This window comes from Pollicipes pollicipes, unplaced genomic scaffold (assembly GCF_011947565.3).
Source record: "Pollicipes pollicipes isolate AB1234 unplaced genomic scaffold, Ppol_2.1 Scaffold_5724;HRSCAF=6776_pilon_pilon_pilon, whole genome shotgun sequence".
NCBI lineage: Eukaryota > Metazoa > Arthropoda > Thecostraca > Pollicipedomorpha > Pollicipedidae > Pollicipes > Pollicipes pollicipes.
Window position 1 is genome coordinate 32,223,210 of NW_023596746.1, and position 72,089 is coordinate 32,295,298.

General features: G+C 50.6%; 2 protein-coding genes and 1 long non-coding RNA gene across 3 annotated transcripts; all 3 read right to left on the reverse strand.

Moving 5' to 3' along the window:
- Window positions 1–31,263: 31,263 nt before the first annotated feature.
- LOC119103631 (uncharacterized) lies at window positions 31,264–32,775 on the reverse strand. The gene is made up of 3 exons (XR_005094789.1): window positions 32,716–32,775; window positions 32,020–32,123; window positions 31,264–31,309 (listed from the first exon to the last, which is right to left on the reverse strand). It is a non-coding gene; the product is annotated as an uncharacterized LOC119103631 (long non-coding RNA).
- A 34-nt stretch (window positions 32,776–32,809) lies between these two features.
- LOC119102953 (popeye domain-containing protein 3) lies at window positions 32,810–48,825 on the reverse strand (the record flags this gene model as incomplete). The annotated part of the gene is made up of 7 exons (XM_037226403.1): window positions 48,709–48,825; window positions 47,123–47,212; window positions 46,367–46,504; window positions 35,452–35,633; window positions 34,285–34,524; window positions 33,630–33,782; window positions 32,810–32,899 (listed from the first exon to the last, which is right to left on the reverse strand). Coding segments are annotated over exons 2-7 (885 nt in total), but the record flags the coding sequence as incomplete, so codon positions are not given.
- Window positions 48,826–51,716: 2,891 nt separating this feature from the next.
- LOC119102954 (uncharacterized) lies at window positions 51,717–53,822 on the reverse strand. Its single transcript, XM_037226404.1, has 3 exons — window positions 53,382–53,822; window positions 52,597–53,246; window positions 51,717–52,464 (listed from the first exon to the last, which is right to left on the reverse strand). Exons 1-3 carry the CDS (start codon window positions 53,820–53,822, stop codon window positions 51,717–51,719), a joined length of 1,839 nt encoding a protein of 612 aa, XP_037082299.1.
- Window positions 53,823–72,089: the final 18,267 nt, after the last annotated feature.

Below are 72,089 nucleotides of genomic sequence, written 5' to 3' on the forward strand. Positions count from 1 at the left end.
GGGGTGTCAACAAAAAGGGTGCTGCTGTCAACAGATAGGTGAGTTGAGATTGTGTTCCACATATGGGCTACACTAAGTTAGGTTAAGTTGGTTAAGTGCATGGCAAGTGACAATAGGAATTGCGCAGGAATCTGTAACTCACAACTGCTGCTGTGATACCAATAGGTTAGACAGGATGAAATGAAGTAAGACCTCTTGAGGTTAGGCATAGTTAGGCTACTTTCATGGAAATAAGCATTGGTATTTTGTAAGAAACAGTGGCAAAATGCTTTTTCCCTGACCTCATCTTAACAGACGCCAGAGGTATTTGTATTGTGTTTGACTTGGTGATGGGCTGATGTGTAGGAGTCCAAGGTTTTTTGTTTGAGTGTTTTATGCTTGTTGGATTTTCTGTTGTTATTTTGTTGTTGAATTCCTTCACTTTTTGTGTCAAAAATGCTGTGGAAGGGAAGTGCAAAGTGCAGCATCAAATTATTGGTGTTCCTGAATTTTTATGCTCATTACACTGTCATGAAGTTGCTATGCCTTAATGTATTCTGTTTCACTTTAATGGCCTAAGAATTTAAAGAACAAAACAGTTTTGTCAGGTTTATGACATTACGTCCATGCCAACCTGAAATAGATGTCTTTGTTCGCTGAAGCGCCAGTCACTATCTCAAAAGTTCCATCCTTTGTAAATATAATTTTTCACTCCCGCACGGTGTTTTTGCGATGAAACTTTTCAGTCTCACCCTAGTTCAAAGCGATTTTGGCTCACTGCTTCAACATAACTAAGACCTAACTAAAAAGAACAAAAATTACACCTCATTTCCTTCTGAAACTTTTCACTCCTCTGCACTACGAGGCTCTAGTACCATGCAAACTATAAAGGAGTTAACCTGACCTTGCTGGACCCCAATGACACTTGACACATATGTAGAAATACACTTTCAGCGACAAACTTTTCCAAGAGTGCGTTGTCAAGACGACACTGTCTTGCCATAATTATTGCCAGACGTCATGAAAAAAGCTGCAAACCATTTTTGACCGTTTCAAACGTTCCCACGTAATGGGGAAACACGCACGACTGGTTCTACCGTGTGTTCTTTGTACTAACGCACAGTACGAGCGATCAACCAGGCAGGATGCGCATCACACCCCCACTTCCCTCCCACCACAGCCAGGCCGAACTCACTCTCCGCTGAGGAGGATAGCCAGGCGGCCAGCAGTCGGCGTGACGCCCTGCGCCGCGAAAGTCTCCCCGCGCGCCAGCCGCCGCAGCTCGGCACCGCGCGCCAGCTGAGCGAACTCGCTGGCGGGCACGCGCAGCGGCGCGAACGTGCGGCGGTACAGCTCGCGCAGCGGCCGCGGCGGGCGGGTGGGTCGCGCCGCCACCAGCTGGCGGCATGCATGCACTGCGTTCACAGCGACCAGGCAGAGGCTCCAGGCGAGCACGTCGGGCGCGCAGACGACGCCGGCGGCCCAGGCGGCCACCAGCGCCAGACCGCCGCACAGCAGCGCGCGCATGGCGGCGGCGCTCAGCCGGAATGTGTGCGGCACCACGAAGGCGGCGAGGAAGAAGAGGTGCGCCAGCTGGAAGAGCCGGTGCTGCACGGCCGGCCAGCCGGTGCATCCGCCGCCGCCGGACGGCAGTGAGCTGTTGAGCGCCGGCTCCATCGCGGCAGCCCGCCGCTCGGGCCGCTGTAACGCACGCGAAGGTCAGCTGGAACGGTTGCAGCGAGGGCAGAGGTCACAGGGCCGCTGCAGAGTCTGGACCAGTCGTGTGTCACAAGCGTGCCGCTGGAGCAGAGTGACCACGGGTCAAGTGGCCGCTGATGAGGACGGAGGAAACAGAAGTCACGGGAATCCTGGTACGAACACGAAGAGGTCGCTGGGATGCTGGAACAAGTACTCAGAAGTCACGGGACTGCTGGGACACGTACAGATGCCGTTGCCAGACGAGAACGAGGGGTCACATGATACTTCAAGATAATACAAGATCGCAGGATGGCTGTCACGAGGTCACAAGACGGTATCACAAGGTCACATGATGGGCGTCACACGAGGTCACATGATGGTTATCACACGAAGCCACAGGATGATTGTCACACGAAGCCACAGAATGGTTGTCACACGGGGTTGTACGATGGTTGTCGCACGGAGTTGCACGATGGTTGTCACACGGGGTTGCACGATGGTTGTCGCACGAGGTTGCACGATGGTTGTCGCACGAGGTCACAGGACGGTCATCACACGAAGTCACATGGTAATGGTAACTCACGGATGGGCCAGCAAGCATAGGACTGCGGCGACTGAATGAAGAACGAGTCACCGATGAGCGAACGAGCTGGGCTGGGGTAAGACGCCGGGCAGGCTTTTCGCCAACAATGGATGGATGTATCCAGTGGGCGGACCTCTTCACTAAAAGGATGCACAAGCGCGAGCGCTGCACCATGGGATCCGCGTCAGCTTAAAGCTGCAGTCCTTGATTAATCCTTTGGAGACTAATCTCGTGGAAGCAGTGTTTTTTTTCTAAACTCTTCTTCCACAAGCTGAAAGTTGCGGAGGCATCCGATAACTTAGCGCGTTCGTTTTCACACAAAGCCAGCGGGCGTGCGGATGGAATAAGCCCATAAGCAAGTGCACGGGCGTGGCCTCAGGTTCCGTTCCGTTGGGAGGACTTCCCCGGGCCGGCGGAGCCCGTGCCGAGGTGCTGCCACGGTGCTAGTGTAGCGCCTGTCGCGCAGCGGGCGGAGCTCCTTCTGGTACAGTGCCACAGATGTCAACAGGACGGTGCTCCAATCCAATCCTGAGAAGCGACGCTGAACACTGCGTGAGACTGGCGACCACGACCTTCTTGAACACCAATAAAAATATATCAACACGCCAGTCAAATTCAAATTTATCTGAGAAATTCGAAGCGTTACCATGCACGGGAACGATGAGCGGGAATGTCGGCGTTTTGTCACGCTCCGCCTGACCTTTGCATGCCGGTCGACGATACAAAGAAGTTCGTGGCGGGCAGATTGGCCATAGCAGTTTGGTCGAGTCTATTGTGCAGCCCGCGCTTCAGCGTGCTTATCACGCTTTGTGGAACTTTTCCTCGTCAAGGTTTTTGATATATGCTATTTTCGTCCGAATGGCCTGGATGTGGTGCAGTTAGGCAATCAAAAGTATTAATTCGTGCTCGTTTTCTTTCATCGGCGTTTTAGAACGAACGCGAAAAACGCATTTGCATGCCGATACCGCAGCGACGACAGTCAGCAGCATCTACTCGGCATTCTGGTCATCTCCATTCGTGTCATCTGGAACCCCCAGTGAACCACTTATTACCTTTTGTTGAAGTGTCGCCTGATTCTTGTGGTCATATTCTACACGGGGGAAGGGAAGAGGGGGAGGGGGCGGGGTAGTTTGTTGATTTTACAGGGTTGCAGTTTCCTATTCAGTTGAGAAGGCTTCAGCTCCTCCCCTTTCAACTTGGGCCCAGCCCCAAACTTTGTAAGAAAGTGGACTAAATTTGGGAAGAACTGCGTTTGTTGGCGTATTCGTTTGTTGGCGTATTGCCAAATAAACGTGAAAATAGAAGCCCAAAGAAGAAGCCCATTCATTTTTTTTTGTCCGGCTCCCCCATCTCCTTTTCAGAAACTACGCCCATGGTCTTGTACCATACCACATCACAACTTAGTCCATCGGATCCAGTCGGAGTCCAACGCAATACACGCTGAGTGGTTCGACATATAAGTGAAGATCATCTTGGTGGTCGACCGCACCTGGAATTAGTTATGCATCCGTGCTCTGACTCTGACTCCAACCTTGTCCAGCCGCGCTGGGTCGCGGTATCTTTATGTATGCCACTGAGGCCATCTACATGCTTGCCCTAAAGCACAGTTCATGAATACAAATGTCCATAAGCAAGACTACAGCATCCAAATACATCTGTCCACTGACGAAGCCACAAGGCACGTTCTTGAGTCTGTAAGCATGCGAAGCAAGATTTTCGCGTTTATTTGGCATTACGCAGTAGTTATCAGCGCACGTTTGATGACATGAAACACCCGCCACTTTGAAGCCGTCCGACTCGAGGCTCCTCGCGCCTCTCCCACGGCACAGTTCCTATCGCCTGTGCACGGCTGCTGGGGGCAGCTAACCTGCCCTGTCGGCACCGGCCGCCCACCGTCCGCGACACACCGGACCACCGCCGGCGCCGCAACGGTCGCCGGCGCCGGCCGGCCACGGGCGGCTGGCGTGGCCCGGTGCGGCACGACATGGGGCCATGACCTGTCCAACAGGAGCAGCGACCTCGCCCATGACCGCCATCTGCCCAGGGATCGCCCCCCCCCCCTCCCAGGGCGGTGGTGAGGGGAGCGTGCGCCGGCTGTGCCTCCGAATGTGTCGGTGAGAGGCCTCGAGACGACACTGTGCAGTCTGGTTCTGGTGAGTGCCTGCGCCTTCGCGAGTACACACGTAGTAGGCGAATGGGAGCGGTCGATAGATGCCCTACATGCAGAGGATGGGACAATGTACGACTTACCAGTGCTCAAAACTAAGATTATGAGCGAAGGCAGCACGGAAAGCACGTGCTGTCCAAAAATCGCGGAATCCATGCAGTGATCACACGCTCGAACAGCTAGTATCAAGCGAACGCGACGCGTGCACGCAAACACACACGCACACACACACAGACGCAAAACATGTGCATAGATCGGACTCGATCAGAACGTGACCCAGTCGAGGTAATGTGGATACCGACCCGTTTTCGGTGGGTCTGAAGTGTGTGAAATGAAACGCAGCCGCTGTCCGATATGTTGATCAGGCAAGTGAAAAATCCAGGAGTCGGAACCAGATTGTTATGTTAAACGTCACCCCTGACGCAAGCCAAGCGCGTAAATATTAACACAAATGAAGGCCAGGGCGAGCCTTTTTGCCACTTGTGACGGGTGATGACCGAATTCGCAGGCGCTGCTTACATCAAAAGCTGTGTGTCTAACTTCCTCTTCCTGCGCTTCACCTTTGCCCACAGCAGAGCAGCCCACTGTGATTCTTGGTCCTCTCCCTTACGAGGACTGGATGGATGTCAGTGCTCTCCCCTAATTTTTGGTTTTCTTCCTTACGAGGACCGGGCTGAATGGCAGTGCTCTCCCCGATTCTTGGTCCTCTCCCTAACGAGGACTGGGCTGAATGGCAGTACTCTCCCCTGCCCCACGGTGGCCCTGGGCCCGGCTGTTTCCCCGCCCCACAGTGGCTCTGGGCCCGGCTGTTTCCCTGCATGCCATCAGCCATGCCGTCACATACGACGGCCGCTGTGGTCATGGACAAGGACGCTGGGTGGACCTCTCGGAGGGACTGCTGGGGGATGGGCTATGGCGACTTCGGAGGTCTTGCCGGTTGAAGGCTTCATGAGGTTGATATGCCTTCATGATTTTCATATCGTCGTGGTGGCTTTGAGAAGCGCACCACTGTGATGCGGCCACTGACCCAGAGGAAGACACTGGACACGCGATTCAGCAGTGCTGGCACGAGTCGCAAAATGGGCACATTGTTTGGCGCACTGACATGGGACGGGCAGCTGCTGAGGACAGGGGGTCATGCGTAGAGAGAGCCGAAATATTTTACCACACGAGACGCTTTTCACGATACCCTCAAAATGATAGGACACAAAATTATGCGATTAACGGGAAAATGCAGCTTAAGTTATAGACTCAAAGAACACGCAGCAAGCTTCACCAAGCAAGTGTTCCGAAACCGAATGCACACGCACGCACCTTTTGCGAATTATTTATTCATTCGATTTATTTATCCACTATGAGGTTTAGCGATTTGCATTTCATTTAGCAATGACTAATCCTTCATCACAAGAAGTTTCACCTCCACTTTTCTCTTCTTGAAACACCCGGATTTACTTACACCATATCAGTGTGATCTCTGTTCATTACGTCTCAAATGACATCCATAAACATGTGCACTCCACCACGTTTCTGTTTTGATTTTCCTAAGGCTGCGCAACCATCACTCCACCTGCGGAAGCTGCCATGCCATGATAGCAGGACATAGACCCTGTCTGACGACTTCCACCCGTGCTGGTTGGTCAGTAAGTCGCCCTTTACTCCTTCATGAAACGGGCAACGACTGCACAAATGTAAGTCAAACTGCCCGCTCATCAAATATTCGCCATTCGGTCGGCTGGGCGCAGAGCATATATCATATGCTGATCTCATAACACCGAGTCATGAGTATGCAGCCTGCAGCGCGAATACTGCTGAGACCCACAGAGTGAGACACGCGCTGCATAGTGCAAAGCGATACAAAACGAGCAGCCAAATACACAAGTTTATGGACGGCGACACCGGGGATTATTGTCCGGTATGATTTGTTCAGATTATTCCGACATTTCGGCTACTAGCCTGGTGCGCGGTCCGTCGACGGAATGTCCAAACAAAAACGTACGGATGAGGCTTTGCGATTCCCGGGCGTTGAGCCAGTTCCTCTCCACGTATTTTAGGTCAACTGTTATTAAAATTTGTTCGTAACTCTCCGCGTATTTGAGGTCAGATTGCATCAAAATTTGTTCCTAAGAATTCACCATTCCCATCACCGACCCCTAGTTTTGCCCCATTCATGATATACGAACGCCACTTCAAGGTGCTCGCGCCACACATAGGCATGGCACCATTGACGTGTTACACCCTTGGCACGGTGTCTGGAACCAGTAAGACTACGGAAATTTTTCTAATTTCAGAACATTATATACAATGTCGGAAAATGTGCATATATACCCAAGAAGCTCCACTTGACGAATAAGCTCCCAGCTTTAAAAGTCTTTGGCAAAGGTCTCATCGGCATGTAACGTCACAATGATTCAGAGATATAAAGAGGCAATGCTTACAAGCCAATCGTGATGCAATCAACGACAAAAAAACAACAAAACGTGGCGTCATATTAAAGCCAGTACCTTTGAAACCATCTGAAAAGCAAAACGGTGGGGGTAAAATCAATTGTACGCTGCAGGCTTTTCACCGGCAAGCCCTAAAACATCGGCAGCCTGGCAGGAACTGGTCCGATCTAATGCAGTAATCAAATCGAGCTGGGCCATTGCAAGCCCGGTCACCACACGGCTAATTACCATGGCCGTCCGGAGCAGCCGAGCCTTCGTTGGGCGGGGCCTCTCAGGAAATCCGCCTGTCACGTGACTCCCTGTCAGCGTAGGCTTCCACGTTCCTAGACACGCACCGCCGGGCCTGCAAGCCTGGTGCATGACCACACGCTCAGGGCACGCATAGCTAGCGCTGAAGTATTCGTGTGAATACCAGTTGAAGGCATGCGGTGGTCGTGCCATGGTTCGTGATCTGGAGACGTGTATGTCACGTGCAGAGTGAGTATCTCGGGGAGATACTCGGCGACATCTGTGACGTAATGGAGGGGAAGTTTTGGCATAAAGCTTGATCATACTGAACATTTGAAGGCATGCAAAATTGGGTCGTCTGAGCTTTATACAGGCCAAATCTAAAGTCTTCGTTTTCTAGAAATCAAGCTCTTGATTTTTAAAACGTTCAGTGCGAACCATTTAGTGGAATGGATTTCTGGGACCAGAGTTCACACCAAGCACTGTTTGTTGTGTAAGCCCTGACATCGCGAAGGCCTGGACAGCGTTCCCCTTTGGCAAAGTACCTGCCTGAGTCGCTACCTACGTCATCGGTAGTACCTACGCCATACACGAGCGACTATCATCCAAGCCGTAGGAGCTGTTGTGACGCACTCACCTCTGACGTCATGGATCGCAACCCTGTGGTCAGCTGTTGGTAATTGGAAACGCGGCCCTGACATCGTGAGCCCATTGTGAAACTCCATATCAACAACAGAACTTTGTGGCCAAAGTGGCTTAGTAATGCTCGGCATGGTCCGTCCTACTCTCTGACGTCACATGATCTTTAGCGCGACCGCTGCCCCCGGCCGCAGGCTATCCCAGCAAGGAGCAAATACCAGCCTCTCAAGCGACTTCAACCTAACCCACCACGTTTGGGTGGGCGCATACGAAGACAAGCCCTAACCAACTAAGCTACCGAAACGGACAGCCAATGGGCTACAGTGAAGTCACATAACTTCATACTTAATTGGCTGCTTAGTTGCATCATTGCTTACTAGCAAGATGCAACTCGAGAAAAACCCAGAGACTTTCAGAGCGAGTGCATTCCAGCAGCTAAGAGGGTTTTTCTCTGTAGCTAGGAGTAACCAGGCATATTTCATATTTACACAAATTTCTTGTATGGTGAGGGGAAAATTTATAGGATGTAATGAAAATATAATCGCTGTATAAACATCTGCATTGACCAAATAATCAAAATAGCGCTCTCAGGATGTTGGAACTGAAAAAGAAACGCCAAAAACTGAAAAAAGGTTAAATGACGCCGCCACATAACTATTGCCTGTATCACCTCCTAAGGATAACCATGCATTAACGCCACATTACATCATGCATGTCACATAAAACAAAAATGCACACGGAATCACATCGATCCTGGTTGAACCCGCCCTGAGCTTAACCTCCCTCCTATCCTAGCAGAAGCGTCTCATCAATACAGGCACCGTTTAACGTTTGAACTTGAGCGCGTGTTTCTCTGGAGAATTTTGGGGTCCGAGCTCTTGCCACAGATCGCGTGATGCGCCGCCCTGATCCCGCCGCCCCAGCAGCGCGACTGCGGCCCGACGGACGACCCTGTCGGAGGGCTTGAGCCGCCCTATGCGACGCCACGACGATTACGTTGCGGGCAGCGCCGGCGGTTGTGTGCGGAGAGGCCGTGGTTGCAGGCGCCTGGCGTGGCCGACAGACATTGGCTCGCTGTTTGTACCTGGCCATCGACCGTCGCTGTGAAACTACATGGCTTGGGCGTCCGACGGCCGCTGTGAGCCAGCCCAAAGAACTGCGCAGGGCGCATAGCTGGATCTGTTCACGATTGGGCAGCCTCCAGGGACATCACGGCAGTTGCGCGTGTCAGATTCACGCCGATGGTTATCTACAGATTCGAGCGTTTTCAATCCCTTTCAAATTTTTACGGGGCGAAGTCCATTATCTCTGTACTGAAAAAATAGACGAACGCGCCGGTTTGCAATAATATAATAGATTGGCTTGTGGATAACTACTCACGTCGAAAGTGCATTCAGTGTTGATGGGGTGACACTCAGGCAGATCCTTAACGCCTTAGTTGACCTCTAGAGGTCATTTTACTATGTAAAGCATTTCGTGATGATTTTATGTCCACATTGACAGAGCCAGTTTCAGCTGTGGGCTTAGCGTTATCCACACATGTCTCATGTTGCTTGGGTAGTGAGTTTAAAGTGGTCGTCAGATGCAAACGATGGCATGCGCTGATTAGTCAAAACGCGTCATCTTTGTAAGACCGAGATGCGTTTGATAAGTGAGTATCGCAAGACCCCGAAAAGGAAGAAGCATTTTCCGTGACGAGCCTAATCACTGGTCGAGACTCGTGCAGCGTCGCGGTTGAATGGATCCGAAGGGAGACCGAGAGAGGCGGCGTTACCTCGACAGCCTCAGCTGGTGCGACAGTCAGCGACTTCGTCTGTAACGACCCAGGTGGCCCGTCCCTGCAGACTCGGGTCAGTGGCATGCAGGTGGTGACCCAACCGACTAAGGTTTCGGGGCAGCAGAAGGTGTGTAGATTTTGGATACTTATTAGCGGCCTGTGTGCAGACAGGGGGGGGGGGGGGGTCCACTTTTGTGTCATCTTTGCTTTGCATTTCGTGGGGGTGCCTGTAACTGCTTTTCTCGTATACGTTTTGACTGTCATGTATTGGCTACCATTCATGTATTTTGCTATCTTGTATTGAGATGAGCACTATATCATGAATCGACTAGAGGTACCTGGTAGACATATCCATATCTGTACCTGCATCTGGTGACAATACCGCTCATCTTGACCCCCGATACCCAACGTGGCCCTAATGGGCATGACATTTGAGAGTCGATTAGTACTGAATGGGAATACAGCAGCGTTGTTTTCGACTCGAAGGCGATAGGACTGGCCTCTCCGGACCGGTTCCAACAGCGGCGACCCCCGGTACACATCTGGAGCAGCGGTCGGACAGAGCCGCGAGGTGGCGAGGGCGCCCACGTGGCCGGTTCGCAGGTGCCGGGCTCTTGGGATATCCCTTGACATGATCTATCTCCGGCGGCCCCGACAATCCGCAGGCACTGGTTGAAGTACCGCTGCCACGCGCCGGATGCACGTGGGGAAGTGAGGGAAGACTATGTAGTGGCACGCAGGAGACGTCACGCATTGTCCACTGAAAAATCTCAGATGCGGTTTGCATTGAAATGGAAGCTAACACAAAATGTCAACTATTTTCGAAGCAAGGCGTTTCCAAAACACCAACATGTTGTTGCCGAGATGGCATTGTTAATGCTGCCTCGGTGCCGGAGAGGCTCGCCACCTTTTATTTTTACTGATATATCTATTCTTAATGTCAAAAATTGCTCTGCGTGTTTTACAGCAGATAGAATCCCCGTTGAAAGTGATATCATTAGCCTTGTCTTCTCTTGACTCTCGAGCTCCGTCGGGACTGTGTGACTGATGCTGGTCAGAGCTAACCTCCAAAGGACCCACATGGCGAACCTCCATTTAGATCCTGACATGATGACACGATATCAAATTAAAGTCAAGCTGAAAGTCAAACCGCTGGGGTGCCGGCTAGCGATCGTCACCTTTTTTAATCGCCCAACATCTGGCAACTTTAAGCTAGTTCTAAAAATCTAGCACCTGCCGACGTTTCCGCTTTTGCAGCAGTGATTGGTTTTTGTCACCTGTTCGCCATACCTTTGGCGGATGTGCCTCACTCGTTAACCTCTCGCCTCGCACCTGCTCTGTGCCAAATGCATCTGGACGCAAAACTCCGCTCAAACCCCCGTCAGCCCAGGAGCCAGCCGTGTCTTGGGGACTGGCTCCGATCACAGGGTCGGATCACCTTCACCCCACCGCCAGCAGTGCCGCGGCCTTGGCAAGCTTGGCGTGCCGCCGCCAGCGCTGCTCTTGTTAAACGATGCCCCATGCGCAGGGTGATGGAAGCACGGACCGAAACGCGTCCAAGGCCACCGCTGTGCGGAAAACGCGGCGGGAACGCGGTCGCCTAACCGGCACAACTGAAACCATCTCAGCGACTGCATGGCCCACTCAAGTGATCCGACTCCAGAATGGCTACAGTTCAACGGCCCGGGCGCTGTAAACCCGCGGATGTATCTGACGGAGACCAAGAGGCCGAAAGCAAGCTAGTTCTGCGAATTCCGCGAAGTGTTTGGTCCAGAAGCGCTAGGCGGCCCAATACTGGCTGAGCGCGTCTGGAAACGCGCCTTATTTTATACGTTGGCTGAGAACATGCATGATAAAGCGTGCGACCAGCTGAAGCGATGCCACTTTGCTATACATTTTCCATTTATGCATAACAAACTCTCCCCGAGACTGTCCATCTTTATCAATAATATATCGTGCACTCTAGACAGCAGCCTCAAACTCCAATAAAGCATAATAAATGAGCCGAATACTTCATTCGAGTTTGTGGCTCCCGCCACGAGTGCACGGTACAAAGCGACACACTATCAGGAGCAGAGGTTTGCAGTGAAATAAATCGCATTCAATGCCGAAGGCGCTTCGTAGTAAATATAATGCTTATCTGGACACGTGTATAATCGCGTATCACCGAATATTCGTATTGTAAGGAAAGTCACCCGTGGAGCGTGACGGCCACAGCCTAGATTGCTGTCAGCTCCAAACACTCCGTAAAAATGTTGCATTGCATGTGAAAGTACTGTCCGTGGGCCAGCTGGCGGCGAGAATGGATGGCTTAAATAATGGAGCTAAATTCTCAGTTATCTGATGCTAAGAATATGAATGTTTTTGGTTCTATACAATAAAAACCTTCCCATCTGCCATGAAATAAAAAAGACATTACGCAATGTGCTTCATCCAGTGCCTGCTATGGTCAACAAAATCAAATCCATACATAAGACAGTAGTATTAGCTTTTACCGCGGAAAAAACCAGGATAATGGAGATATCGTTAGGTTGATATTTCAGCCACATGCCTTTATCGAATAATAACAGAAGTGAATTCAAAATTGCCTGCCGATGGTCCTACACGATTTTTTAGTTTTTTTTAAAGAGCAAGCCACAATTTTTATAGGACACCAACATTCAGGGCATCAAACAAAGAGCGATTGCCAGCCATTACCAAGATACAGTGCCTGTCCAAGAATTACAATGCCTGGACATACGTGTACATGCAAACGAATTCAAGCAACTAGGCATCACGCATCACGCTTCATTCGAACATGCAAGCGGGCTGAAGTAAACAGGCATCACACATCGCGTACCAATTATACATGCAAGCGATTTCAATTGTGCAGGCATTGCGCATCACGCGAAAGGCATCACTTACACATGTACACGATTTTAAGCTAGCACACATCACACATGAAGGCACACATCACGTTCGCATAATTGGCCATGATGAGCCCTGTATGTAAGATTTGGTCCAGTCTCCCAGTTTTTCCGAGGAATAAGGCTAATACTACTGTCTTATCTGTGTGACTAATGCTTCTTGCTAATGCACTGAAGAATCTAACTAAAATAAAATTCATGCTTAAAATAGGGAATGACAGATTTCACTTGGAATTCCACAGAACTATGATATATTGAACCAATACGAGGCTCACCTATAAGAATATATGACATATGGAAGCCATATAAATATCGGCTCTATATAATGTTTTCTATTTACCCACCAAAATATGCAATCGACAGCATGGCCGTGTTGCACCGATTAACTACAACAAACTGGAAACTGCCGCAAATTGCGTAGCTCTTTCCTCTCGCGAGACGCAGGCAGGCGCCGCCATGATGCACACTCGCGTTGGATCTCATTTCACGGTGGATCCATGGATTCAACCACCGGCACGGCACCATGATCACCGACCGGTCACCAGGGGAAGGTGGCCTCCACATCTCCCCGTGCGTCAGCTGCACGCCCAGGCCTCTGCGCCGGCCAGCCTCCGGCGCCGGCACACCCACCTTCCGCATACAGTCTTGGCTCCCCGGCGGCGGTGGCAGCTGCGCTCGCGTGACCCGCGCCCAGGTCAGTCAGCCGGTCAGGTGACCTCCGGCTCACGCTGGCCGGTGTCGCCGCCGTCCCGGCTCTTAGGTCACTGCAGCGGCGGCCGACGACAGCCGCGGCGCTGCGTCGGCACCGTCGGCCCGTCGGAGGGGGGAGGGGAAGGGCGACAATCAGCACACGGCGGACGGTCGGGCGCGGAGGGCGACGTCGACGTGTCGGGCACGAGGGCGAGGAACGGAGAGTGACGGACCGACGGTGTGACAACCGGGCATGACATGCTGACAGACCAGATGACATGTTCATGGACCACACGACATGCTGATGGACCAAATCACATGATGACAGATCACATGGCATGCGGACGTGCCAGGTGACATACTGACGGATCACATGACACATTGACGGATCACATGTCATGATGACGGATCACACGGCATGATGACGGATCACACGACATGCTGACGGACCACATGACATGCTGACGACCACAATACATCGGGCGGACACGGCGACCAGTGGGCATTGCGACAGAGGTACACAGAAGCACGGAGACACGCAAAGTGCGTTTATGACCGCACGGTACAGGAAGCTTTTGCAAACGTTCCAGAAGTTGTACAGAGATAACCTGAGCCCAGAATTGCTTTTAAATCACGGATGGCGATACGAGCCAATCAAAAATATTGCTCACATTTGCTGGTTAAGCTGTCCTGTGTGGATCTTCCACGCTTCCCCGGGTAGACCATCTGTGAGATCCAACGTAACTCATGTAAACATTGGGAGCTGCGTCGGGCAAGACGCACCCTTTAACGCTTGATATAGCATTGCCTGCACATGGAAAGGCTAAAAACTTTGAATGGCATGTCAGTGACTACCGTGATTAATGACTGATCCGAGATTAATTCCGTTTTCTTGAACAACAGATGAACCTTTGAGTGGAATCATGGCGAATGCACGACATATGTGGTGATAATGTTTTGCGATGCATTTTGCAAAATATATTTTCTGCGCACCGGAGTGTACATTTACGCACTACCTTGCACATCCAGCATTCCTTGATAACAGGAGCTCGCACGTTACTGGGTACCATGGATAATATCTCGAGCGCCTACTACCAATTTTAAGTATTTTGCCCATCATAGGAAATGACAAGCATGTTTTTAGAATTCATCTCGTTCGCTATACCCCTTTTTTAGAACACTCTTGTAGCATTAAATGAACGCATCTACGCCCGCGATTTTTTTGTTTTTACGATATTGCCAAGTATTAAATAACTTATATTACGTTGTTTATATACGATATATATATATATATATATATATATATATATATATATATATATATATATATATGCATAATTCACAATAGTCAAATAATGGTACTATCTAGAATTTGACATATAATGTACTTATATCATATAAAACTAAGCACTTAGCCCGCCGTGGGCAGCGTGTTCGTCAATTCGGTGTTGGCGTGGAAACCAGAGTCCTTTTGGCCCAGTTTTTGGTATGGTATATAACAGCATTGCATGTTCCAATGCATCTACTTTCACCTGCCTGCCCTTATTTGTGCACTGTTGGCTGTTCTTTAGATACGCATTTATGCCTGAAAAAGTTGGATAAGCGAGGTCACGTGTCCGCGTTATCCAGCTCCCTTGAATACGTCCTTGACCACGACAAACACCACCGGATCCAAAAGACTACGTTGAGATTGCCCCAGATTTACGAAAGCCCGTTGTATATTCGCGGGGCGCTGAGAGCCAACTGCTCTAAAAATAATGCATTCTGATGGTTTGTGGCGTGGGTCCTGCGCTCGCAGCGCAAGCGATGTGAAGCTGTTTCGGGCACCCAGACCACATCACATGAGTACGGTGGCTCAGGCTCAAATGGCAGATTTACTGTGGCGTTGATCGCTAGGCAGCAATGCGCACGAGTCTCGTTCGTGCCACGCAAAACGGGTTAAAAAAACGTCACACTTGTAGTAGTCATGCCAAGTCAGTGGTGGACGCAGGATTTCGTCGAGTGGGGCAATACTGTGGGGCACCCTGAAGACTAGGGCCCCTCCGAAAAAACCTCGTATTTCCGCCACTAAATTTCAGATTCTTGTGCATGTTATTTGGTGCACGGAAAGTTGCTGTTGTGGGTTAGGGCGTATAGCCTCTTGGGCTCAAGCGTGCATCCTAGTATTGGTGCCTGAGGTTTCGGTTTTCCGCCTTTCTTTTCTTCTTACTACAAAACATTTGATCTTGATCAGGCCAGTACGAAGCGGGCGTGGAAAAGGACAGGCTTAGCATGGAGTAGTAGACAGTTCACTTTTGCGTGTTAGTTGTTAATTCTGCTAAAGCCAACCTAAGAAAGAAAATAAATGTAAATAGGTAGAAACAAAACAGTCCAAAACGACGCCTTCCCAGTCAATGAACATACAACCTGGTATGTCACATCCAGCACCGTAGACAGTCTAGTGTGTTTTTTAGAGCTGCACTTATAATCATGGACGGTGCTTGGCAATCAGGAGCATGAATTGCATGCAATCACCGTAACGTGCGTCTGATTCCTTTTTTATGAGGCAAACACCATCACAGCTTTCCCTAGCATCACCGCACCGCACGTCCTCGAGACTCCCTACGTCTTTCCAGTTCTCGACCCATTTCAGATCCCATACCCCAATGAAAGAGAACAATCTACGAGTTGCATCTTTTTGTACTGCTGTTGCAAACTGCTCTTCTAGTTCCAATCATTTTTTCCCTAACTACAGCAGAAGCTACCGCTAATGTATCGTTCAAGGACCGATTTATTTATCGTTCAAGGACCAAAACTATTACTACTGGGCAGGGACTACTGGGCATCCATTCTGACCTTCATCTCACATACCGTACTTTCGCACATAATAACACACAACACGTGCACATACGTATATACACATACCGATGCATACACATACAGGTGCACAACACAGACAAACACATTTGCCCACACATACGCATACATACACACACAGGTACACAACTGCACGCGACACTCCGAACACACCCAGTGCACGCACAAGTATCATCGCATGAACGGGTCAGTTCGTAGCATCAAAATTACACGTCCGTTTCATTTACGGGCACGGTTTCAGACGCGACAATTTGCAGATACAACAATTGAAACATCAACTCCAGTTAACCTTCATCATCCACGTTGCAGGAAGATGCCGCGAATTTGCAGCACCTTACTCTCACCAATCGTACTCTTTGTGTTGCTTATCACCTTATGCACGTCATACATCATGCCTTACCACGATGGAACCGCACTCATCTTGTGCACAAGGTCGGTAGGCATTGCGAAGTCTAACTTCCTGGATAAAGTGCACGCTCTCCCGTCGATGGGGATTCCAGAGATTCTTTTCATACAGTCGTTGTCATCATCGGGCAGGACAAGCATATCATTTGTCAGCCTGTGACACGGATGTTCTTTCGTGCTTGGTACCTTCATACTGTACCTCATGGTTAAATCCATTCATCTAAGACGTCGTGGTTCGATGTTAGTTTTGACCAGTATAGGTATGACCGGGAAGTCCAAAGAGCTCCAGTTGGCACCCGTAGACACGTGTTTTATACACACCCTAGAGATGTAATGGCTTTGTTGGCAGGCCCGTCCAGAACCTGACAGGCGTATTCTAAGAATGATCTTATAACCTATTTGTAGACGCTTACCAGAATAGTCCAGTCGGCACCACATTCCCGTCTCGTCAAACATTTCGTTAGTGGGATGCGTTTCATAGCCCTTGCGCGGACATACTGAACATGTTAACTCGGGCTAAGTTTGGAATCTAGCACAACCCCAAGAAATTTTACATTTTCCACATACGCGTCGGTTCATTGCTAATAATTCAGGAAGGTTTTGTAAATCTCTATTTTTCATTTAGCGGCGGAACGTTATCGTATTACATTTTGGTGGCGTAAACATGTTCCTTTGCCTCCGCCCATTCAGCCAGCGTGCTCAAGGTCACTTGCATGATCTGTGTCAGTTGTTGCATTCCTCTAACTGTCACCCTTAGTGCACAATCATCTGGACATATGACCTGTGACTGATTGCCTCTTCAAAGATACCATTAATCATCAAATTGAACAGCTGGGGAGAGATCACACGACATTGTAATAAACCATTATTTTCTTGCTAAAAACATCTGATAACTGACCACATTTCACTTGGAATGTCTAATCCCAAATACGCCTACATGAGATACATCAGGCGTCCTCTAAATCCGAGGCCACGCAGCTTTCAGAGCAGTGCTGGGGTAGAAGCAAAAGTATGCGCACTTTCGAAATCAAGGAACGCTGCCCAAGCGAACTCCTTATGAAAGGATCCTCTCCACACCTCAGATTCCAGCCTTACAATATGGTCAGCAGTGCAGCGGTCCTTTCTAAAAGCGCACTAATATTTTGACAACAAAGCCTCTTTCTCAATATACCATGACAGTCTTTCTGTCACTTTTCTCTCCATGAGCTTACTAAAGCAAGACGCTAATTGCGCGGGTTTATATGGCTCTGGCTTCTCCGGCACTTTACCCGGTTTCAAAATTGGCACAATATACATTTGTCTCCACTCCTGCGGGAAATATTCGTCCCTCCACATACATTTAAGCAATTGTAGAGCTGCCTTTAACTATGATTCATTCATGTGTTTGAGAAAAAAGAACGCATAATGAATCATGTCAGGCCCTATCGAGGTATTCTCACACAGGCTGGTCGCGCGTACTAGCTCGTCCTTTGCAGACAAGGCATTTTGTTCCATTGTTTGCAGATGCAAAGTCGGGCATATTGTCCACCATTGTTTCACGCGATCTCTGTAAACCTAGGTCGTTGTTCAATGTCGATGAAATGTCGGAAAAGTTTTGTCCAGCAGATTTCCGGCCTCTAAAGGGTTGTCGATGATACAAACGTTTTGTTCCATTCGTTTGCAGACGCAAAGTCGGGCATATTGTCCACCATTGTTTCACGCGATCTCTGTAAACCTGGTCGTTGTTCAATGTCGATGAAATGTCGGAAAAGTTTTGTCCAGCAGATTTCCGGCCTCTAAAGGGTTGTCGATAATAATTCTATTAACTTTCAGCACTGGAAGTGGCCTACTTACCCTTACTTTCTTGGTAAATCTCCGTATAATGTACCTTAGTTGCACCATAGGTGTTCTATAATTAAATAAACTGACCGGCTTTTCCCACGACTATTTCTTTGCTTGTCTAATAATCTGTCGCACTTTCGCTTTTATTTTCTTCCATACCATGAGTAAACCAGCGTTTTGTCGATCTCGACGGAAACGGCTCGAGGCCAGTTTCCTGTCGGCAGTTGCCTCTTTGCATTCTTCAGTCACCAGGGGTAACTGCATTTCGATTGCCTGGTTTTCTTAGGCATGTCGTTTTTCGCTGCACCGACAATAATGCCAGTCATGTTTTTGCAATTTCCACTCCCTAGATCTCTATGAGAGTCGAGCGGACATCTCTACCTAAACCCGTCCCACCTCGCTTCAGTCAGATTCCATCCACAGAAAAGATCCGAACTGCGATGATTCTTCGGGCCCATATCAATTTGTATCTCGATAGGGAACGGGTCACTAGAATGTTGGTCAGAGTCTGTTTTCCAGCTAGAATTTTGACCCATATTGCTGGATGACACCGTTAGGTTTACATGTGAATGATGCACGGTGTGTTCGCCCATCCTTGTGGGGCTGCCACCATTTAACGCATGTAATGCATGTTGCTGGATAATTTGCTCCCAAATAATGCCCTCCGATCGCACCGGTCCGCTCCCCACATCACATGCCGGCTACTGACATCCGTACGAATAATTATGGTTGTGACAGGGCGGTAATGATTTTATCTAAATCTTAATTTAAGTTTTCACTACGTGGTAAATAAAGAGAAAAATGGGCAGTCTAGTCTCACCGACTCTCATCAAACAGGCCGCCGCTTGCAGGGACACTTGTAGTTGTATCGAATAATGTGGGAGGGCATTATCGAGATAAATACAAACGCCACCCTGCCTCCGGGCAGTGTTTCCATAAGAAGTATAAAGAATGTAGCCGGGACCGTTAAAGTCATATACGTCTGTTGGAAGAAAATGGGTCTTTTGGATGCAAATCAGCTCGCTTGTCGTCTCCACAAGCAAAGGTTTGATATATGCCTATCGCGATATTATACATCATTATTATTGCGAGTTCCATTGCATTATTTGAAACAACATTCGAGAAATACTTGTATCAGGCGTCAGCCGAACGCTACTCGGCCAGTATTCTAATCCTTTGCCCCGGGGGCTGAGACGCGTCTTGTGCCGCGTCCGTCCTGCGCAACCAACCGTGACGACCTCAAATTGCCGCAGGGGGGGGGGGGGGGATTAACCCGCTTGCACAAATCGCCTACTCGCCCCTGAGAGATAGACTGTACCGCTGAGCAAAACAGACGAATGACACGGACAAAGACACTTTCCGAGAGCGGAAAGTGTACATTTCGATGTAATATAATGCATGCCGCAGCCAATACGAAACATGGCACACATAAAAACAGCGATAAGTGATGTACCTAACAGAGATACGAAACTAAAGCAACAAAAAAGACATGCTTGAATCCTTGATGTGAATCTTCCATGATTTGGATTATTCCCGAAAGTCGATAGCATCATATCACAAGTTTCATATGTAACAGACGCTAACGGTCCTTCCATAATCATTTTCTGGAAGCTTGAGGGTTCTTCTTTCCCTCTCCAGAGATCGACTAAGACGAGCTATCATGGGGAACAGAGACAATTTTTATTTTTGGTCCACTTTGCTTTCATATCAGACTGCTGCTTCCTGTTGTTACTCGGACTGCGGACCACACCCGAGTATGTTTGTAAGACAGAGGTGAACAATTCTTTTCATACTGTCTCCTTGCCTGAGCATGCTACATTTCCTGTTCTGTTCTAGCTTTACCTATTTCTTTTTTTCTTTTTGCCACACAACACACTACCTGGCCAAACATGTGTGGCCAGGTTTGCCACAGCTCCGGAACATTGGTAGACGCTCTCCCTCATGTTTGGTTTTGCCGCAGATCAGGCAGATTTGCTCGTTTTGGCGTATAATTTCCATGTGACCAAACATTCTGTATTTGTGGCAAATCATGAAATTGAGAATGTACTGGCGTACATGGCATGTCACATAATCCAATTCCAGTTTGCCTGACCAGGTTGGTTTGTCAAAGGACAGCGAAATGGTGGAGACATCTCCGGCCTTTGTTTTGATTTTTCTGGTGAATCTTTTAGCTCCTGGCACCGTAAACTCCTCAAACAAATCAACAATCTAACTTTTAGTCAAGTCCAGTAGGTCAAATGCATGCATAGTTAGTTTTCTTTGATGTGTCCGCCTTGATATCTAGCTGCACATCACATTCCTCACCCTGGAAGGTCATTCCTTTCAGAAACTTCTCAGTTCGCGCTTTGGTTTGCTTTCTCAACCTTTTCATTCCCTCCAAGAGCATTTTGAGTACACGGCTATATCCATGGCCACCCCTTACACTTAAGTGATTGTCCAGATTTTAGCTTTATTCTTCGGTAAGAACACAAGTTTTTACCCGATGGTTCACGCCAGGATCTCTTCACTACTTCTTCTGATCTGGCTCGCATGATGGGTCGATGAGGACCCGTCAATCCCCCATCTCATCACTCACACCCCCCACACACCCACACTCATACACACCCACGCCCACACCCGACACCCACACCCCACACCCACACCCCCCACACCCACCCACACACATACACCCCCCCACACCCACACACAACCCACCCCACACACCACCCACACACACACACAACACCCCACACCCACCACACCCACACACACACACACACACACACACACACACCCACACACACGCGCGCACGCACACAGCAGCTCACACACACGCACACACACAAAAACTATCACTACTGTCTCTAAAACCTATTATCCACTTCTATGAATAGCCAAAAAATTCACCACCGTAATTCAAAAGCACCCAGTATCTTCTGAAGTTTCTAATACGAAATTAGAAGCCAACGTCAGATATTTCACAAAACACTCTCCTGCGACCAAACGCACGTGCACCCCGCTCGACACCAGGCCGCGAACTGACACACGGGAGCCCACCATCCAGTGCTCCACCCTAGAAAACTGGGCGTTCTTCACATATCGACGAATGGAGCACGCTCACTTTTTCTAGCTCATGATGGATCCCGTCATTTTCATGCTGAGAATTTCGGAGAGTACATGACAAAATGAACGCTGCACAATACTACGACGAGGTTGCTCCATGCCATGTTGACCAGCTTCGACCAGTTGTCATTTGACTGTCCCATACCGATATGACCAGACATATCATCTGTCTGGGACCCGCACCAAGTGCCCCTGGACTATGGGTCCAGCACTTCCCTTAGCGATGGTTTTCAGAGGTTTTCGCTATAATAAATTGGCCGTGTGCCGTCGTGCCTTTTCCGGACATAGCTTTCTTCGGGTGGTGAATCACGAGCAAATAAGTTGGCGTGAAAGATTAACTCCATGACCAACCACGTTAACAATCACCAATTTAAGTAGCTATGGCCGCTGAGGTGCATTGCATTCCTGCCGATTTTACACCCGGCGTGTCATAAATAAACATAAATACAGGGGTAGAGGTTCGTGATCCACTACTTTTATTAAGATGGTTTTAAGGTAACGAATGCTGTTGGAAATATCCTACGTTACGTCTTATATTGAACTGTCAGGCTGAGTGAATCGGGGGGGGGGGGGGGAGGGAGCGGGGGAGGGGCTCACCACTCCTAACTCCTGAGAAATCGAACGTTCCACGAACATAACTCAGGTAAATACACACCGTGACGGCATTGCAGCAGCACCGACCGGACGTCCTGCTATCACCACCCACTGGGAGAAGGCGTGGTGGAAGTGTTGCCGTCTTTGCTTTATTTAAGGCTTAATAACATTTCAACAGCTTCCGTGATGTGTGCATTAGGATGTGTTTGTATCCCGGGTTGTGAGAACAGCCACATTTTAGATAAATTATATCATTTATCTGACAGGCACTGGAAGTGTGAACTTCATCAGGATTTGGAAGAAAATTCGGTTTGGAGAAGTGCAAACACTCAATACTGATCGCCCAACAAAAGAATCCGACCTTCCATCATGCCGCCGACATGAAGCCTGTTATGACATGAAACCTTGACCTCATAATACCTGTATGCGTGGACGTCGTGACAGATATAGGCCCAGACGGTTCTATTTGTGCAGCATCCTGTGAGAAACTCCAGCAAAATACAGCAGAAGAGAGGGATCCGACGTCGCACCGCGAGAACTCCAGCAAAACACGGCAAAAGAGGGGGATCCTACATCGCATCGCAAGAACCCCAGCAAAACACGGCAGAAGAGGGGGATCCGACACCGCATCGCGAGAACTCCAGCAAAACACGGCAGAAGAGGGGAATCCGACGTCGCACCGCAAGAACTCCAGCAAAACACGGCAGAAGAAGGGGGATCCGACGTCGCATGCAATCAAATCGCTTCGTCCCCAGTAACGATAGTCGAAATAAAACGGGCGAGGCATTCCAACACACATTGCCTGACTGGTGCCTTCTGCATGGGTCTCTGCCCCTTGCCACGCAGAAAGCTCAATTTCATCGACTACCGAAACGTGAGCTGTGGCTTGTTTTTGTTTGGTTGCACATATTGTGCCGAAAGCACCGCCTCGGGGTGCAACACCCGGCCTGCGCCGCGTCGCAGCTGCCTGGCAATCCGGCGGTCATGTCTGCAGGGCGGCCCACAGCTGTGCGGAGGAATGCGGGCGAGATCGATTGCCGGGGCACACAAACGCCGACGATTGCCCAGCGCCGGAGGTAATGACGCCCGGGGCGGTCGGCCAACTCCATTACACCCGCCGTAAGGTGGGCCGTGACCCGGCGGTGCACACGTCCACGAGCCCGTCCCTCCCGCGCCTGACTGCCATGGGGACAAATATGCAACTTCATCTGAGGAAGCTGTATGACCATGATGTGCGCTGCGGTTGAAATGTTGGGCACATGAGGTGGGCCATGTGCCCCACTGACGTCCGGAGCCTTCCCGGGTCGTCGGATTTCACCCGGGCTGTTTGCTTTGGGTTGAATAGAAGTTACAAGTCCTACCGGCTCATGTCTCTAAGAGTTCCGCAATTAACGCTTTCAGTGGTGATAGTGTACGACTACGCTCCCACAATGTCGGTTTAAATGTGGCCTCCGGGTGTGTTGCTGTCATGGCCGACACCATGCGCCTTAACTCAATCCGTTTCAAGTCTTTGCATCAAGGAGCGTAATTCGGACGTCTTTCGGAACGTCGTGTGGGTTCTACATAACAGTCGATTGCGCTAATGACCATACTTTTGCTGCAAATAACCGGTAATCAAATATGCTAGCTTCACGTTCACAATTATCAGAGATGCAAAGTCTAATTGGCTTACCTGCGCAGATATCTGTACTGTGAGATGGAAAAGGAGCTGTATTTCAGCTGCCCAAAGCTCTCCCGTTAGTGCGGAGAAGCCGGACGGTGTTAATTGGATGCAGACACCATGAAAACATCGTTTACCTTAGGGCGTTTATTGCTACAAAATCCATTGCCTGAATCATTGTCCAAGACACGGTTTCTTTGATATCAAGAAGACCTGGCGTGTGTTCAGCCCAGCTTAGCCCAGTGTTAAACCGCCTTGCAACTTTAAACTTGACCCGCTTAACTCTCTTCCATGCTTAGCTCAGTTGGCTCTCCTACTTATTTCCCATGGCTACATGTGTGCACTCAACTAATCTCGCGAAGCCCCTTTCTTTGTACTTAAAATAGCCAATGCTTCCGTAAACGAGTGAACGTGACGGGCTGGATTGGGCACCGCCCAACATCACCACCGACACACCATTTTCGTGATTTTAATGGTGTGCTGTGGAACAGTGTACTGTCATGACCGTCAGATAAATTCAAGGGCATAAAATGCAACGCTGTCCAATACCAATGCCAATAATGCCAATAAGCTGTGAAATGAAATAGCTACTGAGTCAAATTCAGATTGAAATCAGCGCGGCCAAGGGGCGAAAAACTAACGCCGGAAACTCACAAAATAAGAAATTAACGTCCTTCCGTATGTGCAATACCGTACGCAATGTTTTTGCATGTCGGAACGCCATGGCGCAATCTGACCGACAACCTATCGGAAATGTCACCTCCGCTGCTAACAGTGCCATTTATAATCATTTAAAGATGTAAACTTGGCTTAGTAGACTCGTAAACATAGTAGACTTAGAAGGCTTGATTTGTACACTTGTAGTGACTAACTTGAGCTATTCACGTATCTAAACCATCAGTCTTCCCTAGCAACAAAAACGTCGCCTGGAAACGTTTTCTACAGGACGTTGTCACCTCATTATAAAGGCAGCATATTTTCTCAATATGACCCAACGATGGTTTCCGATAGCGTCGCTAGGCGAAGAGACGCCGCTATTGCCACGTGACCGGTGGCGGGCGCCAGGAACGCATTCACTGCAGCGGCGCAGCATTGATTCGTGCCTTAATAATGCAAAATGGATCACAGTTAACATTTCGAAGCTCTTCATCACTAATCATCTCTTGGACCACTTGTCCCTGTCACACTTTTCTACGCACTCCGGATATCGATAACTTTCACCCCACACGAATCAGCATTTTGTTCTGTGATGTTAATTTAGTCGTTTCTTGAGCTTTGTCGCTTATTTTCAGCGGTTTGGCTCATACGTATGTGATTTCTGCTTTATGTACGATAAGTGCCGCCCCCCTCCTAGATGTCAAAAAAGCCCTTATGTTATCGGATGGCGGTAAATTTATGAGACGGATCGTCGCAGGAGCTGAAACCGCCGCATGCTCAAAGTTAATGAAAATCTGCGCAACTGTCTATATTGTGCACCTGACTCAGATGCGCTTTTCTAGAAATTCTTGTCCATAGCCCAACCCGAGGTCCCCAAAAAAACCAGCTGTTCGTCTTAAAAGTGTCCAAAAAAATCGGGTTGTCCAAAAAGTTGTGATTCTTTACATCAAATAACTACTACCTTCAAACAATAGCACAGTTACGACACGCGTCGCTGCATTCCCTGTCTGTCCGATATCCAAGTTATACTTCAACTGTATTTATACTCTTCGGAATTTGAGAATTTTTTATTCGAATCGGCACCTCGCACCAATCGGCACCAAAATTCAATAGCAATAGATCTCGGACAAGAAGAGATGAAATGCCATTCCAGATGTACAGTGCTCGGTAGTGACTGTTCTTTTCCCTATGTGAGTGCCACATCTTAAGCATTGGTTTATCTTTGAGCGTTTTATGACGGACATGCTATATTCCCTCTTCGCCGGTACGCCACCAGTTAAAATGTCAATATCCTTCCAGTAGCCTCGTTAATATGCAAATACAAGACAAATCGCGTATCAACGGTTCAACCAGAAAACCAGTTGGGTGTCCGAACCATCCAGAGCGTTTGGCTACGAGAAGCCTGAACAGTCGGCGGGAGAGATATGCCAAAGAGCCCGACTATGGCACTCACTGTGATAAACGCCGATATCGGATCGCAATAGCCCTCCTTTTTACTTAACCGTCACGAAAGGTAACTGTCTCATGTTAAACGTTTGTTTTGATCCGTGCTGTTGTAACTCTGCGTAACTCTGCGTCTGGTTACAGAAATGTACTCAGATACCCGCCAGACCATCTTAACTTGACAGATATCAGAAACTCAGTGTTAGGGCCAAAGGACTCAGCTTTTGCAAAATTAAGCATCTATATAATCAAACATGAACGACCGTAGCATCTGATAATGCTAAAATGCGAGGCCAGCGGCAGACATAAAAATTCAGAAACATGGAAGTCGCCAAATGCGGTTCCTTTCGGTGCTGGGCCATGTCTGTTGGCCTTCCACCGCCTACGGGGAAGCCCTAGGTCACCTTTAAGAGTGCCTGTGCTAAGGTCATTCATAGGCCGTTGTACTTCACCTAAAGGCATCACTTTAAAAACGCATACCAGTCTCCCGCGGAGTTCTTTTTCCCGCGCACATTGCGCCTTGGTGGTGATGGAGCCGCTTGGTTCTAGCACAAAATGATGCACCCTACCTATTGATACACCTTTTCTAGAATTATGTATTTTGACATGCATGATGCGTTATAGTCACCTTAAAATTGTCCAAAACGCTTTCTCTGACAACAAAAAATAAACTCATTTGCATCCGTATTCGGTCAACCAATGTTTGAACTCAGACTGGTATCACTAGTCCACACATCGTTACTTCCGGCGGCATGAGAAGAGGACAAGACATCCCTTGCTAATTTCACGCCCGACATCCTTTAGAAAGTCACTACATTCCCTTCTTAAGCTATTTTAGCAGCATGCCTCACAGTGATTCTTTCAGGTCGGAACAATCGGGGTCCTGAAGCATCTTTGACATCTACAAGCTCGTAAAAAGCAACCCTCTTCACCGTTTGTTTCCAACAGGCGATGCGGGGTCGCCGAGGTCATTCGATGGCCTGCCATGTTCCGGACATGGGATGACGTTGCACTAGGGGTGACGTCGCACTAGGGATGACGTTGCACTAGGGATGACGTCGCACTATCTCCGTGCGTCACGACGGGACCGGTACATTGCGAAATGTCTGTTCACACTACCTTGGACTCTTCAGAAGATTAAGCCTGCTATGACCTTTACGGGAGATGACCTTCACACCGCGGCTAAGACGCTCAGTAAAGTTTGGCTCATTTTACGATGGGCTTGAGGGCCCCGTTGATGTTCTTTTTCTTCTGATTTGATGTGGGCTTGACCTTCGACGGACAGTGCTGATAGCAAAGTTCACTAGCATCAATGGCGGGTGAGGTATGAGTCACTTCACATTTTCAGGACTAATGGACAAGGTCATGCGCACCAAGAGCTGAGAATGTGGCGCCGAACGCAGACACCTAGCATTTCCCCGCGGCGGCGAAAATAGTCCAAATTACGCTACACTACACCGAACGATTTGGGAGATACACCCGAAAAGCCCGAGAGCATTACACAACCCAGTGCGGGTGAGGGCTAATGCTGGCGGAATATTAATTCGCCATTCGAAGTAAATTATTTACTAGCTATCCCTAAAAATTAATTCGCCGTTCGAAGTAAATTAGTGACTTGCTATCCCTAAAATGCCCCATCGTATTTTTGAGCGGTGTTAAAAGCAAGGTTACTAAGGGTCACATTCTATCGCGAATGGCCCATAAACCAAAGCCGGACTATCTGGTGGGGCTATTTCAACGCCGCGCTGTACAGGAACAGGCTTAAGAGACTGGGTCATCTGAGACATATTGTTCGGTTGCGCAGATAGAAGATGGTGGCGCACTTTCCCCTATTCACGCAGGGTTTTTCTTCCACAAGCCGCTTGTTTTTATGAAGCAGCATTGCTGCAAAACTTGGCTTTAGCGTGGATTCTAAGGCAGGCTGCTAATACCAGGTAGTAGATTAACTGATACACCCGAAGCAACGGTGCGGATGTGCAAATAATTACGTTGCTCTGGTTTAGTTGTAGTTGAAAGCACGTTTTTATCCTAACGTTTACCTTGCTCCAGAGGAACGCGTTACAACTTGTACGAACGGCCCACGCCACTTAACTGGCCTAAGAAGCCCCCGGCGAACGTTCCCGTTTCAAGGTCCAGCAAGCCGTGCCGAGCAAGGGCGACTCCCGCTCACACCGCAACCCCACAAGACCGACCTTGACCTCGGAGCACCGGCCGACCGCTGCACCGCAGCGGCTATTGAACAGAGCGCCATCGATCACCGCTCTCTGCCTCTCAATACGGCTCTAGTGTGGCGCTGAGCTGGAGCGTGCTCCAAACCCCGACACAAGAATGCTCTTCGTCATCCTCACACAAAGGTATTTCAGGGAAAGCCAGCGAATCAGCCGCTGGAGAGTGATCGAGATTCAAAGCCGGTAATCCGCGTGCAGCGGTATTACTGCTGTGGTCTGCGTCAGTTGTCGCTGTAGGCCGGGGTGGTGAGCAGCTACGCTCCACTCGAAACTGTCCGACGCCGCGCGAATTGAGCGTGTAAACTGGGCTCCCTGTAACAGCATGTCGACCGCACTATACGCAGCCGTGAGGTCGTTCCCCTGCGCTCGCGGTTCGCGGGAGAAGGGCCGTGCCTTAAGCTGGACCTGAGCACGGCTAAATCGGAGGTTGTACAGCGGAAGAGCTTCCACCAAAACGAAAAGATCAGTACGTCAGGTCTGGCTCGTTGCCAGGAAATCGAAAATTAGGAAGCGTAGCCTTCGATGGCCGCGCGTTTCACAACGCACGTCACTTGTGAACATACTTTGTTTTTTCACTGCAGACGCAAGGAGCATCCCACGTGCCATGGCTCCCGTACCTGGGCCACTGTCTAGGCTGCTTCTCGGGCGCTCTGTATGTGTGCCTGGCCCCAGGCTGTTAGGACTGACACGCATCAGCTGCCATCAAATTAACAAATGGCTGCATTCTTGGACTGTTTACTGCAACAAGCTTATCATGCCTTTAAATGAAGAGCGTTCGCTATTTCCATGAAAGCATACGGTCTGAAGCATGGAAATGGCTGACTGACACGTACACAAGCGTGGAAGTCGGAGTGCCCGAAAATTTGCAGAAATCGCCCTTAAGGCAACAAGCACGGCCATCTGGGTCATCTGTTACATATTTCATCTCTTCTTTGGTATGAGACGATGTTTTAACACTGAACACGGAACTAAAACGTAATGACAACATTCATGACATTATTTCTCCTCGCAGCGTTATTAGAAATCAGCTATGAGCCTGTTTATATACCTATGTAGATGCCCATATCGCCTATGAGCTGATACTTCATAACGCATAAGCTACTCAATACATTAGGTAGCTCTGACATCGCTGCAAACCATTTGGAGCTTGTCCGATTGCTTATAATTTTTTTTTTATTTTCATTTTTTTCTGTCACGATTCTGATTCCGATTTTCTGATCTGTTCTGATTTTTCCTGTCACGCGCGGATCCCCTGCACTTTCCTTTAAACACACTCATACGCACTGTGACCACACTCAACACAAACGTCGTCGACACGACCAGAAGCTTGGTAATCTACGGAACGCAGAACATCGCACGTCCCTTCCAATCGTGTTTTTCCAGTCAATGCATGTGCCGTCGGTACTCAGGAGCACATGGATAAATCCCCATCCCCAGACCGATAACGAATCCCCAAAACGATAACGAGGCCGGGCAGCCACTGTGGGCGTTGTGAAATACGGACCAACGCCCATGCGTCCGGATCATTTGACTTGGGCTCCGCCTTTGGGTGCAACCGTCCGCTGCGGACCGGTGGTGTCGCCCACAAACGATGGCCAATCACCGCCGAGTCAGAGTCACATGTCCGCCGTGGCGGGGCCTGTGCCCAGCCGTGCGGGTCCGTGGTGAGATGGTGGCTTGACATGAGCGATCGTCCGTGCACACCCATCAGCCGCCCAGCCCGCGGCGAGTGTCCGTCACGGCCCTCCCCCGAGCCGAACATCAGCGGCACGACCCGAGTGACGTCACTGGGAGCGTCAGCGCCGTTCTCCCACCGCGGGCACCTGCTGCGAGCCGTGCCCGATGCCGGAGGAGCCGCGGGCATGAGCCCCGCCCCATCGCGGTGCCGGCCGCGTAGGCAGACCCGCTGCGATGCAAAGCCGCCGAGTCGGCCGCCCCCGACAGCCCGTTAAAACAGGCGATAAAGCGCCGCCTGCCCGACAGCGGACGTCTATTGCAGCGAGCGCGGACAAGCGGCAGCGGCAGCGGCAGCGGCAGCGGCAGCGGCGGGGCGGCCACACGCAGCCGGGACGGACCGCAGCGGCAGAGATCAGGGGCGCGCGGGCCAGCGGGGCGCTGCACCCGGCCGCGGCGAAAGCGCAGAGCTCACATCACAGTGGCATGACCAGAAGGGCAGCAGGGCGCCCCAGCATTGAACAAATCACCTCACCTGACAGCAGCACAACAACGCCGGCAGACCCCCGCCGAGCCGGCGCCAGACAGCGTCACAGCGCCGGCCACACGTGCAGCACGCCGGCACGCGTGGCGACGGAGCCGCCCGCCGGACAGACAGGTCACGCTAGGGGCAGGCGGCCGGGGTGCCGGCCCGGCCAGCTGACGGCAGGCGCAGCCGGAGCCGCCGCGGCCGCGCGACCGTCGCGGCTCAGCCGACGGCAGGGTCAACAGGCAACACGTATACACGGAGCACGCGGAACGGGCCGTACCCAGGCGGCACAGCCCGGGGTCGGGGCGAGACCGGCGGGACGGGCCGTACCCAGGCGGTACAGGTCGGGACCAAGCCGGCTAATAGGAAACACTCATTCGCAACTGTGTGGTACAGATCACATCCTACTGGCCAGACGGAGACAAACTTGCTGAAATGGTTAACTAGGAGTGCATGTTCCACAAACCCGACCGAAGCGCAGATGACACAGAACATCGGATGCAACGGGATGAGTGGAGAACACGAGCAGCACACAGCTCGATGGAGCCACCACGAACGGCAAAAGCCGCGCCCAAAACAATACACAACAAACTGACGGCAGCGGCTGCCATATTTAATGACCAAAACGAGTCGTTTTGAGACTATTGACCCGAATGACCGCGACAAACGCAGCACACCACAAATCGGGGACCGCCGAGAAGGCCGGGGCTCAGACATCAACCGCAGGGCGGGCCGAACCTCCGCGGTTCACACCGGCCCTGACCGGGCCAAATATCGCCGTCCTGTCGCTCCGGGGGCAGGATCAATGTCAGCGCTGCCAGAGGGCTGACGGGCCGCGCCAGTGGCGGGCCAGGGACGCCACGCCAGCGCCAGCGCCGTGCGGGGGTGTCCAACCGGCGCTGCCGCACTGCGGACACGCGAGGCCGGTGCCGGTGCAATGCGGGGTTATCGGCCGTTGCCATGCACGGGGTGGCCGGCCAGGGCTGGCGCGGTACAGGGGTGTCCGACCCGTGCCGGCGCTGATGCGCTGCCAGTGGTGGCCGACCGGCGCCGTGGCAGCGGCCACGAGGGCGCCACACCGCCGCCGGCGGCGCCAGGGCTGGGCGGCGCCGCTGCGCTCAGGTGGTCGCCGAGTGGAGCCGCGGCCGGCGCGCGCCGCCCCGCGGCTCGCTGCTGGCCGAATCTGGCGCCTCCCGCAGCGCCACGTTCTTCTCCAGCCAGTTGGCCACCTGGACGACACACCGCCACGGCGCAACGGTCAGCTCTCGGTGAAACCAGACAGCTCACGGCAACACAGACCTGCCCCTGCAGCGCCGGCGCTGCTGCTAAAGGTCCAAGTCCAGCAGACCGGGAGTCGGGTCACGTGGAGACGGACAACAGGCAACCGGGCGCCTTATCAGACGTTTACGTTAAGACCACCGGCGGTAAGCGAGTTGAAGGCGCTGTCGGTAACCTCCTACATGTGGAGCTCCATAAAGTAAGCGGGTATTTACCGTGCCTATTTTTGGCGGAGACAGCGGCCAAACGTAGTTTGCATAGAATTCTAATTGCCGTCGTGCCGGGAAATTGTCGGTGTAACGACATAAAACACCGCACACAACGCACACTTAAGTTTACACAGCACGAACGACCCATTCCGTGAGCATTTCAGCTTCGCCAACTACCAACCAAAGGGCAACATGGAAAACCCAGCTGAAATAAGCGCTGCAACAAATGAGCCACTGAGAACATTGTCAGAACGAGCTGTATTAGACTTCCTCTGTGGGCATCTTTCGGCGCTCTCCTTCTCCCGGGAGGCGGCGCCGAGTCCATCGTCACTAACAGCCGGCCATTGAAACCGAAACGTCCGTTTAAACACGCCCGCCGCGCCAAGGACCGGCGGTCCTTTGTGCCGCCGGGGGGCAGGGAGGGGGGGGGGGAGCGGGGGCTGTGACCTAACCTCGCGCGTGCTCTGCACCAGGTCGTCGACAGACGGCAGCTCGGGCAGCGGCTCCATCCTGTTGTTGGGCAGCGAGCCGTTCCTGCGGCCCAGCTCGTAGGCGCCTGACGGACACGGGCGAGTCGTCAGCGGCCCGTCACGCGCCGTACGGACACGGGCGAGTCGTCAGCGGCCCGTCACGTGCCGCGTCAGCGTGCAGACCCACCGCTCACGCACCCCGCACATTCACGCTAATCAGCAGGCGCGCGGGAGCGGACAGCGCGAGTCTGCAAAAACGGAGACGCTCAGCGGCCGCGGCTTGTTCGATACGACGCGGCAACAGTGTGCGATGCTGAGCAGCAGAACTTGTCTATATCGATGTGCCGAACGACACGACACCCCTCGCCAAAGCGGCAGCGCTGCGGGCTGGGCCGCCATGCTACCACGGCTGGCAGAGCCGCTGATGCCATTGACCCCCACACGCGTCACATACGTAACCTAGCTGCCCGCGGGCCGAGGGCGTACAGGCAGACACCCCTGGTGATGGCTCAAAGCGAGCTCCGGCTTCGATGCGGGCTCACGGTGAGCCGACGCCGAGTCTTGCCCGGGCGCCAGCCGGGTCCGAGCTCCAGACAGCGCCGGAGCCGCACACCCGCGCACCAACACCCCGCCCAACCGCGCCGCTCTGGGGCGCGCGCGCGCGGAGCGTCCACTCACGAAGCCGGTCGGGCTCAGGCGAGGGCAGCGCGAAGCCGAGCCGCGGCGCCTCGCCGTTGCCCGGCGGCTCGGGCCGCGCCGGGCGGTGCGGCGCGGCGCGCGGCGAGCGCGCGTCGCACGAGCTCAGCGAGGAGGTGATGCTCGGCAGGCGGATGTCGAGCGCCGAGCCGCGCCCCGTCACCACCTGAGGACAAGGCAACCGTCAGCAGACCTTCAGCGGACCGTCAGCAGACCGTCAGCTGATCATCAGCGTACCGTCCGCGGACCGTCAGCGGACCGGCGGCCGCCCGGCTGACGGCGCGAGGCGACCAGGCGCGCGCCGCTGCGAGCCGGACTCGGTCGCTCGCTTGCCGCTTTTCACGACGGCAACAATTTACGGCGAGACGTGCGACGAGCGGGAGCAAGTGCACGTTTCGCATGTTCGCGAACGCTGCAGTGCCGCCGCGGGCACATATCCCGACGCCTCCGCACGACGAGCTCAGCCGCGCGGGCGGGCGATTCGGACGACCACAGCCGGGCCACCAACGAGCCGGAAATCAGCGTGACGGCGCACCGTTACCAACAGCAGCCATTCTCACAGATAATAGCCCGCCTGACCTTTGGCTGAATGCGGGCCGTCGCTTTAAGAACGGCACTAGCATAACGGCCGGGCAGGCTGGCACAGTGACCGAACAGGCGAGGAGCGGGACGGCGTGACGCAGCGATCGAGCGGAGTGGCCGGCCCGGCGCAGCAGCCCGGCGGAGGTACGGGCGACACCGCGACCGGTGAGAAGGCCTGGCGCAGTAGCTGACGGTCATCAGCGCCAGCGACCAGGGGCAATGCCGCAACCACCGGCCTCAATCCTCAACCTTAGACCATACCAGCGCACCACCGAGACCTGGCAGGATCAGCTGGGCAGCGAGTAGTGCCTCACCTTGTGATTCATGCAGTAGAGCTTGGTGGTGATATCGCGGGCGATCATCGTCGAGAGGACGGTGGCCAGGTAGGGCTCCTTCACGAACAGGTACTCGATGGCCGAGCGGTGCCAGAAGATGTAGCGGCACTGACTGGCAGCGATGATGGCCACCTGAGACAGACGCGGCTCGGCTCAGACAGCGCCCCCGGCTGCCGCCCGACGGTCGCGGCACGCCAATGGAACAGACCGGCGTCAGCCTTTGGCTGAATTCTCTGTCACAGATGACCAGCCCTCCACTCGCGCCGGCGCGCCTGAGCGCTAATATAGCAGTGCGTCCTAAGAAAGGCGCATCGCGTCACGCGTCGTATTCCTTTTAGGAAAGGAGGCACTTGACTTACACGACTTCCCTTTACAAAACAGACTTCTTCAACACACACGCAGGCGGCTTACATGACACGTTGTGACCTCTCAGATGCGCCTCCTTGATGTTCTTTCGACCTTCGATGTCTTTCCACTCATCAAGGCATCTTAAACAGGCCACGCAACATGCGGCATTCACATCACTAACACCGACCTATCTCGCAGCCCCCTACCACGCACCTTAAACAGGCCACGCAACATGCGGCATTCACATCACTAACACCGACCTATCTCGCGGCCCCCCACCACGCACCTTAAACTTCTCCTCGGCGGTGGCCTTGGTCGACTCAAACTCGGGGCTATCGAGGAACTGGTTGGACCCGATGCTGTGCAGGAAGCTGTTGTCGGCGAGCACGTTGCACTTGCCGGCCAGCAGCACGCCCAGTCGGTCGGTGCGCGTCAGGTTCTGCAGGGCGTACGCCTCGCCCGCGTGCAGCGTCACCAGCTGGGCGTGCTCCGGACTCACCAGCTTGCGGAACAGCAGGCGCGGCACCTGAGGGCCGCAGCGGCGTCACACGCGTCTGAGACTGAGGCCAGGCGCCTCAGCGACCACACGCGTCTGAGACTGGGGTCAGGCGCCTCAGCGATCACACACAGCGGAGACTGATGCCAGGCGCCTCAGCGACCACACGCGTCTGAGACTGAGGCCAGGCGCCTCAGCGACCACACGCGTCTGAGACTGAGGCCAGGCGCCTCAGCGATCACACACAGCGGAGACTGAGGCCAGGCGCCTCAGCGACCACACAAAGCGGAGACTGAGGTCAGGCGCCTCAGCGACCACACGCGACTGAGACTGAGGCCAGGCGCCTCAGCGACCACACACAGCGGATACTGAGGCCAGGCGCCTCAGCGATCACACGAGGCCGAGACTGCTCCCGGCGCCTCAGCGACCACACACAGCGGAGCCTGAGGCCAGGCGCCTTAGCGACCACACGCGTCTGAGACTGATGCCAGGCGCCTCAGAGACCACACGCGACTGACAATGGGCTAGAAGCCTACAGTGACCATCCAAGACTGGGAATAAGGTCAGGAGTCTCAGTGACCACACGCGGCTGGCACCGCATCAAGCATCTCAGTGACCACACGAGACTGACACTGGGCCAGAAGCCTCAGTGACCACACGCGTCTGAGACCAGACCAGGCTCCACGGCGGCCTCACGCGTCTGAGACTGAGACCATACGCCACAGTCGGCACAAACATGTAAGACTGGGACCACACACCACACCGGCCGCACGCGACTGGGGCAGCGAGCGCAGCCGGAGACACGCACTCGCACCACGAAGTGTGAGGGCAGTGGCAGTGCGGACACGGCGAGGAGTCAAGATAGTGATCAGAGCGGTCGCCAAGGAAACCCGACACAAGCCGAGGCCGCGCACGGCACAACGGGGGCGCCCGAGCCAGAGGACCCTCGCGACGCACCCGCAGCGGCTCGAACAGCGTCTTGTAGAGCTCCTCCAGCTCCTGGTCGAACTTGACCGGGCGCATCTGGTAGATGATGTGCAGCACCTGGCCCATGTTCAGCAGCACGAACAGGAAGTTCCAGGTGAAGATGTCCGGCGCGCAGATGACGTTCCAGCCCCACATCGAGTACAGGAAGAAGCCTGGCGACAGCGGCCGGCCGCGTTAGGCGGTCGGGAGCTCGGGCCGGCCCAGCTGTCAGCCAGCAGCCAGCCTTCAATGCACGCTGTAGGGCTTTCCGCTCGAGTCGCACGCCTGATGGACCAACATGGATCGTTCAAACGCAACGGTTCAGCCTCATATCCAGAAGGATACCTGTGGGAGCAAAAATAATGCCCGAAAAGTTGAAACTTAAAGAAGCCTATAAATTTGCGTCAGCAGCGCGTAGCGAGATTCTATTTGAGCTGCAGTGTCGTGTACAGCATAACGACGTTGGGAAGTCCTAGCACCTGAGTAGGCGGGAAGGGGGGGGGGGGGGGGCTGATAACGCAACTGGGACGACGTTCCTCTGCAGGAAGGTCCGGCAAGGCGAAGCTTAGGTCAGCTTTTAGCCATAGGTAACATTTGCTCCGGTACCAAGCTGGAAGCTGGACGCACTGATGCAACATTATTTCTGCAACAATGTATGACATCGGCTATCATGTATGACACAAGAGCAGCATTGCTACATGTGAGTGGAGCTGCTGGAACGTAATCCATACAGTCCTGCGTGATCATGAGTGTGGAAAATAACACTGAATATGTAATGATCCGCCTACCTCGCGAACCACAGAACGTCCTTGAATCATCATACACACTTCACAAATAGCATGACCGCCGTTCAATTGCACCGCATACCCATCGGATACACTCGGCGCACATCATACAACACATGTTACTGATGCGCACGCGCGATACATACGCAAAAAAAGAACCCCCCTCCAAAAAAAACAAAAAAAACAGTAGGAGGGGCTAGTGGCTACACCGGTTCCTGCGGAAGGATCTTACACACAGCGTGGACACTTGGGTGGTGTGGGGGACGTTATCACTGACAGAGCATGCGAATTCGATACGACCGCGTTCCAGAGAGCCGACAGAGGGTGACACTGAAAACACTACGACAGAAGGTGGCACTGACAAACCCTCCGGCAGAGTGTGACACGTGTGGCGCTGATAAACCGTCCAAGAGTGTGGCACTGACAAACTCTCCGACACGGGGTGGCACTAACAAACCCTCCAACAGAGGGTGGCGCTCACAAACCTTCCAACAGAGGGTGGCAGTGAAAAACCCTCCAACAGGGGGGGGGGGGGGGGGGGGGGGCACTGACAAACCCTCCAACAGAGGGTGGCACTCACAAAGCTTCCAACGGAGGGTGGTAGTGAAAACCCTCCAACAGGGGGTGGCACTGCAAACCCTCCAACAGAGGGTGGCACTGACACACCCGCCGCAGACGTCAGGCGACGTCCGCGGCGGACATATATCGCATGCGTCGTTTACGTCCGCGTTGGCTATGATGTATGGCCGGGTTATATATTGCATACGTCGTTGGGAAGTCCTAGCACCTGAGGAGACGGAAGGGGAAGGGGGGGGGGGGGGTTGATTGCCAAACCCTCCATTAGAGGATGGCACTGACAAACCCTCCAACAGGGGTTTTGTACTAACACATCCTCCAACAGCGGGTGGTGCTGACAAACCCGCCGCAGATGTCGGGCGACGTCAAACCCCGGCCGGGGGGCCGCTCCCTGCTTTGCATCTCCCAGAGCGAGACAGACGCCCAAGATCACGGCACAGCGCCGTGGGTTCGTAACCCTTTTAAGGCGCCGCGTTTCTCACACAACAGGGCGGAATCCTACCACATCGGACGTCCGCAGCATGGCTTTGCACGGCGCCCGACAATGCTGACCCTGTCTGGTTGCTAGACTCAGGCTGATTAGTTTCGTAGTTCGGCAGACTGTGACGTCGCTTCGGGGGAGACGCTCACGCAGCGTGCTGTCGTCAGCGAGCCCGCGTGGTCCCAACGCCACGTGAGCGAACAATGAATGACGCTGGGTTTACCAAGTCTTCTTGATCTGGAGGCTGAGCTGACCAGCGTGCGCGTGGCGTGCTCCTGAGGCGCGCAGGCCGTCCAGAGGCCAGCTGGCGACGTCCAAGCGCGGGTCTGACCTGATCCGCGGCAGCTGAGTCGCATCTACTCTTTTAGTTTGCTCTGTTCAATCAACGTTACAAATATAGAACTATAATCTATGTAACAAACATGGGCGGTACAACGAATCTATATATTATCAAAAACGTCAGATTCATTAAAGCTACAGCCTGACTTAACTTAATAGTCGCAATGATAGCTGATAGCCTATGGTGTCAACCAATAGCGGATCCAATGGTGAAAATAACTGTAATGGGAAGCCACAGATGACATTTTACTAGGGTAGCGAGTACCATCCTGAGGTGGAGCCATGTCAGATAGCATTTCAGTCATTTTTATGTGAACCGTGAGGCGCTTCGTTGACTGGATGTAACTGGATCTGCCTGATTGCTTACATCTAATTTGCATTACGCCTCTATCCCGTTTGGATCATCTTTGGCTTACATGCTCGCGCATGCCAACAAGTCGCCTAGACGGCGCGTTCCATGCCACTATTTATGACCGAGGGATGCCATTAACTAATGCGTTGTTCGTAACCACTATCGATGACATCCATTGCGTAATTATAACCTCATCAGGTGAATGTACGCGTACACTGCTTATGCAGCTCCTATGCACTCCATTATGCAGCTCCTAGGGCATATACAGATCACGCACTACACACGTACCGTCCTTGCTCTACGACGTCATTATCGCAGGTATTTCTTGCGCGACGTGATGGCCTCGGCCATGATGTCGTTATTACACTGCGCGGAATGGCAGCATCGCCGGTGGGCCGGCCGTTCTGCTCGGCTCCGCACCAGCCGACGTCAGCCGACGCCGCCGGCGCTGCGACGTGCCGCCGCGGGCCACGTGGCGCCGGTGCCGACAGTAGCTACCCATAACCCGGCGCCGCGTGTGTCGGGCCCGTCGGCGGGGCGTGACGCAGCTGGCCCGTCCGGTGCGTGCCGGCCGGGTGGGTGGATGGGCGACGGAGCGGGTCGACCGCAGCCAAAAGCCGCGTTTTCATCGGCCGACAGCAACCATCTCCCCTTCGCGCACTACCGTGCAGTACCATTTGAGACATCGTGACGACGCAACATGCGTCAGTTGCTACGCGCTGCGAAACAACGCGCTGTGTGCATGCCATCACACGGCCTGTGTACGTCTAACGTATGTCTGAGATAGCGACGAACACAAGACTCAGGCGAGCGGAATATCCGTTCGCACGGTAACATGAAAGTATGAAGGCAAAGCGAAATGACGGCGGCGTAGCACACACCACAACTTCACTTGCAGCAGGGGCCTTTAATAAGATACACAGACAGCATTAAGACCCGCCTTAACCTCGCTTGTCACACAGCCGAACAAGGAGCTAAATCTCAAACCATACAAAAGCAAATGAATATGCCGCTTTCACAAAGATCCGCGCATGACCAGACCCCCAGCCATATTTCCATCTACTAAAAGACGTAAACATCTATGAGCGGCGACATCGTGAACAAGCACGCAGCCTCATAAAGTGGAGGCATAAACCAATTTGACACCAATTTTAGGTACGTGGCGCGGACTTCCCATTCGCACACTTCTAGCTCCGACAAAGGTTTTATCCACAAATGGCATAAAAATTAAAATCCGATATAAAGTAGGCTTGCTCCAGCTTTACATGCGTCCGTGGAACAAGCCATTGCTTTTGCAACGAGTTTCGATTTTAATGAAAACACGTCGGATGGTCAATTACCGCACGAAAACACCGAGTCTGGCATTTTTGTTCGATATCACACGATTCTAGAAGATTCTAGACCCTACATTCAAACACCGAAACCAAATGTGCAGGGCCCAGGAGCAATCTAGCACACCCGAGCAGGGTAACAGATAGGGTTCCCAACAAGTGCAAAGGACCCTCTATTTAAATAGGAAGTACCCATGGCGCACTCTGGAGGGCCCCGAGCGACCGAGTGATGATGATGATGATGATTGGGGTTTTAGGGCGCGTCGACAGCGACCGAGTGAGCCCCAGTAGGTTAACACATAGGCCCCAGACCAGAGCGTAGGGCCCTTCGCAAGTAACAGAAGCTTGGAAAGGTCCTAGACCAGCGTAGAGGACACATGAGCATATCGTGAGTGCACCAGTAGGTTAACCGTGACCAACGTGAGGGCCCCCTGAGCAAACAAGAATACCCCGCCATATCAACATATGCCCCCCCTCCCCGGCTCGAGCGTATAGAGCGTCCCGGACGAATGAAAAAAATCCGTGCTAGGTCACTGGAAACGGTTTCATTGACAATGAGTACCCGGCACATTAGCAGGAAGAGCCCCAGCAACAGCACAGGGCCCCGGGCAAATGCAAAGAAATCAAAGGCAACGTAGGAGGCTCCTGAGCGATGAGGCTGACCACGCAAGTGGCACATAGGGCCTCTGAAACGGCGTGGGGACTCTGGACAGCGTAAGCAGTCTTTAGACCTCCCGATCACCACCCTCTCAATCAGTGAAGAATGATTTTAATCTACTCGCGGGCCCTTCACCTCCACTACAGCTGTTATTGGTCGCCTGGAAGCCCAAAGACGTTCAATGTTATTGCGTTCTATGTAAAGACAATGCGTCTGTTCGGCCAGGTATGGGGCCCCTCGGAACCGATGAGCTCCTTCGCGGCCCAAGGGGGGGGGGGCATGACGCCGTGCCCCCCCCCCACACTGGATGTGCCCCTGCTGGGTAGTGCAGAACAAAGCGTGAACGGTGTAATTTGGACTGGGATATAATAAAACATGTTTTTCCCTATTGTCTTGACAGTACTACAGTGGCACCACCCACCGCCTTTATTAGACGCGACCATGGGTGTAGGAACTGGGGGGGGGGGGGGGGCAACGGGACCCCCCACTTTTCAAGGTGGGGGGGGGGGCAGCAGTGTTAACTACCGCCCCCTTTCAGATTAAGGTCGTGGTTGGCTTACTTCTGCACTAAATTACGCATACATGCCGACTTACCTAGTTCACCACCCATCTTCCTCAAGATGCGTCATCTTTTGTCGTTTGCTATGAGCCATCGCCTAGAATCACAACCGCAGGACCAACACCACGCGGCCCACGGAGACTGCAACGCCGGGCGTCAAGACTGTTGTTGCTGACTTGCGAGTGCGCATGTTTAAAACCATATTACATAGCTTTTATCAGTAATTAATTCTGACCGAATCTTGAATATTTTAAGACGAAGGTGAATTAGCCATGCTAATACAAATTTGGAACCACATTTCATCTACAATCTACGATCAGGGAGTCCTCAATATCTCTGAAGAACATATACAAATATGAAACTGGAGCCTACGTGACAATTATTGGACCACCTGCAGCGATCAGGGATGCTGTTGCGTCAAGCACGCTTCCTGTGCTGATCCGGGGCCGACTGCACGGATCAGAAGGCCTCCCGTGTCAGGGAGGGGAACCATATGATACGGCATATCCTTCTAAGGACCTCTGGAAAGACCAGGGGATCCCGCCCCGTGTCACCGGAACGACAGCCAGAAGACGCTTCGCGATGGGGCGGAATGGCTCTTCAGCCCTCGACTAGAAACGGTCATGTGCCCCTGGTGTTCTTCTAAAGGGGCCCCTTGCCCAGAAGGAAATAAAGGGTCTCAATATTGTTGAATTGGGGGTCGAAATGAGCGAAAAAAAACGAACAACACCATCCCATGTTTGCCTGAGAATGTTCATTTTTTCAGAATGGATTAGTGACACAAATTACATCAATAGGTTTGAACGTGCCCGCCCGCAACCACGACAACAAGGACAGCGATGGCCTGGGTCGCGGCTTCCGTAAAACCGAACGGCGTCGGCTACTGCAAATGCCACCAGACGGCGGGCACCGTGCTAATCTGTCTTCTGGACAGATAAATAGTTACAGAAACACGAAAAACAGAGACTCTACCCTAACTCTTCCATTTCCACCGCCACTTGGCGGCGCTTTGGGGGCCAATCCGTTCTTATCATCAGAATAAGAGCCGCGCACGTGAAATACGTACTCAACCTACCTTCTAAATGTAAGATTTGATATCCTAAAGCGTTAAAAAGTACCTCTTTCGGAAGCGTCATCATTTGCGTCCACCCGTTGGTCACAACTTTGCATTAGTTGCTGAGCCGACGCTGCGCGGCCTATGGAGACTGCAACGCCTGTAGTCGAGGTTTCTGTCGCTAGATTTACGAGCGCACATGCTCAAAACTACGTCACGTAACTTGTCGCTAAGTCACTAATCGATTTAAGTGTTTAAACATAATTATCTCAGAAGTGTCATCATTTTCATCTACCTGTGGACCACGACTAAAAATTAGCCACTTGGGTAATGCTCCGCGGACTATGGAGACTAAAACACGTGGTGTCGAGGTTTTTGCTGAAATTTGCGAGCGCGCGTGTTAAAAATCATGTTACATAAGTTGTATCACGGTCAAAACCACGCTACACAAATTGTTATCGATTCTGACTGAACGTTGAACGTTTTCAGACGTAAACAGCTTGGCCATGTTAATGCACATTGTTGACCACTCGATCTACAATCGAATTTTCATCGTCAAAATTCGATCAAGCATGTTGATCTACAATCTACCTTCGTTACGTCTAATGTCTGTGGAAACAAGATAAAAATACTAACAACGCTTCGGAATTTTATTGGGGTGGAAAAACCGTAAAAGGCCCTAAACTTGGCTTAAAAAACGTTAAACCGTTATAAATTCAGGGGGCCGGTGATTTGTTCTATGCGGTCGTTCAACGCCTGATTTCTGTACTTTATTGGCTTCAAAATGCAAACAAAATTGATCGCACGGTAGCTTCTCGTTTCTGTTCTGGTTACGACGTAAAAATAACAATAAAACGAAGAAAACCGTCCCTTGTAAACAAGCTATATCCGGGGATTTTTCTGAGGCGGGGGGGGGGGGGGCACCGTAAGAGGGGCTTTTGTCAACCCTGCGTTCCCCCTTGGCAAGGCTCTGGCTACGCCCTTGCCTACACACAAAAGCAGATCAAGTGTCTACGTTGACTGATGGGCAATCAAATGTCCGTTGCGCCAGTTCATACCTAAGGCAGGCAGCTTGCCAGAGGCCTTTTTCTGCGGTGGTGTGATGTTAGGAAATTAATTGGGATACTATTGCAGGTGTCCAACATATGTTTTGCACACCAAATAGAAGTAACAATGATCCAAAAATATGCAACAGAGTAGCCATACGATCAGTTGGCAGTCAGTCATGCGGGAGACAGCTGGGCCAAAAAAGTGGCCGCCGACAGCGGATGGGAGCAGGCCCTAGCAAGGAATATATGGCAGAACGGCCCTCATTTTGTGGCTTGAATTTAAAGGAAAATCTCCTGTTTTATGGTTTTTGTCACAGTTTTGGTGGCAGATTTGAGCTCCGAATTAGCTTCCGTCTAAAATGCTGCGACAAGTTTTATCTCTTGAAAAACAGCTAGCGAAATGAAGGCGCATGCAAGATCTGTCGCACTGCGAGCCATTAACTCACTTTCAAAATTCTCACCAGCGTATTCCCAGGCCGTATTTTGGCATCTACCCTGTGGAGGCAGATGCCTCCTCAATGACCCAAAATGCCTGCCCGGTCGTGGAATTTCGCCTCCCCAGGAAAGGCAATGTTGGAATGGACGAACAGTACTGGGAACCTGAATAGGATTATTTGCCGAATGACATAGATGAGTCGCATAGGCGAGATTGTGCACCAGTGATAAACAGCTCTAAATGTATATCTCTAAATGTATATCAGGTAGGCCATAATTTGAACAAAGAGCGATAACAAACTCCATCTCTACCCCCGCCCCCTCCCCCCGGTCATCGGGCCTGCTTTCCACAAAAAGTTCCTGAAGTACGCCGTGAGCTTAGCCCCCTCTTTTTGAAACGTTCCTGCGTCTATGGACGCAACTAGTCCTGAGATTTCACTAGAGCATGTTTTTAAATATGTCCCAAAAGTGAGACACTCCCTTTAAAGGGCGTGTTCCACATTTGTATGGTGGTTTGAACTGAAATAGCCACCATGGAGATCATTCGGTGTAGTTCACAGCCCTGCCCTTCGTAAGATTTAAGCCCTTCTAGCTCCTGAGTTAGATACCCGCGAAGATATGGAGACCATTCCGGGGAGACTATTTCAAGTATTTGTGATGGCATCCACGATGCCATCACAATGTCATTCCATTGGCCATGCGGCGATCAAGGCCACGAAAAACATAATCCTCGAGTCGTTCATATCTGGCGTTCATGAGCACGATTATTGACGGCCAGTCCAATATCTGAAACATTGACTCTGGTCGTCAATTAGCTGTCAATCAATGTTGTACAAGGTACGATGAGGTAATCAAGCAATGACGGATTGAGGAGGATATTTACTAAACAGATAAATTGTACTATCTGCAGCACCCTTCTTCATTAAGAAACATACTAAAACTTATAAATCAGCTTATAAAATCATGTCTCACGCTTGCTCCAATATCTTACAATGTGGAACATTCCCTTTAACCTGCGCCCTACCGGGGATTAGAGACAACAGCGTCCGGCCGGAGAGGGGAAGTCGACCTCTGCCTGAGATCCCCAACTTCCAGACAACCGCGTCCAGCCGGGGAGGGGAAGTCGACTTCCCCCTGGGATCTCCAACTTCCAGACAACCGCGTCCAGCCGGGGAGGGGAAGTCGACTTCCCCCTGGGATCTCCAACTTCCAGACAACAGCGTCCGGCTGGGGAGGGGAAGTCGACTTCCCCCTGGGATCTCCAACTTCCAGACGCCGTGCAAAAAGAAAACAAAGATGTCGTTGTGACGGTCCAGTCAAATCATGAAAAATGCACCCCAAATTGTTGACGGTTAAAATGTGAGGTCATCAGAGGTCACGAAAGGAAAAATGGTTGCTCTGACATATGCACTTAAAACTTATGTCAGCATGTATGTGTGTGTGTGTGTTATTGGGACTCCACGACGCACTCAGCTGCTGAGGCTATATGGCGTCGCCTGCCTCTCACCCTGGCAGGAAGGGCGGGCACCGCGGGAGATGTCAGCACGTCGAGACGGATATATAGGGAACAGTAGTAAACCCTAATATGCATGGCCCATTCCGCCTGTTTTCGTTTCCCCACAAGGGGCAGGTTAGGTCAGGTCACCGTTCAGGATTGGTATACCGGTAGCAGTCGTATAGCAAAAGGTGTCAAAGACGATACGGTTTTGCTTTCTTTCACGATGTGCTTCTAAATTAGTTTAATTCATTAGGCTAACAATATTATCTCAGACACACAAATACTATTTTAAGTTGACCTGGAAGCCAGCTTATCACCGTAGATCAAACTCATAAGACGTCCAAATGAAAAATTCAAAGTGCTAACTGGGTCTTAGTGACCAGCACAATGCTTTCCTGAGGTCAAAAATGGTGTGTTGTACTTCATCGGGTACTCAAGATCGTATATCTCTTACATACACCATGCATAGTCCCTCCAACGCTTGGTATTTGTGACAAAAATGAGAACGGGCACGTTGGTACATGAAATTAACGTCATAAGCTTCACAAACACAATATAGACGTGATAACACTCGTCACACTCGTCCATTCAGCCTCTCCGCTACTGAAAACGGGTCTCTGACCTTGAATGACCTCATATGGCCTTGCATGCCCTTACGTGACCTGTTGTGACCTCTCTATGCATTGTAATAATACAACATATTTTCCGTTCAAAGTTCGAATTCGGCGGCCAAGTTGCCTTATATCGCCGTCTGTTTTGAGTTCAGCATGTGTTTTGAGGAAGGCACCCACAGAGGTAGGCCATAATCAAGGCTACTGTCTTGTAATCTCTGGTCATATGATGGATGCACACGTGAGTTAGTACCTTGTTTCTCATACACACAACGCCAAAAACTACACAAAAAGCATCATTTACGAGAGATAGCATGAACTGACCTCACCAAGGTCACCACGCTTGCCTTTTCCGCAAAATCTGAAATGTAAAATCCGTAGTTACCATCATGCTCTATTACTTAAGTGACCTTCAGAAATGGCAAACAACGCGCACAAAAAGTGATGTGCAGTTTTTTAAGCTGACCTCTTTGACCTAACCTAAGTGGCTGACCTTGGCATATCAAAACTTCAAATTTACAAAGGATGTCCAATTAGTCGCTGCAAGCGTTCGTTTATAAGCTGTGCCCCAAAAATTGTGACGGTGGGGAAAGTGTAAATCGTGGGGTAGGTGGGAAGTTGACTTCCCTTCAGCCGCGCGTAGATTAAAAAGGGCATAGCTGTGAGATGAACTGAATGATCTACAAAATGGCTATTCCAGCTGAAAGCCCCATATCAATGCGAGACACTCTCTTTGAGGTCTTAAAACATTAAAACAAACTAAGCACGTTTTACAACTCTGCCTGAGCGCAGCGTCACGCAGTACCAATACCCTACCCTGGTAACGCTTTGGTTACCCTCCATCAAAACCCTCCCTCTTCCATACGCAGCGCAGCATATGGACGGCCCCTGCCTGCCCCCTATGTCACGGGCCATCCAAAGGCACCTGATTAAACAACCGATCACAAACTCCTTATTTCCACCGACTCTTCGCGCTCGGCGACGACCAAACCCATACAACTTACGTGATATGAGAACGCATTCAGACCCAAGCTCACATCCCTTCACAGTCACGCTGCAAATCTCGCGCTCTGGCGGTTTATCTCCACGCAGCTCACCGCCAGCCGCCAATGTCCCCACCATGCACGCACAGGTCCCAGGGGCGCGGTGCACGCCGGCGGCGGTGGCCCGACTCTTACCCAGAATGAGCACAGCATGCAGCACCAGCAGACCGCGCTGCGAGTTAGGCGACACGTACGACACCAGGAAGCAGCCGTTGGCCAGCTGGAAGAGCAGGTGCTGCGGCTCGGCCCAGAGCGGGCAGCCCGCTCCGTCTGCTGGTGGCACGCCCGGCGGCAGTTAATGAGGGGGGCACCACTGAAGGGGGCACCACCAAAGAGGGGACACCACCGGAGGAGGCATCACCATTGGTGGTGGGAGGCACCACTGGAGGGGGCACCACTGTAAAACAACATGACAGAAGCAGATATTACAGTATCCTACTACATGCCTATGAATATGACAGATAGCATGTTGGTAAAAAAGAAAAGTTGGGTAAAATACAACAGAACCTTCACTACCATGCTCCAATGACAATTGTTAGCATGAATGAGGCAGAACATACTGTCACCCAGGATGAAGTGAAGCAGCATGTACAATTTCTGGGGCTGGGGGGGGGGGGGGGATATGGCCCAGATCTGATGTGTAAGCATGAATACAACCCTTTTGCCAGGTAACTTTTTTGAACATAACCAGGTGTTACTAAGCCCTGAGGGGAGATGTCTGGCCATCAGCCACACATGCATCACAGCCTACCAGTGTGAAAGTAAGTGAGCTAACAAGGTATGACAAGAGCGATGTCAATTCTCATCTCAATTGCTCCATCTGTGTTGAAAATGAAGGTGTCACTGCCATGTCAGTGCAATATGATGTTTGGAGTTTTTACATTTTCCTACCTTCTGTGCTGTTTCCAGCCACATGGGCTTCTGTTGTATTCTCCCACATGGCCATGCCAGCATCAGTCATAGTGATGAGCATCAGATTGTCTGAAAATACATACTAGATGTCAGACATATCAGGCTGATAATCATGGGTTTGACAATGCATCTAAATGCCACTCTTTCACTACCCAACCCAACAAAACCCAAGATATTGTCCACATCTCAAATATAACTCAAATCATGTAGGAAAGAAAATGCAGCCACTCCATAGCCCACAGGAGAAGTGCTAACATCCACACAAGCCAATGCAACTGCACTTGCAAAGTTGCTGCTGGTACACTGTGCCAGCTAAGATGTTTAGTAACACTCTCCTTTTTAGTTAACAGATCAAAACAGTTATTTTGTGGATAATTTCATAATTATGAAGGAAGGTTTATCAGGAGAACATAACAAACTACTCCAAAAAGAGGCAGCAAGGTCAAAATGTCCACATTGCATCACAGTAGTGCTTTTAAGTTATTAAATCTGATCTGTTAACTTGTTACACTATGCAAATCAGTAAAAACTCATTCTGACAGAAGTGTCACTGCCTTAAAGCATTCTTATCATCACTCAAACTATGCTCCATCATTTTACACCATTTAAATTATCAACAAACAACAGCTGGTCTTAATTTTTTTTGCCAGTATCTGAGGGTCCCATTTGCATGCAAACATTCAAAATGTTCTGTGCAACAAACTTAAGCATTCAATGCCTCAATAAAGCTAGCTGAATGCTTTTAGGCCATAGGTTGTATGATTTAGAACCTTGGGAGAGTTTTCCTTGCAGGATAATGGATTGGATATAATGAATTTACATCCTTAGAGTGGTCACAACAATTTTCCACACATGCAGCAGACTAAACCAAACTCCAGTTTATGATGCTGAATCATGTGCTGGAGGTCACCACTTGCCACCTAGGATTTTTTTTTAAAGGCAGAATTCATCCACTTAAATATTACTGGATGTAAACAAGATGTTCTGGGCTGATGAAGATTTCCTAGGTTGAATATCAAGCCTCATCCTGATGGAAGGGAAGGGCAATGCAAAGCCTTTCTGAGGCTTTCTGAGGACACTTCTCTGGCAAATCGCACAACCAAACAGTACCATCTACAACAACCATCACACATATTTGTTTACATTTTTTATGCCAAAACATGTCCTAAAACTTCCAGTATCTGAGAAGCAACTGGTGGTGGAGGTGATGCAGCAACAACCATGCATCCTTATGGCAGCCCAGCCCAATGATGACTTACACATGGGACAACATGGTCACATTAGTGGAGCCTTACACTATAATATAGGTTTAACACAAAATTACATACCATTGCGCTCAACATTGAAAAATACATGCCTGTTTAGGTTTTGTGTCATTGCAGGGTATTTTCTCATATGTAAGGAGATGTAAAATTGAACTTTGACTTGACATAATGGGGCCAATCATTGTTTTACAACCATAAAACTGATTACCAATCACAAATTTCATTTATAAATCCAATGACGTTTGCCACCAAATCCTTTGAATGCACTTTTTAACTTTACCTTTGACTGATCACCCTTACCGAATCAGAGCCATGCATCAATCTCCATAAATCCTTCAACCTCCGACCCATGCTCGCTCCCAAAGCTTCACACTACAACCTGCGCAACGCCAAACGCGCATCCGCGCATTGGAGTAACTGAAAATGTATCTTCGTTGAGATACTGATACAGCTGAATACCGACCTACGGCCACTTTATGACGTCACTGTTGAACCAAATTAAACGCACCAGCGCCATCTCTGCCAATCAGGTTTGCTTCCATCATTTTAATTGGGGAGGGGCTGAGTTCCCCAGCAAAATGGGGACAAATGGTTAAAAAACCGTTGACAACCGCATGTTCTGAGCCTGTAAGACCAATCGACTTCGAACCTTCACCATTCGATGCTGCTGGGTCTCTCCAAAAGGTGATGACCTGTGGGGCCAATCGTCACAAAACCTCCACCAATCGATGTATCATAGCCGCTACCCATCCTGTACAAAAAATACCCTGCCCTGTATCGGACTAAAGGTTGCTAAAAACGTCCAAAGCCACATTTACTGCAGACAACCCCCATATTCCGAGCTTTTGAAATCGATCAGCACGAAACCCTTGCCAATCCATGCGCCATGGACGATAAAATGCATTTCCAGATAATGATCACCTTCGATCAGGTCAAAGGTCACATAAAAAACGCCAAGAACAGCAAAACAACAGTTTGCACAAAACCACATGCCCAGAGCAGATGTGATCGATTACCACAAAAGATATCAACTAATACACTACAGTCAAGTTTATCTTTACCAGAAGATGGTCACCTTAGCTCTAGGCAAAGGTCACTAATAGCTTGCCTACAGTCAATATTGGCGGTTTTGCGCCTTTCTGGTGACCTTAAACCTGACCCAGGGTTATCACTCGGAGCGAAAAAGGATATCGACAATGGCGCGCCGATTGGTGGAGGTTTTGAGAAGATCTGTTCTATAGGTTTGGAGCATGGAGCTGTCTGCACAAATATTTTTCCTACTGTGTCATTTTTGTGACATTTGACGTTACCAAATGTCACAATCTTCTGGAAAGGGTTTCTGTTGACTTAGCAACATTGAATGGTGAAGGTTTGGTGGTGATCTGTCTCATGGGTTCGAAGCATGAGACAAGTAACAACTACGTTTGGACATGCTTGAATAAAAAATAACGCGTCGTTCAACCCCAGGTCGGATTTCCTTTATGCTGATCATGCTGCTACTGAAATAAATGAGCCATTGATTTATTCAACCGTGCTAGGAGCGTTACATATTGATGACATCTCCGGATATAGGCAGAATTTGCCAAAGTTGAGTTTCGAGATGCATTTCATTAGCGCGGCCGGCAACATGCCATCGCTTTCTCTTTAGCCGCTCACTGTAACTGGAACCGCAGACCGCACACCGAAGAAGCTTTATTGCTGTGAACCACTTGGGGCGCACGCAATGTCAATGGATGCATTTTGTATGTGCTACATTAGCGCCATCTGTGGGCATGCTGAGAAACGCTAGTTGACAGTCTTTTACAGATTTTGGGACGGGTAGTCGGAAGAACACACGTGGCGCGAGCGGGCGGGACCTTAGCAGTACTCGATTAGAAGGGACTGGTGCGGACTGAAAGTGGGTGTGCTGTGGTGTCGTTGGTATGGCGTTTGCGCAGTCTGCCTGTGAATGGAAAGGGGAGGGTAATGCAGCGGAGCATTCTGCCGTCAGGAACTCGCGAGGTCTCTTGTAAAGCGCTGCACGCGGCGCGCCACCCTAGACCAAGAGATGCCTTGAGTGACACGTGTATTATCAACACACAGCCAAAGGCAGTGTTCAGTAAGCACAAAGCTTGCAAATGCCCATCAAAAGACACCACAAGATGCCGTGACTGACGCATTTATTATCAACACACAGTCACAGCGGTGCTCACTACGTAAAAAGCTAGAAAATGTCCATCAAAAGGTGCTTCGCAGTTAGTGGCCGGAGCGAGCCATGGAAACGGTTTTCATACAAGTGACAACCGACTATGTCGGGGCACACAGAAGCAATGCATGCAAAAACAGCGAGCATCACACACAAAGTTGGATAAGTTCACTTCACTTGCTTATTGGCAAGTAGAGGCCTCGTACTGCAATCATTCATAGCGTTCAAACCGATGCACGAGTATTGCTTAGAAGTCTGCAATTCTCCCGAAACGCGTTTTAGGTTCGAACGCGGTTGAATCACTGCAGCTTTACCAATGCAGACTTCAGCAAGCGGAGATAACCACGAGACTCATCACAACCCGTGTCTTTTTAAAGACTACGACAGTATCACCTGGTAGGGAATCCAGTTTTGACTCAGTACGTGGCCGTGACTACGCCCGCAAAGGGTCTTTGGGTCACGCAAGCAAGCATCTCGCAAAAAGCTCGTTACTCTTATCTTATTCTTATAAAACATCGCACGATAAACTGACTCTGAGTGGAAAACACAGGGGCGAAAGGGTTTCCAAAGTGTGTGTGTGTGAGGGGGGGGGGGGGTATTTTGAATCGTGTCCCGCCACTTAACACCGTTTGGCTGCTCGATCTTTTCGCAAAACATAGCTGTAGGGATGGCGGGGGGGGGGGGGGGAGAGGCCATACCCCTGTTCCTAAACTACTACCACTGTCCCTACATCATGCTACCACACAGGGGCACACAGGGCCTGGCAAGGATGATTTAATCATCACACCTTGTTATCACTGAAACAACACAAGATTGAAGTTAATTAATGCAAACGCCCGCCCCGCGCCAGCTCTGGCGGAGGTCGCGAGCGATTAAATATTGCTCTGAGATCCCGAACTCTGCAGATCTACGCACATCAGATGGGTTGGAATCCCCCAAGGCTCCTAGACGCCACCGTAAAAGGTTACGAGCGATTACGTATTGCTCTGACATCCCCAACTCTGCAGATCTACGCACATCAGGTGGGTCGGAGTCCCTCAGAGCCTCTGGACGCCATCGCATGGTGTGACCTCGCACCCACCGGACGCGGGGGCAGCAGCCGGGAAGGCTCTGCGCGTGCCCGTCAGAACACGGGGATCTTGTTGCGAGGCGTGGCGAGCAGGTCGTCGTCCAGGGTCAGGATGCCCATCAGCAGGAAGAACAGCGCCGTCGCCGACAGGAAGTGCCACACGTCGTGCGCGTCAAAGAAGCCGAAGTGCACGCAGTGCGCGTTGGCGGTGCGCGACAGCGCGGCCGACTCCTCGGTGTTGTACGGGTTGTAAAAGACGAAGACGACTAGTGCCGGCACGACGGCGGCCAGACCCATCAGCAAGAAGGCCACGGAAAGGCGAGAGGGGCTCTCACGGTAGCGCAGCTTCTTCATCCCGAAGTAGTAGGCGATGTAGAGGCCCGAGTTGAGCGTGAAGAAGAGCAGCGCGTACATACTAAAGTCGCTGAAAGCGCTGGGCGCCACCAGTCCTACGATGGCCAGCGTCAGGTTCATCAGCAGGTTCACGATTGCGATGCGGCGCGTGCGTTGGTCGGCGGTGGTGCGCCTGCACACCGGCAGGAAGCAGCCGACGTCGCCGCGCAGGTACATCTGGACGGCCCAGAGTGTGCTGCCGGTCATGTGTACCAGCACGACGACCACCCACCAGGCGTAGGAGCGGCCGGCCAGGTACTGGAGGGAGCCGAGCAGCGTGATGGCGGCCACCAGCAGAGCCGGCGTGTAGTGGAAGCGATTGGTCACCCCGCGCCGCGTCTGGAACACCTTGGCGCCCAGCGCGCAGTACAAGTAGTAGATGAAGAAGAAGTCGATGTCCGAGTTGCGGCTGTTGGGGCACACGTGGTACAGACCGCTGGTGAAACCCTCCAGCATCAGCGCCGCGCCCAGCGACGCGAACAGATCGAAGTCGTGCGGCACGCCGCGCGGCGAGGCGGCGCCGGAGCTGGCCGCCGCGTACACATGGTGCTGCGCGCCCACCGCCAGCAGGAAGCCCACGCCGGCGCCCACGTACGGCACGTTGGAGATCACGTGGTTGAGGTCGGGCAGGTCTCCGACGTCGTGGCTGCACAGGTCGTTGCGGTAGCAGGCGTCCATGTTGCCAGAGCGGCGCTCTGACGCCAGGTCCATGTACACGCTGTTGACGCCGAACGCCACGATGAGCAGGGCGCACGTGAAGAGCACGCTGGCGGGACTGAGCAGACTGCCGCGCGTCGCCGCCGGACGGTCTTCCTCGTGGACCATCCACTCACCGGCGACGCCTTCCGCCGCGTCGCTGGCCTCGGCCCCCTTCACTGCCTCGAGCTGCGAGCGCACAATCCAGTCCGCGTAGCGCGATCGCAGCAAGAAGCTCATGCCGCCGATCAGCACGAACGCGACGGCCAGCAGCACCGGTGCCGCGGCGTACGAGAAGTCGGCGTGGTGCTCCGTCACCAACAAGCGGACGAGCTTGCGCCGGTCGCCGGTCGCGTTGCGATCGCCGTCCGGGTAGCAGGCTTCGTCGTTCTCGTGCACCAGCGTCGACACGAAGAAGCCGTCCGGCAGCTCGTCGCGGTGCACGATGGTCGAACCGCAGGCGGTGAAGGTCAGGTAGCGCGCCCCGGCCAGCATCTCGGCCGGGGTCAGCGTCAGCGGGCACGTGGGCCGCTGCAGCGCCATCGTGCCGCACGCGCCCGGGTCGCCCTCGGCCTCCACGGCCAGCGGCTCGCCGCCGCCGCACGAGGCGGTGCCGCTGGTCGCCGTCACGCGCACGGCGCGCACGTGCGGGTCGTCCGGCCAGCGGTACTGGAACACAGACGGCGTGGTTGGCGTGACCACGATCGCGCGCGGCGGTGCACCCTCCTTCAGGAACCACGTCGACTCGTTGAGCACCGACAGCTTAAGCTTGTAGCTGTAGATGCTGGCGCCACGGCCGAGCCCACCGCCCGCCCCCACCGTCACGAAGCACGCATCGCGCGCCAGGGACGACGGGCACAGGATGCGCGACACGCTCATGGCGGGCGAGGCCTCGGTGCCGCGCCGGTCCGACTCGCTCGGCGGCAACATGAGAGTGTAGCCGCCCTTGCTGTTGCGCACGCTGACGGTGAGGGGCGCGGCGCTCGACGGCAGTGGTTGGCCCACCGCGTGTACGTGCAGCTTCATGGAGCCGGCCGGGCCGGCAGTGTAGTAGGCCGCGTAGATGTGCATGTCGCGAGAGCTGAGCTGGCCCGACACGACCTCATTCAGCGGCAAGTGCCTGGTCGCCTCGGCGGAGAAGAAGCTTCGGGGTGTGATCTGAATTCCATATTGGCGATACGGGACGTCCTCAAAATCCTGTTCATCTAACTCGTCTTCGATTGTTGAGTTGGAGTCAATTTGAGCTCGCACAATGGCGTTTATTGCTATCAAGTAGAGCAGACCAGCACATAAATTCTTCATGCTTGTTTTTCTTACAGCACAGAAGAAGCTGTCTTCTTGGATTCCTGCCCTGCAAAAAATCAGCAGTCAATGTATGGCAATTTGCACATTTGTAGGCATTATTAGCAAAATTGACAGCTTTTACCATCACTTCATGCTCATGGGCTGTTTATGCACACTGAACAGTGAGCCCATTACTAGATTCAGCATTTTCACTGCAAACTGGATTGGTTTCATCCAATCTAATCAACATCTTAACTCAAGCCAGGTGGTGGCAAGTTTGTTTTGACCAAATTCACTTGGTGGTTGTTTGACTGTTATCACTTTGGAGGTGAAAGATCTAATCTTCCATACACATCTTCAGGCAACTGGCATGGGATTTGCACATCCATGGTATAGGTAAGAGGCAAGACCACCCATTGCTATCAAATTGAGGATGAGGAATGAAGTAGAAGAAGCAGATTTATCTTAAGATCTGTCCTGAATTGCCCAGATAGCTTCAAAACTAGTTGATGCAACAGGTCAGCAGGAATGTTGTTTGCAAGGATGGTCTCCAGACATGTGGATGGGTGTGATACAACCTGCATTCCAGGGATGTGAAATATGCTAATGCTCCTCCATCTATTGATCAAATCTAGGGGGTGGTCCAATCACATAAAAACCTCTTAAGATAGCAATGAGATCCACTTTAAAATATATACCGTGAATTGAGATGTTTGTGCCTTGTGGTACACATGTGATGATACATTTGACACAACTTAAATTCCTGGAATAGAATTTATACCTAAATTAAAAAATAGAAGTTCCAGGATAAGAAGAGAAACTTACCTGCCTTCCAGACTGAAACTGGGGGTCATGAGTATGACAATATCCAGGTTGGAATATATAAGGGACCTTTTGAAAAAGCAGGCCAAATTCTAGGGAGTTTTTACATGGTTAGGATAGGAGACCACTGAATCTGCTTGACACCCTAGGAAAAAGTCAGTGGCATACCACCCTTATAACAAAGCTAAAACTGAGCCAAATTTTGCCTATATATAGCCAGCTTGGAAAAAAAACATTCACAGCTCAGGACAAGTATACAAGTGCAGTGATTATCCCTGAACCTCATGCTCATGTGCTGCAAGCTCTGGCTGGGCCACACCATACTGAATTTGTATGTAATTTTTTGTCAAGTTTGTAGTGCTCTGGCCAAAGATTACCTGTGCAGGATCAGAATTCACTACCATTGGCTGTTTATGTACTGTCACTGGTGCCAATCATGCACCAAACTGAGCCTTCTGATTAATGACATACATGCACTTAAATTGTTGCCACAATGGCCATGGCTGCGCGGAACATGCTTGGTGCAATAAGCCCTCTTGCAGTCTGGGTACATGGGACATTCCACCCACCTGGGTGGAATTATCACATCGTCCCCCACGTCAAAATAAAATCAGTCCTCACCTGCCAGCCTTCACCACTTTTCCCACTGAAACCCCCTCGCGCTAACTCTGGGGCCCTAGAACTAACTTACGACATCCCCAATTACGCAACGTCCCTCGGGCCAAGACCCCACACGCTCCTTGGGCTTTCCCCACGCCCCCCGCCCCGCCTGTTGCTCAGCTCTAGCGCCCTGGCATGTTGCCCCGCACCGCCATGCATCGCTTCCGAAGCACCAGCGCAAGGCCATTCGTATGTATCTGCTTGGCAACGGCGAAGCGGCATGTGACGCGGTGTACGAATGTGGCGCAGCAGCCCGCTGAAATGTTATGTGACTGCCCGAAAATACACCACGGACGTAGTGCAAACACCTTACATGAATAGGGACTGCTGCCAACTCCGCGGAGCTTTATCCCTCGCCATTCAGATTAGTTTTTGTTCTTGGGCCTTGAGCGGTACGCTTGCCTGAAGTTTGATGATAGAGTACCGCATTCACAAGGTCTAGCTCGTTTGTTGCATTATTCAGGTCCATGTACTTGTTACATGTATGGGTACAAATATTTCTGAAGGTTTCCGTCTCTACTTGGAGTTAACACCAGGGGTACATTTATCTTTTAAGTGCAAGGGGCGTCGTTTCGCGAAATGGGTTGCGTGGGAAGGAGGGTAAGCGCTGGACAATGAAAATAAGGGAACCTGTCTAGAACTACACCAAGACGGTGGCGGTGTATCCGGGGGGAAGGGGGGGGCGGGGGGCAGCGTTTTGAAGCCGTAGCAAATGTGTCTTTTTGCCTCCTATAGTTTCAGGTGGCCCGGGAGGGGCCCTGCGGTGTTTGGTAGTACTTGCTTGCTGTGTTACCAAAGAAAGAGAAAAGAGACCATGGGTGGTCTGGAAACCGCCCATTTTAAGTTCAGCACGAAATCGTTTCGTGTCCGCGAAGGGCCCATCTTAGGCTGGAATTGCCCATGTTAAGACGGGAAAAACACTCATGCCGATTCCAGGCACGGTATCGGGCCTTTTATATTTTATATTTCCAGGCCTTTCTGGTCTGGAAAGGGATCATCATAAGTTCAAAACAGAACCGTCTCAGGTCGGGAAAAGGGCCCATCGCAGGCCCAGAGGGCCTTCTAGAGCGCACTTTAGACTTGACTCAAGTCTGGAAAGGGTCCATCACAAATTCAGAAAAGGCTCATCTCAATTCAGATAAGGACTCACTTCATGCTGATAAGCGGGGAATTTTAGACTCGGAATGCGTCTATCTCACTTCTTGTGGCTGGGAAGGACCCATCTCTGGTTTAAAATGGACCCATCGAAGGCTCAGAAAGCCCATGACGGTGTATCCGCGGGGAACTGTTCCCCATGTTTGAGGTAAGGGACAAAACCACTCTCCCCATATCTCAGGTGGCCCAAATGGGGCCCAAATTGGCGGATCTGTGGAGGAGACTTGTTTGTTATACGTCATCTAAGAAAGCGTAGAGAGTCCATTGCAGGTCCAAGGGGGATTAATTTCGGGGCAGAAAACCCCTTTAACAGCTTCAGACACGGAAAGGGTCCCTTTTGCGGTCTGAAAAGGGCTTACTGTAGACTCAAAAGGGCTCGTCTCTGACCACGACAGGCCCATCACAAACTCAGAAAGCGTCTGTTTCAGGTCTGGGCGGGGCCGATCGTGAGCACTGAAAGGGCCCTCTCGGGTCTGGAAAGGGCCCGGCGGAGACTCAAGCAGGGCCCTTCTTAAAACATGAAACGACACGTTTTAGGCTGAGAAAGTGGGCATCTCATGTCCAGGAAGGGCACATCTGAACACTTAAGCCCGAGAAGGGCCTATCTCAGATCCCACAAGCTCTATCTTATACCAGGGGAGAGGTGAAAGTTTTCATAAGAAGGGGTGCGGGCGGAACACAGCTTGATGTGGGACTCCCGATGGAATAGCACGCGAAAGATCTCCAGTTTTAGCCTATTTTATTTCGAGGGGTCTCAGCTTTCTTCATTGACAACATCATGCTGACGAATGCGTTCGTTAAGGGGCCCAGTGGCTTTAACACTAGGGAGACCCCCTACCTTTTCGCGGACAGGGGGTCCCATGAGTAGAACATTAGGGGGCTCCATTGTCATTTCCTGTCAGGAGTTGAAGGGGATTTCCGTTCCAACCCACCACCCGGAGTACTTGCCGGCTATTTTTCTGGAAACACGGTGACCGGGACCCCTGGTGAATTAGGAAGGCCGCAGAGTGGTGCATCATGCATTGATCCCCCCCCCCCCTTTGACGCGGAAGGCCCCCAGACCAGAACAGTTGATACGGGATCGACACAGGGGCTCATTGAGGCCAAAGGATCACTTATCGACAGGGGGGGCCAACAGTTGGTGGTTGACTCAAGTTCAGCTTATCGGGCCACTGACAGAAATGGGGCGGAGGTCCGGGGTCACGTTCGTTCTTGGTTCCGCGTCTTACAGAGGGCTCCTTCACCACTGTCTCATTATGAACCCTTTCATCGTCATTTATCCTATCTCCTTTCATAATCAGCGGGCCCAGTTAACATTTATCCTATCTCCTTTCATTATCAGCGGGCCCAGTTAACATTTATCCTATCTCCTTTCATTATCAGCGGGCCCAGTTAACATTTATCCTATCTCCTTTCATAATCAGCGGGCCCAGTTAACATTTATCCTATCTCCTTTCATTATCAGCGGGTCTAGTTAACTTCAGAAACTCTCTGACATTTGGGATCACGTTCATGCTCCTATTCAGAAGACGGAACCATGACTGACTCGGTGCCATTGCCAACATAGGGTTCACTGTTCGGCGTGCTATGACTTCTGGCCAACACAGCGGTCCCTCATTGCCTCAGGGGCCCCGATCAATGCAAAGGTCCTCTGACTGACAATCACGGGCCGCAGGGTGGTCCCAGCTTTGGAAATGGGCCCTAGGCCGCCTAGGGCTAGACTGCTTGAAATTCGTGGTCGCAGATCGATTGGTGAGCCCTCATTGCTCCCAGGGGCCCCCAAACAGCGCAAGCAAGCAACTGAAGGACATTTGCGAATCTGGATCTCTTGATACCGCCTCTGGCCAACTCTTCGAGCCCCCTAGTTGGGCCCTTGATCGCCGGTCCCGCGGAGCCCTAAGAGCCCGTCTGGACCAGAGGGAAGACATGTGTGCCCCCGGTTCCCCTCCCCTGGCCTATGCCGCGTCTTCAACTTATGATGGGCCCACCTCAGGCCTGAAAAGAGGCCATCTTCAGACAAAAACTGCCCATGTAAGTTGAGGGCTGTAAATGACCCATTTCCAATCAGGAAAGGCCCATCATAGACTCGGGAAGGGTCCGTTTTCGATCCGGAAGGCGTCCATGGTAGGTTCGGACAGGGCTGTCTCATGTCTGGAAAGTGTCATAGAAGACCTATTTTTTTCTGCCACCAATATTTTGATTATTTGGTAGCATTTGGAACCTTTAGATTCGAATTACGCTTAGGCTTCTGAAACAGGTACCGCAGTCAGAGGGGGGGGGGGGGGGGCACAGCGGCACGTGTCTCCCCTAGGTTCCGAGCGATGCAAAGAGCCCCTCGGGCCTCAGATTAAGGGCTCGATCTGAGGGTCCGAAGGGCACCGAAAGGCCCGTATTCAGGCCGGAGGTCGTATTCTGGGGCCCTGCAGTGCCCCTGCGCGCTGATCATGGGCCCACTGAGTCGAAAAGGGCCTCGGTTAGGGTCGAAAGCAGGGGCGCAGCCAGAGCCTTGACAAGGGGAGGGCACAGTGTTGACAACTGGCCCGCTGACAGTAAAAGGGCCCCGATAGCACATATACCTATATACTAATATTTATATATAATATATATATATATATAATATGCTATAATAATATAGTATATCCATAATATATATATATCCATATATATATATCCATATATATATATATATATATATATATATATATAAATCATGCAACATTTTCACCGTCTTTTACTGGACATAGACCAGACGCTGCTGCGAGATTAACTCTGCCTCAAGTTTACCGTAAATAAACTGACAAAATCATGCGTTAAATGACTGCATGAAATAAAGCGCTGGCTCTCTTCACTTTGCAATGGTTCAATGAACTCTTTAAAACCGATAGAGCGCAGAACTTTTGTCTGCATTTTTATCTGGGTTGTACAGAGATAGCAAGGACTCCTTAAATGTAGGCCGAAGATCAAAGTGAGTCAACAGTTTCCATAAACGTGGCCAAGCCATACCTATCTGGGTATGCTTAACATTCAGTCAGAATTGAGTAGTGGAACAAATTATTTAACGTAGTTTTAGCATGCGCGCTCGTATATCTTAGCGACAAAGAAACTCGACGCCTGACGTTGCAGTCTCCGGAACCCGCGCAACGTCAGCCCGTGGTTAACCCTAGATCGTAGCCAACGGGTGGACGAAAATTGTCACGCATCTGTAAGCAGTACTTTGAACTCTTTTGGACACCGAATCGCACGTTCAGAGATGTTCCCGGCGTATATTTCACCAGTGCGGTTTTTAGGTTGATGACAATATCGTGCACCGTCGTGAAGTGGTGTTGGATCTGGTGGTGGAAATGGAAGAGTAAGGCAAAATCTCTATTTCCGCGTTGCTGTAACTGCTAATCAGTCCAGAGGACAAACTGAAAATTGCAAAAAAGGTTTTCCTAGTGTAATGATTAAACTACACGAATTAATTTTCATAGACATTCAAAAACATGTTTTACAATGGTCAATGTCGCCCCCGCGGCGTCCGCCCCCTGGCGTTACTTGCAGCGGCGAACGCCTTTCGGTTTTGCGAAAACTACGACCCAAGCCATCGCTTTTCTTGCTCCCCGAGATTATGAGCGTGCCATTGGGACTTTATGACGCACTCAGCTTCTGGGGCTACATGGCGCCGCTACCTCTCACCCTGGCGGGAAGGGCGGTTGCCGCAAGGAATCGAACCCCGTATCTGCGGTTTTTCAGATGCGCAGTGGTTTACGCGGGTGCGTGAGCCGCTACACTATTGACACCCGGCGCATGGGCTCAAACCTTTTGATGGTATTTGTTTCACGAGTCGATTCTACAAAAAAGTGAAGTTTTCAGGGAAACATGGGATGCCCTTGTACGTTATGAACTCATTTCGACTCACTCCATTGAACACTAATGAGACACCTTGTTCCTTTTCGGTAAAGGGCCCACTGGGAACAACACTACAGGGCACATCGTTGTTCCCTGCCAAGGGCTGAACAGCCGTTCTTTCCCACCGCGGCATCTCCTGGCCGATCCGGAGGCCCTTAGAGGGATGTACAATATCTTATTGGTCCGCTCCCTAACGCAGGAGACCTTCTGACGCGCGCAGTTGACCCCGGACCGACGCGTGATCTGTTATTAACGCAACAACATCCCTGCTCGCCGCAGGTGGTCAAATAGTTGACACATAGACTCGAGATGGGCTTAACGGGCCAATGCTGGAATAGGCTTGGAGGACGCATCGTTCGGTACTGTGGCAGCTGACTAGCACAGGATTCAGGACCTTGCTGACACAGAATTTCTGTTGGGCACTGTGGGCCCCTGAACAATGCAGGAGACCGACTAATGTAAGTCGCGGGTCCGGCCTTGTCCCTGCTTTGGAAATGGGACCCCAGAGTTCAGACCAACACAGAGCCGGCTGTTCGTTGTTCGTGATCTCTGGTTGGAATATGGGAACGCTCCCTCTCAGGGGTCCCTATTGGTGTAAGAGATCATCTTACCGACATTTGATATCACGCCCCTATGGGCGGGGGTCCTTAATGTGACCTACAGCAAGCCTTTTGGACCCTTCAGCCATCGGGCCCTTCATCTTTGGTCTCGAGAGACCCTTCGAGACCCCCGAACATTGCAAATCGCGGACCACGGGCTCTTTTATCCTTGGGTAGTGGGTCTCAAGGGCTCAGAGGGACATGGAGGCGACTGTTCTGTGTTGTTGGTCTCTGACCAACCTAGACACACTTATTGCCTCAGTGGTTCCTCAAACGGTGCAGGGAGTCCATTAACTGATATTTCAGGTCACGGCCCTCGCGGTGGGACGGGATAGCCCTACAGCCCTTGGCCGGAAACAATAATGTGCCCCTTGTGCTCTTTTCAAATGGGTTTATTCTCGGAACGAAATAAGGGTCTCATTAGTGTTGAAAAGATAAGGTCGCAATGAGTGAAAAAAAAAACGAGGTCCTCCCAAGTTTGTCTTAGAAAGTTTAGTCTTTTGCAGAATGGACTAGTGAGAGAAATTATCACAAGGTTTGAGTCTATGCGCCCGCAGTCTCGGAAGCAGGGACAGCGGTAGCCTGGGTTGCAGTTTCCGTAAAACCGAATGGCGTTGGCCACTGCAAGTAACACCATGTGGCCGGTGCCGCACGTGCGAGAGCGACCGCCGTGGTATAATGCTTCCGAATGTCTGAGAAAATTAATTCGTACTGCGCGTGAGTTAGACTTGGCGTATCTTTCTTTGCAACTTTGAGGTTGTCCTCTGGACAAATCAACAGTTACAGTAACACGACACATATAGATTTTACCTTCGTTCCTCCTGTTCTACTACCAGGCTTCAAGCACCTCTTTGTGGTGCTGTAGAGGCCAATCCGTTCAATTCGTCAGTCTAAAATCGCGCAAGTTAAATATGCATGCGGCAGGGTTTGAAGTCCTAAAGCGTTCAAAGGTACGTCTGTCAAATGTGTCATTTTCATCCCGCCGTTGGCCACGGCTTAGTGTAAGTCGCATGGCCGGCGCTGCGCGGCCTACGGGGACCGCAACACCTGGCGTGGGCTTTTGCCAATATTTGCGAGCGCGCATGCTCAAAACTACGTCACAAAATTTATACCACTGATCAATTCTGACTGAATGCTGCATATTTCCAGACAAATATAGCTTGACCGTATTAATGCAAATGGTTGCTCCATTTCAATCTACATTCGCGGGGTCCCTAATATCTCTGTACAGCCCAGGTAAGATTCTGGCAAAGATTCCGAGTCCTGTCGGTTTACGAAAAGTCCACTGTGTCATTGCGAAACTAAAAGCGCTCGTGACATATTTATGCAGTTGTTCAGGATTTCAGTTCATTGATTATAACGTTCAGGTATATTTGATCACGCGTTTGCTTCTGGCCCCTATTCTGGCTACAGGAGACAAAAACGAAAACTATAAAAAATATGTTATTTTTAGTAAATGGGCCCTATTCGGTGGTGATTGGTTTGGAGGAGAGGCTTTTACTACCAGGCGGTCCTTCGTCAACCCTGTGCCCATCCCTTGCCAAGGTTCTGGCTGCGCGCCTGTCCTGAAATGTAGGTGCCGATCGGTTTGGGGCTCTTAGTTAAGTCTTTGCCCCCATCCCAGATTAGAATACGGGTGTATTGACCTGTATGTAAGCTCGCCTGTATCAAAATGTAATATTCTTAGATTATGATCTCCGGGTCAAATGAAGTCAAAAAAGGCAAAACTCCAGATTGGTACTCAGAGTAACCCCAAACGTTCTCATCAAACCACCGTAAGCCTACAAAACTGTTTTAGACAAAACGTCATTGGTGCTCATTTGAGGCCAATGACCTTGTGTTAGCATAAGAAAGCCACAGAGACCAAAATGATGCAAGACCTCTCTGATTTTTGCATTTGAATAAGCCCCCAGACGTTAATAAGCACCAATAGGCGCTAGGCGGTATGCTCCCAAAAACAGCACATTTACCTGAGCAATTTTAGATCAGTAACCAGCCTAATATATCCTTTAAGAAATCCATTGAAGATACATGATGCTCTCCCTGTTATCATTAACCTGAAAATGAGCACCAAAAACTGCCCCATACAGCAAACCCTCGAGTAAAAGATCGGTTGGTTTTGACCTTGGTTTCACCTCCCTGCCTGACCCCAGGTCAATGGACATTATTAACGCAGTTGTTGTGTTGCGCAAGAAACTATCTCAGAGATGTATGGCCTCATCTGACATTCCTTACATCAGTTTAATTGTTATTACATCATTTTATCAGTTGTTACATCAGATTAAACAATGCACATAACTTAAATTCGCCGAATCCATGGTCGTTGAAATCCGCTTTAACCTGCCATAGGTCAGCGACCCAACGAGGCACATATTCATTCTCTGCAACAAAAGACCCGCTTTTCAACTGTATACAGCTATGCAATATTTGGTGCGGCTATGTCACGCCTCTCGGAAACCATTCAGGAAAACGCTCGGGGAGTGGGGGTGGGTGGTCAAATTAACCCCCTCTTCCGGAGCGCGTGTTAAAGGAAATATTCCATATCTAAATACATTAAAGCAAGCATTAAATATGACGGAATGGGCAGACTCATAAATGCTGCTGCCAAGCTGGCCGTGCGAGATTACGATCCCATCCATGGCCGGCGCCGTGACTTTTCGGCTGGGGGGCAACTTCTTCAGAAAAAAGGGTTCTGGGCAATACGAGCCTACCCCAGCCTGCAATACTATACATAATATATACCTACATCGTCTCCGTCTCTCTCGTTCCCGCGCGCATGACCACTTACTTGTAAGCGGCCTGAAAAAAACATGTGGAGCATCGCAGCCTTTATTTCAAGTTGGGTTCAGTTTTATTAGGACTCATTACGTGGCTGTAATGACCCAGACAAAAGGTTCGTGTAATAAAACACAAAGACACAAAGTTCACAGAACACCGAAGTTAACATTTGATTTAAAAACAATCGCGAGTTCACGTCGTATCCTATCCCGTCGTATCGTATCCCGCTCGCATGCATGCAACTTCCGCCCAGTGTTGCAGAATCTACAGACGTACCATTAGATCAGTCGCACATCCTGAGGAACTGCTTGTTGAGGTTCTCCCTGTGACGTGTGGCCACCGAAAAACGGTCACGGGGCATGTTGATCCGAACTGACCACCACGACATTACCAATCGTCTGAAGACATGTCAAATCATATTAGATCACTCGTCCACAATTGCCACATCTGAGATGTACAGTAAAAGCCGCCTAGTTATATCCACCCGTGATAAATCTAGCCGCTTATTGTGACCAATTTGGCTGCGGCGCAATCCCCCCCCCCCCCCCCACCAATAGTCTACAGAAAAGGCCACCGCTTAATACATCAAAATTTTGCTCATTAAAACGAAGTGATCAGGACAAAACCAGTACCCAATGCTGCCCAGACACATTTAGATGTCCAACATTGCATGATATGATTGCATCACGCGGCGACAGTGATAACATCAGAAAATAAATGGCTTCGGTTCCTAACATCTATAAATGTACCATCGGAAGGTCATACACCTTAAGACGCCAATATCTGAATCGAATTGATGGCAGCAACCATTAATCAATGACCACTTGGTGGTAGTTCTGGAGTTATATGTCAAATGAATGCACACGTTATGGCCTGAATTATGCAGCATTCATTTGCAGCGGAAGAAAGTAGCGCAAAAAAACCCACAAAATGTATTTTGTGACTTAGATATATGTCGAAGATGGTCCACCGCTCCCTAAAGCCGCTGGTTAAGAAATCCCAAAATCTGTCCATGACCAAAATTAATTTATTTATCAGCCTGGGTCCGACCGGGGGTCTGAAACAACTGTGCTCAGCTGAGGAGGAAAGTTGACTTCCCCGGAATCTTCCACTTCCAGACGCCGTATGAAAAAAACAAGGATACCGTTGTGAAGGTTTCGTCAGATCATAATGAATGCACACCAAATTGTTGATAGTTAAATTTCAAGTCACCAGAGGTCACGAAAGTTCAAAAACGGTCGCTCTAATAGACGAAGTGATAGAAAAAATGATGTGCTAACCGGGTGTAAGTAACCAGTACAATGTTTTTCTGTGTCAGATAGTGTGTTGTACATCTACAGAGCTTTTGTCTACATTACACACAGTCCCTTTGTCGCTTGACAATACATTTGTAACAAATTGAGAACAGGTGCGTTGGCATATGAAATTAGACGTCAATTATCAGCTTCACCGACACAAAAAGGAAGAGATTACATGCGTCCCACTCGTTCATCTAGCCTCTCCGCTGCTGCCAACATAGGCCGTTGACTTAAGATGACCTCATATAATCTTGCATATCCTCACATGGCCTATTGGGATCTTATTATGCATTATGATAATGCCATAACATGTTTTCACTGAAGCATTCGAATGCTGCGCCCAAAATTAAATAATCAAACTGCTTACTTTGAGCTTTGCATGTGTTTTGCAGAGAGCACCCACAGAGGCAGGTCGGGACCTGGGACAAGATCATGTGCTGTGTAATTATATGATGGTTGTGCATGTGGGTTAGTGCTCTTGCGCTCCTATGTACATTTTTGCCTCAACACCAAAACCCACGCAAAAATGCGTAGGAATTTGCATTATTTACGAAAGAGTAGCAAACATTGACCTGGCTTCGGGCCACTGACCTGGCCTGTTTTTTTAAAACTGAAATAAACAAATTGTAGGTACTATCGTGTTTTCTTACTAAAACAAGTTTTAACGTGGCAAATGACCCACAAAAAGTTATGTGCGGTCAAAGTTTTAGAGGCTGGCCTTTTTGACCTGACTAAGATCACTGATCTTGGTAGATCAAAACTTCAAATTTGCAAAAAGGATGTCAAATCGATTGATGAACAAGTACTAGCAATTCCGTGCTGCTGCAAGCGTTCGCTGTTTGACCTGTGCTCGAAAATCCGTGGGGGTAGTCTCCCCCGGCCGTGCACGGGTCACGCGGAGTCGGCTGTGCCACCTTCCGGTGCATCATCTCAGATGAAGTTAAAAAATCCCGAAGGTGGATCGTTGAGCGCCCTTTCAGGGACGTATGCTCGCGGGTGATATCCAATCAGGAGCCTCGCGCGTCTCCGTCCGATGGACATGACAAGCTGCCACAAGGTCAACTTGAGCCGTTTCATCGAGCGTCCGATCCAGTTCTCCAATACCGGAGACACTGAAGCTCCGCTCTGACGTTACGCTGCTGGCTAGCACTGTGCCCACTGGCTAGTCGACGAAGGACAGCCACTTTGGGGGGGGGGGGGAACAGTCCCATGCCCTCCTTCCATTTCACCATCAACGCCACCGCTTCATCCAGCGTGGCGATCTGTCCGAGTCGGTGAATGGTCAGCAGGTCACAGCAGAGTTGTTCAGCGTCCAGGTCCTCCGGCCCGAGGGGACGACTACGCAGCAGCAGTTGTCCGGGCCCTATCAGGTGGGTCGAGGAGAAGGCGCTCCATCTCTGCCACGTGCCGAATGTCGCCCTGCCGAGGGCGGGTCGCTCAGGCTGGCCTTTTTGACATTCACAGCACGCACATACTCCACCCGAACATACTGTTCGGGAAAAGACTGATTGTATGATCGAGCTGATCCTCTCTTGCGCGCTGGTGGCCGCGTCCTCCGAGGTACGACGACCTTTTCGACGTTGGGGACCAACTTGGCCCGGTCGATGGCCACCTTGGCGAAATCGTTAGCGTTGTCACGCCTTGCCTGCATATGGTGCTAGGAGGTCACTTTCACCAAAGCCTGGTCCTGTGACTGGTCGCTGTGCAGGATGAACTTTGAAGCTCCTTACTGAGCCGGTCCAGCGGTGTTGTATTCTAGCATCTGTGCAACATGGCACCCTTCTTTAGACAGGCTTTGCAGAAGTACAGCTGCTCTGGCAGGAGTTTCGGTCGTTATCCCTGAACCCAGTCGGAGCTGCAGAAGCTTTTTTAACTTAGGTTGAAAAGGGTATTCACTGTTTGCGGCCACACCCGTCCATCTCAACGAACAGAGAGGACGAACACCTCTTGAAGCCTGGAAACCTGGTGCTTTTTGTCTCGATCTATCTGTATTACATCATGAAAAATCTCCCAGCATTTGGAGACTGACTTACGTGCGGGGGATGGGGGGGGGGGGGTTGACATGATGATGCAACTAGGTACCTAAAAAGTACTGTTTGCTTCTAAATGAACATGACGCAGATCGTTGGCGTGCTCATAGGGGTAGGAACGCCTAAAAAAGGAATTGCGCCAGGTTCAGGTAAGATGTTATCCGAGCCCTGTCTCTCAGCGTTCTCGCTATTTTGCTGTCCGCACCTCTAGGGCGTGACTTGCAGCTGGAGGCATGCATGCAGACGCGCCGTAGTGGTTCTGACGACCAACATGTTGCCTGCTTGATATGACTTTAACGCATTAAAACCGACGAATGCCTGACCAGATTTTGGACGTTCTGTGGGTCCAGCTCCCACACTTTGACTTACGACAGCAACCTCCGGTGACTTCACAGTGTTATGGATCTAAATTACATCAGACATCGAAATGTGTGAGCATTTTGCTGACGTACTTTTGTCAAGCGTACGTTATCATTGACCAACACTCGCTCCCGAACAGCTGAGCTCAAACAACTACTTACGATCTCTTTTTCATTCGAACTTTTGGTTGTGCGAACATTTCCGGGATATTTTTTCCTGACCAACATTCATCACGCGATCCTTACCTATGCCTACTTTGGCCATTGCGAACTTTTGCAGTTATGAACTTGATGTACCCCTCGCATTTTATTCTCGCGAAACGTTAGGCATATGCACTTTGCCCTACAAGCAATTACCATGGTTTATTTTCTAAACGCGCTTTTTCCACGACCTGTAAAAGCTCTCAGGTCATTTTCTGTGACGAATACGATTGAAAGAGAAGGCAAATTCGGATTGCATGGAACCAGCACGGGTTTTTAGTAATTCATTGACAGCACACTGAATGAATCACACTTTTGAAGGAAATCTTATTCTATGGTACACAGGCGCACGCGCGAGCCTACTCGGCGCAGCAGCTCGACCACCCAGGGACGCGGTTGGCGTCGTGCTTCGGGGGCTGAACTGTGAGTGATTGAGATGCTTTCTCTCGTCGCCCCGCGCTATTGCCCATGGTGGAAGGTAGTTCACTCTGCGCCGCATGATGTTGGGAGGGTGGGGCGGGGCGGGGTCATTTCTTTTGCATTCACATTATTTATTCCTTTTCGCATTACGCACGATAGTCCTGAGATGCCGACTACATATTACCATGCCTGCAGCATATTTACTAGATACAGAAATTTTAGTGTCAAGAGCAGTGTTTCCAACTTGAAAATGTACCAATAGTCGTAAGGTAAGTTTATTTCATCAAATCCGATGCTTGCTTCAAGAAATTCAAATGTGGAACACTCCTAGTGCGACCTCCTTTCGGGGCCTTCGGGCCCTCAAATAGGGCCGTTAATCGTCGGTCGTCCTCGTGTATTGCGCGGGCCCGGTCACACCCAACCCCACGGGGTAATTGGTTCGGGAACCTGCCACCAGGCGGCGGCCATCACGGTTGCTGGCTACGCCGGCGCTTGAGTTGACGCCTACCGCTAGGTGGCTGAGACCGCCGTACACGTGCGTAACGTCAGCGAATTACGAGATATTTATTTAGTGACAAATTCCGATTTTACTGCAGACGAGTTAGATGGTCAATTGTCGCTCAAGAACTCGGAACTGTTCATTTTCTTCCCAAATCACTTAATCTTCAGGGTCAAATCCAAGGTCAGGTGACGAGAAACTCACATCACCCAAAAGTTGCGGGTAGATTTCATATTTTCAAACATTCGTTGGCTCACCAGCATATGAACTAGCGTCTGTTAAAGCACCCGACCTCTTGAGGTCATCAATCAAGGTCAAATGGTAGGGAGCTCCATATCACACAAGAGCAACTAGCTGGTGTAGGATTCTTAAGCACTAGAGTTATCTTCAGCGCATAAACTTGTGTGCGTCAAGAAATCCCTACCATTCACGGGCCACCCTCCGAGATAAATTGTGGCTCATAGATAAGGCGGCAGTATTAGCCTTATTCCTCGGAGAATGGAGGCATAGTTGGGTCGATATTTCCGCAACATGCCTTTATCGAAACAATAACAGAGTAAATTCAAAATTACCTGCTGATGATCCTACTCGATTTTTCAGATTCTTTTCTTAAGATAGCAAGCCACAGTATCTACAAGACACCAACATTCAGGGGATTACACAAAGAGCGGTTGCCAGCCATTACCACAATACAGGGCCTATCTAAGAATTAGACTGTGAGGACATACGTGTACATGCAAACGAATTCAAGCAAATGGGCATCACGCATCACGCTTCATTCAAACATGCAAGCGAGTTGAAGTGAACAGGCATCACACATCGCGGATCAATTATACACGCAAGCGATTTCAACTGAACAGGCATCGCACATCACGCGTCAGGCGTCACTTACACATATAAATGATTTTAAGCTAGCACACATCACACATTAAGGCACATATCACGTTCGTATAATCGGCCATAATGAACCCTGCACGTTAAGATTTGGTCGCCGACTTTTTACAAGAAACGATTCACTTATTTTGCTGTCTGGCTCGTCCCGTGCTCTATGGATAACTTTAAGCTCTAAAAGAAACATATGGTCCATACTTCCCTCCATTTCAGCCTGAGCGTGTTTAGCCAAAAAAGGTCACCGAAAGGGGTATTCCCTGTTTTGCTTTTAGCGTCTCGCAGGCGCTCATTATATCTAAAAAGAACTGGGTGCATGGACTCTCCGACATAGACTATGCCCCTCCATGTTTTTCGCAAAGCATATACTTGATTTTTTAAACCACGTTTTTTGTGTGCAAACTCCTTGCTACCCAGAACTACATAAATTTGTTGAAAAAAGTTTTAATCTTTTACAATGTGTTTGATTTTCCAGTGCAAGTGCTTATCTTCATAAGGTAGCGTTAAGAATCCGTCTTCCGATAAGACGTGTTCCCGCCTCCTACCACCCATCCCCGCGCTGTAGACTTTTTTTTACCTCTTCCAACATTCTACCTAAAAATTGCGGAGAATATCTGTTGCCGAGCAGCAAAGCCCATATTTTGCTCATGCTCTTTCTTTCCTTTTCACTCTTGATGAATTGTTTAGAGCCCTATGGAACATGTTACGGATCATGCTGTGCTTCGTGGAAGTTGGATGCGCAGATTCGCGGTGCAGAATGGTGCCCGAGCTGGCGGGCTTGATAAAGAACTCCGTTTCTAACGTTGTGCTGTTGTTCCTCCTTTCCCCGTAGCTAGCGTATCTTATCTATGTCAATGATGTTCCTCGCTAATGCACTGAACAACTTAAGTAAATTGTGGCTCAAATGACAGGGTTCTCCATATCACTAAAAAATCCCGCCAGATTTTGAATCTTTGACAGTGCATGAATTATCTTGTGTCTAGAACTCTTGACCTCCCAAGATCTCCCCTCTGGCTCAAATTATAACTCAAGTTACAGGTAACTCCACATCACCTAAAAGCTTCCGAACCGATTTCAGGTTCCCAAGCATCGAAACTTTGACCGCCGCTTGAAATAACGTCCGTAAAATAGCTTTGAACATCCAAGGAAACCCGCCAAGATAGCATCCAAGCTTAACACGCGTCCGGGTGGCCGGATGGATACCCTTCGCTCGGGTGGGAGGGTGGTCAATTTGATCCCCGCCTGAGATCTCAGGAACTGAGAGAGATAGGAACACGAAATTCACAGGGTGTGTTGACCTGCACATGAAATCACTTTGGTCAAAGTTTGAGGTTCCTAGGTCGTGACCTCCGGGTCCGGTAAGGTTAAACATGGCCAAATTTCAGGTTGGTCTCCAAAGGGCCCTAGAACCTAGACAAGTGTTTGAAGCAAAAGGTCACATGCTCATTTGAGGTCATTTACCTTGTTTGACTTTTTTGAAGGTCATGGTGACAAAAGTTGTACAAGACTGCTTTGAGTTTTACACTTGAATAAGCGACAAAGATTACGTTAGGTATTATGTTCCTAAAAAAACGTTGACCTGGGTCATTTAAGGTCAGTGACCTATTATAACCTTTAAGAAGTCCATGGAAGGCGTATAATGCGGTTACTATTATCAATAAATTCGAGATGACACCGGAGACTGCCTCATACGGCAGGCCATTAAGTAATAAAACAGGTTGGTTTTGACCTTGGTCTGACCTTCATACCTGCTCCTAGGTCAATGGAATCTGTTCATTCAATTTTTGTGTTGCCTAAGAAAGTATTTCAGAGATGTATGGCTTCATCCACCACTTCGTTGTTGGATCAGATTGAACGATTCCCTAGAAATTGCCTTCGCTGAATCCGTGGCCTGACTTTGACCTGCCGGAGCAACCTTACAAAGGACATCTAAATTTTTGATGCTAGATTTAGATTGGATAGATTTGCTATCCAATTGTCTACAGCTGTGCAAAATTTGGCGCGGCTACGCGGTGCCGTTCGAAAACCATTCTGGAAAAACCTTCGGGGGCTGTTCAATTTGACCCCCAACGAGCGCCGTGTAAAATGACAAGCACCTCAACATCGGTCAAAGGTTATCCACCGATTTCGAAATTTTGAGCACTCGGATATTCACTAGCGCTTGAACTAGCATCCGTGAAATAGATTCAGCCTTTAAAGATAACCCTTCATAGTAAAATGCAGGCTGAGTTGACAAGTACGTTATATCACCCAAAAGTTACCCACCGATTTGTGAAATTTTAAGTATCGCAATATTCAACAGCCCATGAATTAGCGTCCTTAACATGGACTTTACTTTTTAAACTCACCCTTAAAAGTCAAGTGCTGGCAACTCGATATCACTTAACAAGTTCCAGGCAATTTCTTATTTTTAAGCACCAAAATCATATTCAGTGGATAAACTAGTGTTTTTCAAGG

Coding starts and splice junctions, on each gene's coding strand:
- LOC119102954 (XM_037226404.1), bottom strand. CDS start 53,822: ATGCACATCTACGCGGCCTACTACACTGCCGGCCCGGCCGGCTCCATG. Junction 53,247..53,381: donor CGCACGTGCGCGCCGTGCGC/GTGACGGCGACC, acceptor ACCCCGGCCGAG/ATGCTGGCCGGGGCGCGCTA. Junction 52,465..52,596: donor GTGGGCGCGCAGCACCATGT/GTACGCGGCGGC, acceptor GTGCCCCAACAG/CCGCAACTCGGACATCGACT.